This window comes from Balaenoptera musculus, chromosome 1, assembly GCF_009873245.2.
Source record: "Balaenoptera musculus isolate JJ_BM4_2016_0621 chromosome 1, mBalMus1.pri.v3, whole genome shotgun sequence".
Classification (NCBI taxonomy): Eukaryota; Metazoa; Chordata; class Mammalia; order Artiodactyla; family Balaenopteridae; genus Balaenoptera; species Balaenoptera musculus.
This window is the reverse complement of record NC_045785.1, coordinates 74,166,898-74,231,399: the sequence shown is the minus strand read 5'-3', so window position 1 is coordinate 74,231,399 and position 64,502 is coordinate 74,166,898. Positions and strand designations below refer to the sequence as shown.

The 64,502-nt window shown below is 39.0% G+C and overlaps 1 protein-coding gene and 1 pseudogene across 13 annotated transcripts; one reads left to right on the top strand and one right to left on the bottom strand.

The window, feature by feature from the left end:
* Positions 1 to 5,770: 5,770 nt before the first annotated feature.
* On the bottom strand, positions 5,771 to 6,342 carry LOC118883741 (annotated as a pseudogene).
* A 9,002-nt stretch (positions 6,343 to 15,344) lies between these two features.
* LOC118905225 (SSX family member 2 interacting protein) lies at positions 15,345 to 57,427 on the top strand. Of its 13 annotated transcripts, XM_036871794.1 has the most exons (15): positions 15,372 to 15,466; positions 22,339 to 22,384; positions 33,026 to 33,157; positions 33,750 to 33,919; positions 34,386 to 34,598; positions 35,510 to 35,620; positions 37,223 to 37,358; positions 39,698 to 39,773; positions 39,843 to 40,032; positions 43,114 to 43,264; positions 45,186 to 45,322; positions 45,674 to 45,847; positions 49,284 to 49,398; positions 49,876 to 50,041; positions 53,815 to 57,427. In XM_036871794.1, the coding sequence occupies exons 3-15, from the start codon at positions 33,115 to 33,117 to the stop codon at positions 53,987 to 53,989; spliced, it is 1,857 nt and encodes a 618-aa protein (XP_036727689.1). In that variant the 5' UTR covers positions 15,372 to 15,466; positions 22,339 to 22,384; positions 33,026 to 33,114; the 3' UTR covers positions 53,990 to 57,427. The 13 variants fall into 13 exon arrangements, with proteins under 13 accessions (XP_036727734.1, XP_036727742.1, XP_036727718.1 ...); XM_036871839.1 differs by lacking the exon at positions 22,339 to 22,384 and having other exon boundaries at positions 15,345 to 15,466; positions 33,026 to 33,145; XM_036871847.1 differs by lacking the exon at positions 22,339 to 22,384 and having other exon boundaries at positions 15,345 to 15,466; positions 39,855 to 40,032; positions 45,677 to 45,847.
* The last annotated feature ends 7,075 nt before the right edge of the window (positions 57,428 to 64,502 follow it).

Here is a 64,502-nt window from a genome sequence, read left to right as displayed (position 1 = left end):
ATGGTATGGAACCTGAAGAGGAGATGGGGTGACTGCCCTGGGTGCCAGTGGTGCAGGCACACAGGGTAAAGGATGCCTGCCACCACTACCCCACAGCTAAGTGCTGTAGCCTGAAAGCATCACTGTGGTTGAAACTTGGATGGGCAACAGATGACACAGGGACCCCTGCATGCAGCTCAAGTCCAGAAATCAGCAGTGGGTTGCTAGTCACCCAAAGACCTGAACTTATCACAATTAAGAAAGTGGAGAATCAGGAAGCTTCCATTGAAACTATTGAAGTCACTAGAGTGTAAGTTCTATCAAGGAAGTGATTTGGTTCGTTTGTTTACTGATGTGTTCTCAGCATCTAGAATAGTACCTGGCACATTAGTAGGAACTCAATAGTATTTGTTGAATGGATGAAAAATACACGGTCATAGCTGCAGGTTAAGGACCAAGAAATTGGGATCAGGAGTTGCTGCCATCACTGCACAATTGGGTAGACAGTGGGATGTGGATTCTGGTCTCTGCAGTCACCATAACTTCCTCTTAACTACTGGAAACTGGTGCTTAGATATTGGGAAGCTGAGGCCAGTCAGCGCTACCACTGCAACTACCTCACGATATCCACAAACTAGAGACTCAACACCGTCATCCTCAAACCATGTTTGCAAGTAGTCAAAGCAGTAACAAGAATTTCCTGTGCCTCATTTTTCCTTTCAAATCTCACACTAGTATATCTAATTAGTGGATTTTAATTTGCATCCAAGATTTACCTGCAAGAGAGGTTTGGGTAATGTGTTTTCTTTAGGTCTCTGCAGTCAGGACCCTCACTAGAATGAGGCAGGAAGAGAAGATGGAAACCATTTGTCAATATCAAGTTCAAAAGAAGAGTGCCCTGGGACGAAGTCCTGAAACACACTGTATTCATTTTATATTGCTACTATAACAAATTACCTCAAACTTAGAGACTTACAAAGACACATGTTTACTAACTCATACTTCCTATGGGTCAGGAGTCCAGGCGTGGCTAAATGGGGGCCACAGGCTGCAATCTGGGTGTCAGCTGGGCTGTGTTCTCATTAGAGGCTCACCTGGGGAAAGGTCTTTCATGTTTCCTAAACTTGTTTGCAGAATTTATTTCTGTGAGCTCATGGTGACTTGCTTCTTCAAGGTCAGAAGCAAAGAGAATCTCTGACCTTCTAAGGGCCTCCATCTGATTAAACCAGGCCCCAGTCAGGATAATCTCCCTTTTAGACAACTCAAAATCAACTGATTTGGGACCTTAATTATGTCTACAAAGTGCTATCACTGTTGCATAGTTTATTGGCTAAAAACTAGACACAGGTTCCACACACACCCAAGGGGAGTGTGTTATACAAGGCGTGACTCTCTGGGGGGGCATCTCAGAGTGTGTCTACTATATACTCCGTGATTTAAAGGTCAGAAAAAGAAGGATAAGCAAGGCAAACCAAGAAGACTGGCAAGTGAGAAGAGGAAAGAGGGGGAAAAAGGAGATTGTTGGAGTAGGGAAATCACGTGAAGAAGTTGTTTCAACTGTGTTATATGCTGTCCAGAGACTGAGAAAGATAAGAAGATGAGGATGAACAAATGACTACCTGATGTGGTAACGTGACCTTGGCAAAGGGTTCAGTGACTGAATGTAAGCCTGATTAGAAGCCGATTCACAAAGGCAAGGGAGGTAAAGATGTGGAGACACTGAGCACAGACAATTCTTTTAAGGAGTTTTTCTGTAAAGGGAAGCAGAAGAATGAGGTGGTAGTTGGTGGAGATATGAAGTCAAGGAGGGAATTTGTTTTGAAAGTGTTGTTTGTCCGTTAATGAGAATGACTCAATAGAGAGAAAAAAATGTGAACATCTAGGAAAGCAGGGAGGCAACCATGGGAGTAGGAGGGGTTGGAATCCAGTGCACCAGTGAAGGGGATGGTAGGCAGGAGGCTGAGCCGCTCATCCATTGCAACAGCAGGAAAAGAGGGTATAAAGGGACAGATGCGGGAAACAGGAGGATTTGATGGTGAGAGTTTCTGCTGCTGCTTATGTGTGTCTGAGAGGAATGGTCGATGAAATAGGAGGAAGGTGATGGAGTTCTGAGGAATGAAATAGCCCTGGGAGGGTCAAATAAATTGACCAGGAATATGCAGAAGAATCGTCAGTCAGCAGTAAGGGGCAACTTAAGGTCTGATGTCAGCATAATCATTTTTTTCTTGAGGTATATTTAGATTCTTAAGGGCAGGAACAGAGCAGGTAGGGACAGGATTATTCCCAGAGTTGGGATTTTTTTTTTTTAGGATAATATAATGGAAGCAATAAAGGGTCAAAAGAGGTAAGAGCAGATTTAAAGGAGTAATTATAATGCAGGACCATGGAATCTAAGTTAGGTAAGGAGGGAATGAGGGCCTGGGGGATGGAAATAAACAGTGAAAAGGCAGTAGGGTCAGATGAACAAAGTGCCTGGTGGAGTAGAAGAATTTTTTGAGCTTAGGGTATGAGCTGGATGTAGAAGTAAAATGCTTGACACTGAGATGATTGAGGGGATACAGTTATTATAAATAACAGGAACTAAGGACAACAGTGGGGGTTGGTGGCTGAAGTGGCAGAAGATCACTGGAAGTAAAGGGATTGAGGACTAGAGAGGCCATGAGATTGGATGGACCAGCCATGTAGATATTGAAATCACCAAGAATAATGACAGGAGACTGGAGGAGAGAAACACAGTAAACCTGGTGTTGAAATCTCCAAGGAATGTGTGGGAGTGACAGGGAAGACAGGAGGAGACGCAGCAAGAAGGTCTGGAGGTGCAGTCTGATAGCATGAGCTTCAAAGTAGCGGATGGGGGAGGGCAAGAAAGAGACAATGGCTTGGAAGTGGCAGTGAGGAGCAAGGCGAACACCTGGATCACCTTCTGACCCAGTGGTGCGTGATGGGTGAGAGAGAACTGGCCACCACTCCTGAGGGCTGCAGGGAATTCAGTGTCCTCAGGGAAAGCCACGTTTCTCTCAGAACTAGAAAGTGAAGGGACTGTTCAGAGAAGAGTGTGGATACAGGGGATTTTTCTGATGACAGACCAGTATGGGGATAAGGATTTGAGTGATGAAATTTGACCTGGGAAGCACGGATATCTTGAGGTCACTGAGATCAACATCTAAGACAAGATGGGGTACCCTGGTGGCTGCTTCAGTGGAGGGAATAATTAATTCTAATTATTCTTAGAACTTGACTCAGGCAATTCTTAGGTGAGAACAGGAATTAAATCCATTGGAATTCAACTGATCCAACAATGCTGTTCATCCTTTTTCCTTAGTAACTTGTGTTGGTCTCCTTTCCAATCCTTACTGATTCTGTCCTGCCTTAGTTTCTCATCAGTTCTTCCCTGGATTATTATGATTGCCTCCTAACTGGTCTCTCTCATCCTCTCACCTCTCTCCAATCCGTCCTCCACATTTCTGCTAGAGTGCTCTCTTTAAATCGTTCATTTAATCAGGCACCGTCTCTGCTCTAAAACCACTGATGGCTGTCCTAATGCTTCATGATCAAATCCAAACTCCTTAGCATGGGAAGGGCCCTCAAAGAGCCTGTCCTGCCCATCAGCCTCAAGGGCCCCGACTCCACCACAAGCTCTTGCTGTTCCCTTTGTCTCAGGGCTCCATCTCTTTTTCACTTGATTATCTTGCACTCATTCTTTTAAGCTATAATTCAAATCTTTGGAAGAATATACAAGAAATTGGTAGTCCTGATTGTTCTGAGAAGAAGACTGGGCCTGGTGAGGGGAGCATACAGGGAAACTTTTCAGAGCATGCCCTTTTATACATTTTGAATTTTATATTATATGGATGTATTGCCACATCTTTAAAAGTAATGAAAACTTAAAAAATTTTAAAGCATCAAATGGACCAAAAAGGAGATACATTTCAGTGTTTCATCCTCCATGAAGTCTTCACTAACTTGATGCTTCCATCCACTGAGGCATCATCATGCCTTCCACATTACTCTATTACAGCATTTATCAGTCTACGTTGTAATTATCTGTAAACAAGTTAACAGTCTTAATGTCCTCATAGCATGGAAGCACCTTGAGGGAAGGGACTTACTTTGTCTCATTCACCTTTGAATCTAGTACATGGCAGGTGCCCAGTAAAGGCTTGTTGAATTAATGAACGAAAAAAAATCTTCTGCACAGAAGGGAAACGAAAGGTAGGTAAGCAATTCCTCTTCTTTTACAGATGAAGAAAATGAGGCCCAGAGAGGTGATTTATTAAGGATTGGTAGCAGAATAAAATGAGAATCCAAGCTTTCTAGAGTCCAAGTTTGGCATTAGAATAAGTTATAAAACTTTCACGTTGAGACAGCAGATGTGATGTGGATTATACTTACTTATTTTGACCTGAGTTTCTGGATTTTCAAGAAATTTCTGATTTCCAGAAAGCTGCCCAGTTAACCTCCAAAGGATACTTTCACATATCAGATCATGGGTCCTAAATTTGGGTTTGGAAAACATGTATTCTAAGGACCTCATAGACTAGGCTTATATTGCAGAGAAATCACAGGAAAATCTTGTGGCACATTTGTTTATCTTAAAAGCTGTGTTTTGTTTTATTGTTTTCCTGAAACACACACAGTGCAGACATAGCTACACACAGTAGCTCTCTTTAGAGATGCTAGAATAGCACAGGGAAAAGTGCCTGTGTCAACTTAAAGTGATGTATTCAGTTCTCATTTGTTAGCATTTGCTGAATATCCAGGGCACATGGCAGTGACCAAGGGCATTTTATTTTACACAGCAGCCGTGTTTTTAATGTGTAAAGTGGTAGTGTTAACGATTACTTGAGCCAGATTTTAAGTACCCTGGGGAGGTCTTCTGTGGGCTTCAAGATCAGTGGTCTTCAAACTTTTTGCTCACATAACTCCCTGAAAGAATTCTGAAAAACTTGCATCCTTCCCGTATTTTTATGTTGCCACCTATAATTTTTCAACATAAGTTTGCAAAGAGTATCATTTTCAGAGTATTGCATGCAATTCATGATATTTTAAAATAAAGCTGTTAGCTCACTTTTTAAAAGTTACCCTAAGGAATCTAAATCCCACAGTACTTTTTTACCCAACATTATTAATTTTAAATATATGTGACCGAGCTCTTCTTTAACAGCCAGAAAAGTTACATTGTTCCTTCTTCTTCTTGAACTCATGTTTTCATTTCCATTTCATTTCCATATTTCCATTTCTCGCACAGAATGCTATCTTATTGCATATTTTCATGCTTGAAAAATTTGTATTGATCATTACATCATTCTTTTCAACTACATTCTTACCTAATTTTACTTTCCGGTAACTCTAAGGTCCTAGGAGTTATGTCTCTGTATGGAGTTATTACTAAAATTATTAGTAGTACACTATTGATCAAACAGTGGCTATATTACAAATTGACAACCATTTTTAAACATAAAAATAAGATTTTATTGAAAATGCATCTGTTAACAAAATGGAGGGGACTTTTTCTTTTCCAGTGGATTTGCGGATGAATATTATAGAGTGAGACTGAGTTCCACCCCAATTCTATTCATGCGTTTGACAAGCTTCTTATAAATGCTGAAGCATTTTGTTCACAAAATAAGTAGATGGGAATGTAAGGTTTTTGCTGTAGCCATGTTACTCAATTACTTTAACTCCTCTCAATTGTATGCCAAAAACCATGTGATGACCTCTCATTTAAACTATTTTTTCTTCCCATTGGTTGTCAAATGACCCTTTATTGAATTATGTTCCTTTGCAGTTCTTAACTAGCTGGGCATCCCACCGCACCACTGTTGTTGTCATTCATCTATGATGTCATGAGGATGACGGCAATCCACATCAGAGACCACAGACCTGGCAGTCCCCAGGATCTCTTTAATGGTCCCAGAGTATGCTCTGGCTAAAGACTGGTGTCTCATCTGCTGGGCAATGTTGACGATCTCATCAAAAGTGATGTTCCACTGTGCTTAATGTTTTTCTGCTTCTTTCTGTCTTTTGGTTGTTCCTTGAAGGCTTCGATGATCAGGACTGAGACACAAGGTACCACCTCAATCTGGGCCTGTGTGTTCTGAATGGTCAGTTTCACTGTAGTCCTCAGACCCTTCCAATCCCCAGTTGCCTTTGAAATGTTATCACCAACTGCTTTCGGAGACAGACCCAGGGGGCCAATCTTGGGGGCCAGGGCAGACGTGGCACAGACTTCCCCACTGGTGCACCTCAGGTATACAAATTTGATCTCCTTGGGCTCAAACTTAGGCAACATGGTGAGGTGGCTGGTGTCAGATAAACCCGGGTTTCAGAGGACCGAAGAAAATTGCACCTTGGCCTCCTTCAAGCCGAATCTGAATGAAAGCCATTTAAAAGATTTTTTAGTGCGCTAGCAGGTGACACTTTTGTTCCCCAGTCATCATAGTCATTCCCTTTCTCAACACTAACACAGACTTCTCATTTTCCATGTTTTGTGCACCTGGGGTGAATGCACCATGCTATGATGTGGAATTTGTGAGAAGAATGACTTTCTTTTTTTAAGTGGAAAAATGGCGATTGTAAAAAAGGGATGGAAAAGAGGCTGCAAGCATGTTCTCAGGCAGATAAGTTTTAGGAAAGTGTAGAAATGAAAGTTGAGAATGTGGAATTGATCCCCTTAAAACTATCCATGCTGTGTAGCACTACAGAGTCTTCATGTACATGGGCAGAATGTGGTTATCCCGGTTTGAAGATTTCTGTTCACTAATCGGCAGACATTTGAACAAAAATGATTGGAGAGCAAGAAAGATTAAGACAGTCCTAAATAGACTGGGAATGACCTGGTGGTTAAGAGACGAGCTCTGTAAACCCTAACTCTGCAATTTACTAGCTGGGTATTTTTGGGCAAAATAACCTCTGCCTTCTTAATTCCTAGTCTAGAAATAAAAGCAATAATGATACCTACCTCATAGGGTTGTTGTGAGGATTAAAATGAATTAATATGTAAAGCACTTAGAACACTGGTGGACAAATAATTATCACTCAATAAATCATTAACATTAATACTAGGAAATGATTACATATGACTAAAAATGTTATATATGGCTAACTCCTAAATAAGTTAACATTCCATATATACTTTGCTGTTAGCAAAGCTAACCCATTTAATTTGTAAATTAAATGAAAAATATAAGTACCCACAGCAAGTATGGGACAGAGCCAAGATCCTTGCCCAGAGCTTGCATGCTTAATGATCAAGCTATGCTGCCTCTTGAAAAAAAGAAGAAAAAAGAAAAAAGCAACAAAAATAAATGGAACAGAAGGTGTATGAGTTGTAGTTATTCTTTCTAGGTCAAAGGGTAGCCTCTGTTAGGCAAAATTTATAATATGCTTACTTTGGAGGGGCAAGAAAAATGTTTGATGTGTTCTTTCCTCATCTTCTATAATCACAGAAAGTGCCATTACTTCCATTTAAGACATTCCCTCCCCCTACACATACACTAATTACTAAATATATCAACCACTTTTGGTGCTTAGAGGTTCAGGGGTTTTGCCTTGCTACTGTCTGGGGCTTCAGGCAGATCATGTTCAACAGTCCTATCTTTGTTAAATGAAAATTAGAGGTTTTTTTCAATATTATTTTATTTCTCCAGTATTTCTAATTGTCCCCACCCCTACCCCATTCTAAATTTGAGTTTTATGTTTGATAGCATATACTATAAGTTGTGAAAAACACAACAAAGAGCTTGAAAACCCTCATTTGAATAACATCGACTTTAGGAACAGCTGCTAAGATAAAATAAATCCAAGAGAGCTCAGCAACCAGAACGCAATTTCTTTTCTTTTTAAAGGGACAGGCAGATTCACACACGATTGTTAAGTCTTAAGCAGTTACTTTAAATCAATACCGTATTTTAATTGATATCTAAGTTTTTCAACTCTGAATTTTTATGTGGGTGTTTTACCCAGTATATAGAGGATTGTATTCCACTATATTTCAAGTTGAACAATTATTTGATGACATCATTGATAGAGGTTTACAAAGCAGGACATAAAATCCACCAGAAATCAAGCCTTCAGATTTCTTCTTCCCTGAGAATGCAGAAAGAGAAACTTTGCCTAGTGAAATAGAAATAATGAAATCAAATGGAAATTTATTACTAAGATAAAATTGAATTGCCAGTTGCAGAATAAAAGGATAAGAACTGTTTTGTTGATTGCAACACCTCAGCCATCTCTATTGAGATTCATATTACAGAAAACTCTTCATTAAATAGTTACCCAAAAGTCTGGGTTTTAAATAAGGAAAGGTGAAACCCTTTTAAGAAAATCCAACATATTAAAATATAATCTTATAGAATGGACAAATAATGAGATTATTTGTTCTACGAAGGCATCATTCATCATGCAAATAGATTTATCGTAATTTTAAACATCTAGTTTCACTAGTACATTCAGATTATGACTTGATTTCTAAATGCATTATTTACACATGACTTTTGCTGGAATATACCTATAACATAAAGCAACTACTAGCCAGAAAACATAGTGCTGTGGTCTGAAATTTTCAAAAGAGCAAATCATTTTGTGCAAAGTCATATTTATCAATGTGTCTTAATTTTTCTGGCCTAGTTAAATTAGTAAAGAAAGAAAATATAATTTAGAAAAATGTTAATATCTAAGATACATATTTATAATTCAAAGCATAGACACAGTCCCGCATTTTCCCTGCTTCTCATTTAATTATTCCATTCAGTCCTCTGTAAATAACTCCTATACTTCATTTTCCCCCGACTTTTTTGCTCACTTGACTGTTTCCACATGTGGCACTTGAATATATTTGTGCCAATAAAATGAAATATCATACCATCAGGTCACTTCATGAAAATTCTTTTTTCAATGTATTATCAGGATGCTTTTGGCTGCAATTATCAAACAACCTAACTAGAAGTCACTTAGACCATGAAGCATTTATTGTTTACTAAACAGAATGCCCAGAGGAGGAAAGGTGGGTTTGGGAGTTCAGTGATGTCAACATGGACCCAGGTGGCCCAGCCAGTATTTCAGCCCAGGCAGTCAGACTCAAGTGTCAATGGATTATTCTGTGTTTCTGGGAAACTCTGAGTTCCTGTTGTGAGCAGGGGCTTAAAACCTCTCAATCTCTCACACAGTAATCATTCAATAAATATTCATTAAACTGTTAAGGAAATTTTCAAATAAGAGCAGGGAAACTAAGACTATGTGAAATAAAAGGGTGCTTTGGTGCAGAATTATATCACAACTCTTCAAGTTAATGCTGGATCTTTGTGCTCTGTGGTTTTTACATAGATTTCAGTATAACTAAAAAATATTTTGAGTCATTTATAGTCCCCCTACTTCCTTGGAGGGTCTTTTGCTGTCCGCTCAATGCTTGGGGTTTAAATTTGCAAGCTTAGAAGAGTAGACTGAGCCAAAATGTTCCGTGTGAGAAAGGTTTAGAGGCCACTGTAGTCCTCAAGGTAAGCTTTGTGCAGTGTTTCTGTGTGTGTGCGTGTGTGCATGTGTGTATGTTTTGCATGAACGTTCATTGCATTTCCTAAAGGAAGTATGCTTCTCCTTTGGAAATACAGGGTTTGAGAACTACTCTGGTTGGTACCTGATCACTTTTCTATGATAGCACCTTATTAACTGTTGGAGTGACTTATGCATAATCAAGTTTTATATGAAATATTTTTAAATTAATAAATCAATTTTGGGACAAATGGAGAGTTGGAAACCAAAGAGTTAGCTTGGTAAAAGTCATCAGGTTCAGAAAAAACAAAAACAAAAACCCCCAAAACAACCAACCAAACAAACAAAAAACACTTTCTAAAGAAATCGTAGAGCAAAACATTCAGCAGACCAGACAAAATCTAAAGCACTAAGAGCGAACCACCTAGAAGATGATCAAGCATTTTGGCCGCTGTTCTGTGTGTTTGTTTATGGTGGTGGGGCATGGGAGGTGGGGTAGGGCAGGGCAGCAGGGCGGGTAATGAGGAAGGATAGTTTTCTTTTCTGAAACTCTTCACCTGGGTGGAGGTGGGAGGAAGGGGGAACCACAGTGGTCTGCTTTTTCTGCAGACTCAGCCAACACGTTATAAATGGCACAGGACTGTTGTTTCAAGCTGAACCACTACTGGACCAAATCCAAAGGGACTGGCCAGAAATGAAATCATCTTTGGAAATGCAGCATGATGCAGAGATTCACTCAGATAGCTAGAGGAGCCAAGCCCAGCTAAGTGTAAGGCCACCTTTTAGACCCAGAAGCAGACCTAGTGGTCTGGTCTCTGCTTACTGCTAGGCTTGCAGAGTCAAGATTGCCCCAAGGCCCTACTCCAGTTCCCTCTCCTCCACTGAGTACTCCCTGACCACTCCAGCCCTCAGCGAGGACTCTAAAGTCTCACGGCCCTTGGAGTTTGTCCTATACCATTTTGTAGTTAATTACAAACAGGCTTAAATTGATCTTGTGAATAAAATGAGGCTACGGATATGAAAGTTCCTAGTACAGAATCCAGCAAGACTTTGTTTCTCCACCCTGCCACCCCTGGAAAGACAATCCTGGCCAGAACACAGAATTAATGAAAGTGAGGCCATTAAGAAGAGGTGACCCAGCCCCTCTTCTCATCTGTTAGAGCATAGAGGCCCTGAAAAGCAATGGTCTTCACTAGATCCAGAAATTGTTGCTGCTATTGAAATAATCCAGATGGTATAAATTACAGCAGAAAGCCTTTATAAGGTGGCCCATTATTATCCAGATTTGAATATACATGGTATTAGAAGCAGTGTGACCTGAATGTTTGCTGGGGTATTTGAAACACTGGTTTTTGAGGAACACATATGAGTAAATAGATTATTAACTTACTACATGTATTAAAATCAGAGCCTATTTATTTCAGCAAAATTAAAATATTTAAAAATTATAATAGTACATACTTATAAAAATTCATATGTCACTGAAGTTAATAAAATGTAAAGCAATCTTACTATTAACAGTATGGTTAGCAACCCTCGAGGGAAGGCATGAAGGGGCTGAGACTACAGAGGCAAACATGACCAACAAGGTCCCTGCCTTCATGGGGCTTACATTCTAGTGGGAGGAGACAGGCCATAAGCAAGCAAACAAGTAGACAAATAAACCAGACGTGGGAAGGTTGCTTTACACATGGAAGTGGGATCTGAATGACGAAAAAGAATCAGAGTCTTGAAACCTTCTTGGAAGAGCCTTGCAGCAGAGTGAATGGCAGGTTCAAAGGACCAGAGGAGAAAAAAGGGGGCCACTACGGCTGGCACTTTGCATAACCAAAGTAAGAGTTCTAAGAGGGGTATAGGGGCCAGATCATGCATGCATGACTGGGTAGGAAGTTCAATTTCATGCTAAATACAATGAGAGGCCATGAAAGATTCTTAATTGAAGATGGGGGGGGAGGGCAGCAGAGAGGATCTGATCTTCATTTTTGAAAAAAAGTAGGGGCAAGAATGGAAGCCTGCAGACAGGTTGGAAGAGATTCATTCACACATACACACAAACATGTAGAGTTTAAAATACATGTATACTTTTCCTTCAACTTGTTATTAGTGTGTATTTTTAGAATTCCTCTTTGAAATTATGTTCACAGTCATTTTACTGTCTTAGAAAATCAAACACATCTTGTTTTTTGACCTTTCCCTATCCACCCAAATGCAGTAACTTAGTTGGAAAACACAGGTTTTGGCATTTTAACATGACTCCAGAATGTGTTCATCAGATTTGGCTCTGAATAACTTTTGGATCATTCCAAAAATCAGATTTTTTATCAAAGAGAGAATTCTTTTCAAAAATTCAGTGTCTCCTAATGTGATACTTTTGAGCAGCATCATTGGAACATGTATATAGCCTGCCAAAGTGATTTATTTGAAATGAAAAACATCCATTTGAAGTTATATTCATTTATTCACAAATAATTATTGAGCACCAATCACTAAGTACCAGGCACTGTTTTAGGCACTGGGCATACATCAGTGAACAATCAGACAAAATCTCTGTCCCTGTTGGGCTTACATTCTAGTAAAGGGAAATGGACTAAACAAATAACAAATGAAAAAAAGTAAACTCTGTACTATGGTTGAAGATTACATAAGAGCAAGGTAAGAGATATTTAGGAAGCTGGAGGGGGTTCCAGTTTTAAATAATGTTGTTAGGTTGGGCCTCACAAGAGGGTGACTTTGGTTAGATTTGAAAGGGGAGAGATAAGTAATATAGATTTTAAGGGGAAGAACATTCAAACAGAGGGAATAGTGCAAAGGTCCTGAGGCAGGAAAGTGCCTGGCAAGAATGAAGAGCAGTGACTAATGGAGAGAGTTGTAGGACATGAGGTCAGATAGGTAAGGAGATGGAGGGCAGGTCATAAGAAACTTGTAGCCACGGAAAGAAATTTGGCTTTAACACTGGCTGAGGGGGACCAAAACAGAAAGTCGTTATGATATGAATTATATTTTTAAAGAATTACTCTGACCACTGTGATATAGACTACAGAGGAGCAAGGATGGAAGTTTTGATGTGTTTTGGAAAACAGCAACACTTAATAGTCACATCCCCTTAATTTTGGTAGAAGGGGGGGAAAGTAGGCACAGTTAAGTATTAAAAAACATTCTAGATTGTGTCTTTCCTCTTTATTTCCTTTACCATAGCAAAGTTCTATTAAGCCCAATTCCTTTACCTCTGGGCCAAAAAGCATCCTTAGACTATTTTCAGGCTGTAGCCAAATTCTTTATCTTGTCCTTTACATTAGTCAGGATCTTCTTGGCTGCAAGTAACCAAATACCTGACCCCAAATGGCTTAGGTGATAGGCCACTTGCTATCTCATATGTGAGCAGTCTGGAGGTATGCAGAGCCAGGGTAGGTTAACTTAGCCACTTAGTGACTTCTAGGTTCTGGGTTACCTTTCCTGTATTTTTCTTGCTCATTGTTGGGGGATGTGTCACCACAGCTCCAAACATGTCTTGCTTACTGGAGGATGGCCAAGGCAAGAAGTAAGGAAAAGACTTCTTAGGGGCTCTCAGGGATAAAACCCTTCCCCTGAAGTCCCCTTCCCCCCACTTCCCATTATGTACTCACCAGAATTAGGTCACATGCTTAGCTCCTAAACCAGTCATTGATAAAGGGGGACAAAGTATCAAGACCCATCTGGACCAGTGGCTCTCAAAGTATTAATTGGAGAAAGGGGCGGGGGGCACGGGGATTTTAGGAGGTGATCCCCAAGACCCTTTCAGGGAGTTTGCAAGGTCAAAACTATTGTTATAATACTAAAATGTTATTTGCCTTTTTTTCTCCCATTCTGAGTGTACAGTGGAGTTTTCCAAAGGCTACCTGAAATAGTGCAATAGATTAAATGCAGCAGATTTGAAGATCCAGTTGCCTTCCATTAAGCCAGACACTAAAGATATTTGCAAATTTTTAAAGTACTATGATTCTTTTTACTATGTTAGGGAGAAATATAGTTATTTTCCATAAAAATTTGCTATTTATGATAAGATGTAATTATTATTATTCTAAAATAAATATTTTTAAATTTCTCAGTTTTAATTTCTAGTATAGTAAATATCAATAGGTATAACCCACATAAACAAAAGGTCTTTGGGGCCCTCAAAAATTTTTAGGAGTAGAGCAAAAGATTCTAAAGCACTGGTTTAATCAGACAGCTCTGATTCATCCTTGCGGCTGGGGGCGGAGCCGAACTTCCCGGAGCTCACCTCTGCCTGACCCAAGCCTTCTTAAAATCCTGCACCGTGAGTGGTTAGGTCACAACAGGGAGTGCCAGGCGCTGCGTATCGAATCAACCGCTCTCAAAACTTCTAGCTAATCCGAGAGTGAGCTCTCGCTTTTTGACTGTGAGGAGGTTAAAACGGTCAAAATGAACCTGGAAGTGTTACTTCAAACTGTCACACTAAGTTGCTTCTTAAGATGGGAAGGGGTGTGGGATTTTGGGGGGTGGACAGTTGAAATTTCAAAACCCCTCTCGGGAGCAGGGGTAACCCCCTTTACTCCCATCAGTTGTCTGGGTTAGCGATTAACGTAATTATTGGTAATAACTGGCTTTCCTCCCTACCAGCCTGCGCTAATAGTGTCCTTACAATGAGGGCCCTAACTGGCGATTCGGCTGTCATTCACCTATGCTTAACAGCATCAATCCAGGCCTCCTGATCGCTTAGGCCAAAGGCAAACAGGAGGATTACCTTGGTTTCTGAAGTTGCCGCCATGGCATGTTCGTTTTCTCGCCTTGATCTTTCATTCAGGAATGGGGATATGTGTGTGTAAATTGGAAGGGGGCACTCCTCTCTCCCTTGCTCTTCAGCGTTAATATTTCTTGTCCTTCTCTCATACTATTTTGGTTTCAAAGTGCTCTCAGGAGCCTCCTTAAAATACCAAACCTGTTTTTCCTTTCTTGAGTGAATTTCTTGGCTTCACTTAAAAAAAAATCTATCCAAGTACATCTTGTGTTTATAACTCAACTCATATGCCTGCGATTTCTCCATCTGATCTCTTTCCTTTCTCTGGCCTCTCATCTTCCCTGGAGAATTTTAGGCTGCCGTGGAACAGGGGAGGAGCCTGCATGACCCCGGCTACGGGTGTAGCAGGCATACGTTTTCTTTGCGCATATTTTGATCAGTGAGTGTGGGACTTTTTTGCATAAACGTCTAGTTCACAAGTGCCTTTTCTTAGTCTTTCCGCTGTCTTCCGCCTAGGTCCATTTCTTGCCCTAATTTTACATGAACTTTCTCCTTGGCATTCTCGACTCCCGGCGCTTGAACCTCCCTTCCCCTAGGCCTGACCTAATTCTGGGTGCCGGCTGTTGTTTGGTTTATTTCCCCACTTTTGCAAGCGCACGTGGCTTTTCTGGGCGCTTCACCTTTGCTCCTAGGGTGGGTGTTGGGGTTCACCGGGGCTCGGAACACGTGCTTTAAAGCAGCCACGACCCCCTTCCCCCCGCCCCCAGCCCCACGAAGCTTTGGGCCCCGAGCTCCGCGGTCGTGAGGAGGGGGTGGGGAGCAGGGCCCGGCAGGGTGAATCACAGGGCGTAACAGGTGCCGCAGCCGCAGCTGCGCCAGCATCCCGCTCAGGCTCTAGGGATAAGGTTTTCTTTTTCTCCGGGTTTTTTTGGAGGTAGGGAGGAGATTCAGGGGCCCCCACCGGGCCAATGCAGGCCGCTGTTGTTCATCGCCTAGCAACTGGCGGAGCCAATGGGAGGAGGCTGGCCTGCGGCGCCAGTGGCGCGGGGGCGGGGTGGGAACCTTGCAAACCTGCAGAGCCCGGGAGGCTGCAGCGAGGCGAGAGGCGGAGCCCGGCCGGAGGCGGGGAAGGCGGGAGCTGGAGGTGGAGGCGGGGCCGCCGGCCCGGGCGCTGCGTGCCGCCGCGCCTGTGCGGGCCCTCGGGGCTGCGCGAGCAGGTTTAGGACGCTGAGCGGTGTGTCTCCGCCGCACCCGGGGGCCGTGACGGTGAGAGCCTCGGCCCGCGCCGGGGATTGTGACGCGCTTGCCCGGGGAGGGGCAACGGCGCCGGCGGGGCCTGGGGCCTGGGGCCTGGGGCAGGTGGGCGGGGGGCGGGCGGGGGGAGGGCGCGGAGGTGAGCACCGGCACCTGGCGCGGCGCCCCGCTTCTCTGCGGGAGGCTCGGCGCGGCCGTTGGGGTAGGCGAGCGGTGACCCCCGGCCGCGCCTGGAGAAGGAGGTGGAAGGTAGGTGCCAGCTCGGGGACCGCTCCCGCTGGCGGTCGCAGCGCTAAGCCCCAAATCCTATCGGGGATGGAGAGAGGGTGGCGCCTGGCGTGGGATGACGAGCGACGCGGGGACGTGGGGGAGGAGGGGATGGCCAGTTTGGGGCTGAGGTGTCCGTTTAGCAGAGGCTGCGGGACTCGCGGGGTTGGAGGATTGTTAGCTCGAGCCGCAGGGGACAGCCGTTAGAAGTAGTTGCTGGTGGCCCGTGGCCACTGCAGAGGAAGAGAACTCCGCCAGCGGTCTAGTTAAAAGACGAGATGAAGAATTTACATCATCTACAGGCAGGCATGTGTGAGAATATTTTGGTGTAGAATTTTGTGGTAAAGTACAGTAAACTGAATTGTGAGCTCCCTGCTCTTTCGAGCCTATGCTGATCGCCCAGTTATGCAAGTCACTTGGGCCCAGGAAATGGAATCTGCTAAATAATTTGTTCTCAGCACGTATACTGTGGGGATCTTTAAGTTATTACCCCATTTCAAGGTCCGTAGTTGTGATTGCCAAGTTACCATTACTTGCAACGGGGATAATAGTTTTTGTTGAATCTGAGACTATTGACATATCCCTTTTCTGGACCCCATAATGGGGCGGCGATTAGAAGAGGCACTCCTCCCAAGGGTGGTTCGGAGGTGTAAGAGGGACTGCCTGGAATTCGAAATTGCTGGGCTCCCCTAACAGTTCAGATTAGAGTCTAGATCTAGAGTTGGCTGTGATTGATGGGTGCCTTGGAATCAATCCTTCATGGCTCAGGAGGGATTGGTTTACTGTTTAAGTAGGAGAAAATTCTGGTAGCCTTGATCCTGAACTGAAAAGGTAGGTATGACTTGACACATTTAGGAGACTGACCAAAATTTGGAAAAATTAGAGATCTGGACAGAGAAAAAATAATGCCTTTAAAGTTTAGGTCAAGCTATGTCGAAATTTAGAAGTTTGAGGTAGATTTACGAATTTGGATTCAATCAGCAAAACTTAATCCATCAAATCTCCTGTCCTAGAGCTATCATAACCTACAGGTCTAGGGAGCTTAGATTATTCATTCAAATTAAACAAGTAAGAGCTAGTAACTAGTTTGACGCTCTCTTCTGCCTGCTGTCAGTGAAAGTTTCTCAAACAAAATGGTTCTGTGAAGAGAGGATGAGGGACTGATAGTTAAAATGAAGGCTCTTTTGGTGACTTGCTGGACCTCTTCAGCCAAGTCATTTTATATCCTTCCTTCCCCCATCTGTACAATGAAGATAATAAAGGCCCAGGATTAAGTAACATGGGTGAAGCAGCTTGAAGATAACTGTGAAGACTTAGTTATTCTGGGATGAAATGTGAAGATCTCCTCCCAACACATTGCGCCTTGTGACAGGACTTGTTAAAGCACATTGCGTTCCAAACATGCTGAGGCAGTGTATGAGAAAAAGAAAATGTTAACAGTTCAGATGATTTGCCTAAGGCCTCAAGGCTGACACATTATATTCTTGGGCTGTCTGGAAACCTGACATAGCTTCTCTTTGACCAAGCTAGCTGTGACTCAGGTTTTTTAAAAGTATATATTTGAGTGCCTTCAATTTGGTATGCACCTAGAGATAAAAAGATGCTGCCCCAGAATTGTGTCATTTTAATTCATTTCACACACTTAAATTGGAGCACTTCCAAAGCCTTTTAAGTGATGTTTTTTCATATCTTTTACCAATAGTTGTAAACATGCCTTATTGGTTCGACTGGGTCATAAAGAGGTTTTGGTAGTCCTTGGGTCTCTTTTGTGTGTTTGGTGATGGTGCTCATGATTAGCTGGTGATGAAGGTACAAGTTATCTTGAATTCACGAGTTTTGGGGATGAGACAGAATAGAAAAGTGCACCATTCATTATCAGTAGTGGAAAGCTACCTAAAATCTTTACTTTTGATAATGGATCAGTATTATATAGTTCCTGCAGATTTACTGAATTATGCTTCAATGATTTACTCTTTTAACAAACATTTATTAAACACTTACTGAGCCTCTACTTGCCAGATCTGAGAATGAAAAAGATCAGTGTTGCCTTGTGGAGTTTGTTTTTAGGAAATTTACAGTATAGTAAGGGAGAGAGCGAAAATGAAAATTGCAAATATGAGAAGGCTTTAAAAAAGAATTTCAGGACTTCCCTGGTGGCGCAGTGGTTAAGAATCCGCATGCCAATGCAGGGGACACGGGTTTGAGCCCTGGTCCGGGAGGATCCTACATGCCGCGGAGCAACTAAGCCCATGCGCCACAACTACTGAGCCCGTGTGCCACAGCTACTGAAGCCTGTGCGCCTAGAGCCCGTGCTCCGCAACAAGAGAGGCCATCGCAATAAGAAGCCCGCGCACCGCAACGAAGAGTAGCCGCTGCTCACTGCAACTAGAGAAAACCCACGCGCAGCAATGAAGACCTGACACAGCCAAAATAAATAAATAAATTTAGTTTTTAAAAAAGTAATGATTAAAAAAAAGAATTTCAGTTGTCTTGATGGAGGAGGAGACGTTCACCCGGTGAACACATATGTTGCAATGGACCATTGAAGAAGTATAGGTGGTTTGGTAGTTGGAACCAGGGAGAGTGGGTTAGGGTTAAGGTTGGAGAACAGGGCTATGACCTTTGACTAGTAGGTGATAGGAATCTTTAAAAGGTTTTATCTAGGGGAATTATATTTGATTTTTACTTCAGAAGGGTATTTCCACCAAAATCAGTAAATTGCGTGGTCCATAGACAATCCAAGTAATATCTGAGGCAGAACAGTCCTACACAGCGATTAAAGACTTTAAGAATATATGGAAGCCCCCAGAAACTTCAGAAAAGTAAAAATGATTATTCATACAACCAACCTTTACTGAGAATCTTTCTTTTTTTAATTGTGGTATAATTGACATGTAACGGTGTATTAGTTTCAGGTGTACAACATAATTTGATATTTGTGTATACTGAGAAATGGTTACTGCAGTAAGTCTAGTATCTTCTACTTTTAAGATTGAGGGTATAGAGATACAAAGACAAATAAGATACACTCCCATTTTCAAGTAACTTGCAGTTCAGTAGGAGAAATGACACAGTTGTAATGCAGTGCTGAATCTGAGTGTCATAAGAGGCATAAAAATGTCAGGTCTTAGCAATGTAGGATTCTGAGATGAGAGAAGACACAAATTCTTTCAAATTGAAAATAAGTTCTTGAATAGATATTAAACTTTGGCCGGTTAAACAGTCAGTACAGTCTTAACTATAACATTTACAGTTCTCATCTCTTAACCCTCACTTCACACATTGTTCACCCTCCCTCTTACTCTTTTGTGTGAAATTTTGGGCTTGACTACCATACTGCTAGCTATGAGACCTCAGCAAGTACCGTATCTTCTCTGTGCCTTAGTTGTCTCATTTGTAAATTAGGAATAGTAATACCTACTTCATAGGTTTGCAAGGATTAAATAAGAAAACATGTTAATATCCAGAACGGTGCGTGGAAAAACACTTTATATCTTTTGAGCACTTAATATTCCTATTTGACATAAAAATGCTGTAATTGAATAAGAACTAACTTAAAGACAGGATTTTCTTTTTTTTTTTTTTAAGAGTCACTCATGGATCTATCCCTGAGTGTCAGGTAAAGCCTCTACATTCAGAGAAGCTAAATATATTCTGTTAAACTCAGCTTCTCGAACAAGTGACCTTTGTTTATTATCTCCTTTTCTTATTTGCTGATCACGTTTCTGAAATCCGATTTCCATTTTTACCCCTCAGCTTTGTCATAAAGTCACTAATTACCAAATCCAATGTAATATTCTATTTAGCTCTTGCCCTTTTTATGGCATTTGTTGCTGTTCATCACTTCCTCCTCTTTAAAACTATTTTCCTTGGCTTTCCTCAAACTCCCCCCACCCCTGGATTTTTATCTCCTACATCTAGGTCACCTGCACTCACCTGTTACATGTTGATGTTCTTTAGGGTTCTTTCTGCTGCCCCTTTTTTTCTGTATAGATTCAGCTATCACATGTATGCTGATGACTCCTAAATCTGCCCTGATGTCTTGATCTCCAGACCCTAGAGTTTATCTCCATTTGAATGTCTCATAAGGGCATATATAAGCCCAGTGAGTTCTACATGGAAGTTTATATCTCCACTCACTTAACCAAACCCACTGGTAGCCTTAGTCCTCTGTTCTCTTTACCTGTGTGACACTGTTATCTGTCTAGTACCAAAGACAGATTTTTACATGAGAGAGTAAATGCCTCCCTTTTGTATATTTGTCACCATGTTTGTCAGGCCAACTTCTGAAGTATTTCATATCTGTCCTTCATTGTCCTCATTGTCACTGGCTAAGTTAGCCAGCCAACCCCTGACCATTAATTGCTCTGTGCCATAATATTTTTGTGCCAGACCTGCTGAAAATGGGACCTATTTTGGAAACATAATGTGGGAGGAGATTTCTAGAATAATATTGTTCTAAAAGAATTGAGTTTAATGAGTGGCTAGTAGATATTTGTAACCCGCCATTGCATATACACTCGGCCCTCCATATCCACGGATTCAACCAACCGTGGATTGAATTCAGTCAATTGAATTGAACCCAGATTGGTTGAATCCTTGGCTGTGAAACCTGTGGATAAGGAGGGCTGACTGTATTCATTGTACTGTACTGTCATTTTATATAAGGGACTTGAGCCTCCTCAGATTTTGGTATTCACCGGGGCTCCCGGAACCAATCCGTTTTGGAAACTGAGGGATGACTGTACTTTTTACCTGAGAGTTAGTATTGTTTAGGTTATAAAGTAGTTTAGGTTATAAAGGACACAGTCTTGAGTTTGTCAGTCTTTTGCCAGTTGATTTTAATCTGGTTGTTTGTGCTTCCTATCTAAAAGATGGCACCTTCAGCATGATTCTTTCTACAGGTGCCCTCGGAGAAATAGTGGGCTTGGTTCCAGACCACCACAGTTTTATGAATATTGCAATGAAGTGAGTCACATGAATTTTTTGGTTTCCCAGTGCATATAAAAGTTATGTTTACACTATATTATAGTCTGTTAAGTATGCAGTAGCATTATGGCTAAAAAACAATGTATATACCTTAATTAAAAAATAGTTTATTGGCTTCCCTGGTGGTGCAGCAGTTGAGAATCCGCCTGCCAGTGCAGGGGACACGGGTTCGAGCCCTGGTCTGGGAAGATCCCACATGCCGCGGAGCAACTGGGCCCGTGAGCCACAACGACTGAGCCTGCGCGTCTGGAGCCTGTGCTCCGCAACAAGAGGGGCTGCGATAGTGAGAGGCCTGCGCACCGCGATGAGGAGTGGCCCCCGCTCGCCACAACTAGAGAAAGCCCTCGCACAGAAACGAAGACCCAACACAGCCAAAAATAAATATAAATTAATTAAAAAAAAAAAGTTTATTGCTAAAAAATGCTAACTATTATCTGAGTCTTCGGTGAATTCTTAACTTTTTGCAGTAGTAACATCAAGGATCACTGACTGCAGTTCACCATAACAAATACAATAATAATGAAAAAGTTTGACATGTTGTAGGAATTACCAGAATGTGGACAGAGACATGAAGTGAGCAAATACTGTTGTGAAAAATGGTGCAGATAGACTTTTTTGTTGCAGAGTTGCCACAAACCTTCAATTTGTAAACACAATATCTGCAAAGCACAGTAAAGCAAAGTACAGTAAAATGTGGTATGCTTGTATTCTGTATCCAAGTTTTAGAAATCTCCTCCTATGTAGGATCTAGCATGTAAAAGCAAGAAGACATTTTAGAAATCATCAATAAATACAGTCTGTCATCAGCTATGTTATTTTATAATGAGGAGATGGGCTCAGAGAATTTATATCATTTGCTCCAGGCACTTTAAAAATTTTTATTTATTTATTTACTTATTTATTTATTTCTGGCTGCGTCGGGTCTTCATTGCTGCACGTGGGCTTTCTCTAGTTTCTCTAGTTGCGGCAAGCGGGGGCTACTCTTTATTGTGGTGAGCGGGCTTCTAATTGTGGTGGCTTCTCTTGTTGCGGAGCTCAAGCTCTAGGCACGCGGGCTTCAGTAGTTGTGGCATGTGGGCTCAGTAGTTGTGGCTCGCAGGGTCAGTAGTTGTGGCTTGGGGGCTCTAGAGCACAGGCTCAGCAGTTGTGGCACGCGGGCTTAGTTGCTCTGCGGCACGTGGGATCTTCCTGGACCAGGGATCAACCCGTGTCCCCTGCATTGGCAGGCGGATTCTTAACCACTGTGCCACCAGGGAAGTCCCTCCAGGCACGTTTTGAGTATCAAGAGGAAGCCAGGGCTTGTTAGGCCCAAATACAGACATACCTCTTTTTATTATGCTTTACTTTATTCTGTTTTTTATAAATAGAAGGTTTTGGGCAACCCTGTGTTGTCAGATGATGGTTAACATTTTTTAGCAGTGAAGTATTTTTTAAGTAAGGCATGTACATTGTTTTTTCAGACATAATGTTATTGTACATGTAATAAACTACAGTGTAATGTAAACATAACTTTTATATGCAGTGGGAAACCAAAAAATTTGTGTGACTTGCTCTATTGCGGTGATCTGGAACCAAACCACAGTATCTCCAAGATATGGCTGTAACTAATCTTTATTCTTACCTTGCAGGTAAAACAGCTGGGTTTTCCTTTCTATCTTCCAGGTTTGCAACTGGGTAAGGTATCTAACCTCCCTGAGCTTCATATTTTTCCATCAATAAAGTAGTGTTATATCTACTCCTTCCTAGGGCTGTTGTAAGGGTGAGTGACGTGGCTGGTGAATACATCTGGCAGGTAGTAAAGGCTCAGAGCAGCAGTTCTTCTCTCCTACCAGCTTCACATAATTAGCTAGAACAGAAGTTCTTAATTCCCTATCCTTGATCCTTGGCAAGTCTGTGGATGGCTTCACAGATCCTCTGAAACTGTGGCCAAAACTGCCTGTTTTTGTACTTTTAAGTGGGTGGCTCAGAGGCTTTGAATTCTGTGACCCAAAACAACTTAACCTCTGGGTCGGCTGTAGTCAGGCCTAGAATCCCAGGGCTCTTGATGCCTCACAGCCAGACTGGGTAGAATTTAGAATTGCTTGAAATATTTAAGGAACTGTGTGTGTGTGTGTGTGTGTGATTTCTTGGTCCCACCCCAAGTTTCTGAATCTGTAGGTCTGAAATGGGACTTGAAAATTTGCATTTTCAACAAGTTCTCAGGTGCTATTGTTGAGGCCTATAACCAGTGATTGAATTTGGGCTAAATCATTGAAAAAACTGTTAACAGATACATGATTACATTGTCACAGAACAGATTCATGAATTATGTTTAGTTTCTTTGTTATTTCCATTGCCTTTAGTAAATGTCATTACCTTTTACCTAATTTTGAGAATGAAATACCAATAAATGACAGTTGTTTTTTAAATTTTATTTGGACGTCTTAGCTGACTGTCAACTTTACAAAGTTAGATTAATGTCCTTTTTTGTTTTTTTTTCTTAATCTTCTTTTAAGAATGATTGCTGCTGTTCCTACCTCTGCCCTGGAAGAATTTGAAGTTGGTATACTGTCTCTAAATTATCATGCTCTTGATTCATACATCTAATTGCCTTCCTGCTTCTCTAAGCTGGCATCACTCAAGACTCATTTGAAAGCCTTTCTAAGTCACAGCATGGCTAAAGTGTTGATTCTTGTCTGTCATAATATTACAGTAGAATACCTCACACCAATACATCATTGAACTTAGTTGACATTCATTCAGCAAACTTTATTGGGTTCCATACTGACAGTGGGTCAGTTATGATACCTCACACCAAAGCAGGGTACAAACAATATGCTGACAGGCTTGCTGACCAGGAATGCAGCTTAGGTGGTGGGAGAGAAGTTTCATTACAGTTAGATCTGTACTACAGAGTTAATGCAAAGTGTTCTGGAAGCACAAAGAGAAGGGATGGCAGTTTGGGGAAAGCCTGGCAATTTGGGCTGTATATATTGACTAGATTTTTCAAAAAATTGTTTGAATTTCTGTAACATTTAATATTTTGTCTGCTTTAATACAGTTCACATTCCAGTTACTCAATTGGAATAATACTATTGGATTATACTTTAGTCTCAAGGTGAGGTGGTAGAGAAGCAAGAACCTGTGTGTGTGTTGGGTTTGAAAAAGCAGCTTACGTATTGTGTATTCCTTCCTCTCCTACAGTAAAGATAGTAGGGTGTGTAGTTAAATGTGCTGGACTCTTATGGTTTGATTCTTGACTTTGTCATATTCTAGCTATGTGACCTTGGGCAAGAAAGCTCTCTGGACCTCAGTTTCGTCTTCTGTAGTGCGGGGAAATGATTATTTGAGTTATTGTGATATTGAATCAGTTAATACATGTAAAATGCTTTAAATTTACTTGTTTCAAGTAAATCTTTTATGCTTAATAATTCTTAAAATTAGGTAGACTCTCACTTGATAAACGTGGTTGTGAAGACAGTGTGTGTACATTCTGCTATAAAAATGTGAAGAAAATTTTAATATAAATAGCTGTATTCAATTCTCATATTAGGTCCCATGAGAAATGTAAAAATCGTAGTTAATAGAACTGAAGATTCTGTAAAGATCATGTAGCTCGACCTCCTGATTTTACAGATGTGGAAACTGAAAACCAAAGAAATCAGGGCCTGCTCAAGGTTGCTCAGCGTATGATGGAAGTGGCTGTGGGAACCGTGGTCCCTGGCTCTTGTCTGGGGCTCTTTCAGAGCCTTGTGCAGCTTCCCTGAGGTGGCAGTGCCCTGAAAAAATGAGTTTAATTGGAGAGCCAAGACCAGAACAGATGAAAACATGAGCAGTAAGAAGTCACTGTGTAATGAAATGCCGGACGGGGTGGCGTAGGCTCTAAGAACATACTGTCTCACTTCACCAGCTGCTCTCTTGAAGCAGAGAAACACACTTTAGTAGTTGCCTGAGTCACAGAAGGTTGCTAGATTGAGAGCATTCTTTTTTGAAAAGAGTCTTAATAGTTACAAGTCAAAGTCAGCCTCCCTCTTCTTTCTTCCCACTGCGTTTAGATTGTAACTGAGCTGGAGGAAGAGTCCACCTTTGCCAGGCCAGCCAGTACTCTGTGTCTTCACTCTTCGCATCAGTGGGGGGGAAGCCTCCCTGATGGGCTGGCTCCCCACAGACATGCTCTGGCATGGCCGGGGTCAGTGTGAAGGCTGCAGCACCCTTGCCCACTTGTATGTGTGAACACGGGGGGGGCGGGCTAGGTGCTAGAAGTGTAATTGATCGATGGGGGGTGCATTTATTATTTGTCTACGCTGATATTTCCACTAAAGGGCAGGGTGCTACTGTCTGGGATGGGGGTGGGAGTGCATTCATACCCGTTGTCTTAGTAACTGTGCCTGAATCCACTGCCTCTCAAAGTTTTACAAAATAATAAATGCCCTAGAACATTCCAGCGGTATAAAGGCGTGCTGTAGAAGAAGTGAAAACCCTGGCCCACCTCTCACTACACTGAACCGTCCCATTCCCCAGGAATGTCCTTGGGAACAGTTTGTAACCTTTCCACACCTTTCTCCTAAACTTATTTAGATAGTTTGATTTAGCAAAAAGTGGTGATCAAACTATTCTTGTTTTTCATAACTTTTTTTTTTCATGCTATACATGCAGGTCTACTTCACTGAGATTGTATCCCTCAGCCCAAAGGGAAACACATGAAATATTTTGCCGCAATTTGTGTCTTCACACTATTTTGTGCAGTCTTTGCCCAGTTGGGAGATACGATCTCATGACTGGTGGTAGGAGATACTGTTCCTGGGCCTCTCGTCCATGAAGCAGCAACACATGATAGTTAAGAGAATGGACTCTGGAGTGTGGGGTGGGGAACATCCCCTGGCTCTGCCACTTGCCAGCTGCGTGACCTTGGGCAAATTACCTAACCTTTCTGTGCCTCAGTTCCCTTATCTCTGAAAAGGAAATAATGTGATAACACGTAGGGTTGTTGTGAAGGTTGCCTTCATGAAGTATGTAAAGCATTTAGAGCAGCACCTGGCACGTGTTTGTTAGATCAGCCCCCTAGGTATTCTGTACTTAGTTTTTCACCCCTTACCCCATTAAATACCCATAACCACCCTACAGAGTAGATAGCATCACCCTGTTTTCCAGGTGAGGAAACCAGCTCGGAGAGGATACGACCAGCTCAATCAGGATATGACCTGTCTGACCCAGGCCTGGGAGGCTTACGTGGTTTGCACTGTGCTCCCCGACTGTAAATCCTCCTCAGAGCCACAAACTCAGCAAGGGGGCAGATGATTAAAGGGATACCAGATTTTCAGTTTCAGCCATTCAGATATATATTAAAATTTAATTTATGAAAAAGAATTTATTTCTGTGGAAAAAAATCTATACTATTTTGCCACGCAGATGAAATCATTTAGATTTTAAATTTGTAAAAAGTAGGTTCTAAGAGGTTGAATTTAGTATTTATCTGTACTGATATGCATAGACGAATGGTTTTGTATTAGATGGCAGAGGTGTTTGTAGTGGAATTGAAAACTATAGTCTCCTTTGGAACAAAATTATAGTAGAAGGTGGTAATTTTTTAAGTAATCATAATGTATTTGGTTTTTGAGAATAATAACATCTATTAAAGTATGCAGATAACTAAATTCTTAAGTTTTATGACTGAATTTGTAAGGACTAATGTTTAAAGACTTAGTTTTAACAATTTTATTTTCTTAACCCAACAGTTGGGTAACTCTAACTTTGTGAGATTTTAGCAAAGACTTTAGTCGGTTATTTGTGAAAAATCCTGTGTAATATTTAGAAGTCCAGATGGTATCATGTTACTACCTTCCTGTATAATGAAAAAACTATTATTTTCTGATACTTGATTGAAGTTTGTTTTAGAATTCTGGTTAGGTAGGCAATTGTGCCTTCTCAAGTTTGAACTTCAAGCGAACTTGAAAAGAACGCTTAAAATAGTGTACTGTATGAAGGAAATCTTGTAATCAATACATCACTTAGTTTCTGCCAAGCTCTCTTTCCGTGGGTAGAAGTATTAGGAGAGATTTGGGGGATGATGAAGAGTAGTACTTTTCTCTAAAGGACTCACATCTTGTGCATCTCTTCCATTGCTGTTTCAGTTATCCACTTTTGCTTGCTGGAATGAATATGCTAATTTATCATCAGTTATTTACTTGGGTATTTGTTGATTATTCTGTCTATTAAGATGGGTGACGGGTATAGAAATGGAGAATGTGACTAAAGAGTCTAACTAGGAAAGATGAAATAAACTAGGAGGACCTAGAGAATAGAGTTTAATGGCCTGTGTGGAGGGGATGATGGTGGGTGAGCTGTGCTTTGAAGAAGAGTTAGTTTAGGGGCAGGTGAAAGAAGAAAGCACATGTGGAGCACAGGCTGGAGTGAGTGTGCCGTATGTGGGACTCAGTTCATTTTATAAACATCTGCTGAGCACCTGCTGTGTTTCAGGAACTGTTGAACACAAAGATGAATACGTTCCCCACCCTGTCGAAGTTCATAAACTAGTTTGGGAGACATCCAGCTATAATAATATGGAGTGATTTGTTGTAATACTACATGACATCATTGTCATATACCTGATGAGTTGCATGGTATCACTTTAGTTATGTTTCAGCAAGAAACATGTAATTATGGAAGGGACTCAGATTGTAATATATATATGTATATATATATAAAAACTTATGTTATCTATTGCTGCATAACAAATTACTCCAGAGTTTAGCAGCTTAAAACAACTGGCCTTTATCTCCCAATTTCTGTCCATTGGGAATCTGGGTGCCACTTAGCTGGGTGCCTGTGGCTCAGGGTCTCTCACTAGGCTGCCTGTAGGTGTTGACCAAGACTGCAGGCATCTCAAGGCTTGACTGGGGAGGATCTACTTCCAGACTCACTCACCTGGCTCCTGGCCGGCCTCAGGTCCTCACTGGCTGTTGGCTGGAGACATTGGTTCCTTGCCACATCAGCCTTTCATGGGGCTGCTCACAACATGACAGCTCTGACAGCTTGCTTTCCCTGGAAAGAGGGATCTAAGATACAGCGAGTGAGAAATGACCCCAAATGCAAGGCATGCCCTTTTTATAACCTAATTTGGAAGTGAAATCCAGTCCCTTCTGCTTTATTCTGTTTGTTAGAAGCTAGTCACGAAATGCAGCCCACACTCAAGGAGCAGAATAACCTAAAGGTGTGTACAGGAATAACTGGGGGCCATCCTAAAGGCTGCCTGCCCCAAAATTCTATAAGCGGTTAATATATATTGAGCAACACTGAGTCTTTGGGGTAGAAGGAAGAAGAAGAACCAGGCAAGGAACTTTTCTGTTGGAAAAAAAATATGTAATTAACCTGAGTCACAAATGTTCTTGCTAAAGATCCGTAAACTTAGTTTTGATGTTGTCTTAATATTTATTCTAGGAATAAATGGTAAAGTGAGTGAATTCCACCCTCATTAAACTTTCTGTGGAAGTGATCTCATTTCTGGGAGTTGTTTTTATGCCTTTTTAAAGCAAAGTATTCATAAATGAGAAAAAAGCTATTGTTTGTGGCATAGCAGAGAAGTTTACAAGTGTACCTCAATTTAAGTAGTAGGTAAGGTCCTTTAAGAATTGTGTGTTCTGAGTGGAATCATTTAGAATGAATTATAGGAACTCAGTCTTTTAAAGAACCCTGATGGAAATCTTTTATTATATTCTACTTTTAATATAGATAGATTAATTGATTGTGTGTACGGTGTTGAAAGGTTGAATGGTAGAGAGAAAAGAAGCACGGTTTTGAAGACTGAGATTTGTGTCCAGGCTTCACAACCAATTAGAAGTGTGACCTCAGGCAATCCTGTTGACTTCCCTGAGCTCAAGTTTCCTGTCTGTAATATAGATAAATACATATGAAAGAAAATACTTTGACATGAAGAGTGATAGATTTTTTTTTTTGAAACCTACTAAAATCTTCATTTTCTTTCAGAAACAGTATAATTATGTTCAAATGTCACACTGCTTCCCAATTTTCTGTCAGGATCCTAACCTAGAAAATGCTACTCGGTAATTCTTAAGTTCAGCATAATCATTTTACTCAGAAAAGACGAGAGTACCCTTGCTTATTTTACACTCAAGTATGTGACGTTGTACTTGGGGCCTATAGCAACATAGAGGCATGCCAAAGTAGTTCTTCAGAAATAGTAAGATAACATTTTTACTGAAGTAATTGCAATTTTACTGAAATTAGTACGATTTTCTGTTATGAAGATTTACTGGAATGTACTTGAGAGAAATACTTGGAACAGGGAAGTGTATTATATGCTTATATACATGTTATCCACTAGGAGGGAACAAAACTATGTCTTTCTGATGTGTCGAATAGGAGATAAAATTCTTACTTATGGATTACTTTGTAGATTTTTTTCCTTTAATTTATTTCAAGATTGTTCGCCTTCAATCTTGGAGGAATGAAATGACTTTTACAAGTTGTTTAAATTCTTTAATCTTCAGGTTTTGCTCATAAAGTTCACTCATGATTTTGGGAATTTGGGCAGCTACTCTGATTAATGGTATATAGAGAGAACTGGGGGTTACAGATTACTTGAACCAAAGCACAATTAACTGTTAACTGTTTTCCTTTCTTCTGTGATGAACCTATAGTAACAGTGCTAGCATAACCAACCTTGTTTTTTACATGACTTGTGGATAATCATGTCCACTATATAATGGTTTGCTATGACATGATTAATATGTAATAATAATAATTTTTATATAAAATATGGAACTTAATTCTGTGTTCCAGCACCAAGCTTTAATGGAGTCCTCCATGGCTGCTTTTAAAGCTTTCAAGTTGAAAGGGACTTGTGATGGTATTAGATTTATGCAAAGCAGAGATACCTCTGTTATCTTTCTTATTTTGCTTTTGAAATTAATATTGACTTATTTTAATATAACTTAATAATAGTTTGTAACCTTCATCAATGAAATTTTAGCTATGATTGAGCTAGAATAGAATACTTTGCTTAAATTAGTCTCTTGGTTTTGGGATGCATATTGATGAGCCTTAAGTCTCTGTTCTTGGAAAGACTGGTTGGGTAACTTTTCTTTTATCACAAGCCTCATTGTGTGTAATTTGGTGCCTCACTGAACAGAAGAGGATACATAGAAACTTTTTAAATGGTGTGAAATCATATACTCTTCCTAAGTTTTGTTTCATAGCACTTCAGAATGGAGTTTTGGTTTTCACTTTGAACATTTAACTAGACCTGAATATTTTGCAAGGTTTTTTTGTTTTTGTTTTTTACAGGACAGGGAACAACTTACTGGTGAAACCTGTAGACACTGGAGAACTAAATTCACAAAGAGTAACTGACTTAAATTACAGTTTTAAAGTATGAATATGTAGTAGACACATATTGGTGTTTAATAATCTTTCTGTATGAGGAGAAAAGGCACTTAGGCACACTGTTGTATTTTCTAGTGATGTCTGTCTCAGGTCTTCTAAGGATTTATGTTCAACCCTTATTAAGAGCAACGGTGCATTTTGTTACAGGTTTTAGAATCCTGTCATTTATACCAAACAGTCAGATCTGTGTCTAGGTGATGACAATAACAACTGATATTAATTACATGTGTCCCATATGCCAGGCAGCATGCTAAATACTTCACGTGCATTATCTCCCTTAATCCTTAGGGGATAATGGCAATTTACCAGTGAGGAAACTAGGGCTTAGAGAGGTTAGGTAACTTACCCAAAGCAGAGCCGGGTTAGAATAGTTGGATTTATTGTCCCTTGGGTCCTGTTTTGCTTATAGCTAATATCTCTGAAAACCAAAAGTAAGATCATTTGTCTTTCTGGATGCAGATTCAACCTTCATCCTGCTCTTCCTGTTGCTGAAGGTACCCATTTAAGGTCACTGGAAAGTGCCAAAGGGTTCAAGGTGCTCTTCTCAAGGCACATGAGTAGCAAAGTAGCAAAAGATCAGTGCCAAACTAGATAACCTTCTGTGTGTATGTGTGTGTGACATCATAATGTATTATATGACACATACAATCATTTGCACGAGTATGTATTTTATGTTGCTATGTAATCTAGGAACTATTTGTCATCTCTCTTTTGCTCTTTTGTCCTTGTTTCAATCCATCTGCAAGTCCTGAAGATTCTATCTCCAGGACACATCCCTAATTTATCCACGTGTCTCTGCTTCCACTGTCGGAGACGTAGTGCAACACTGGTCTTCTTGCCCGAACTGTTGCAGTAGCCTGATTTCTTCAGTGCCCACTATTGCCCACCTGTAATCTCACAGGGTAGATAGAGTGGCCATAATCTTTTTTAAAGCCTAAAAAGAGATCCCGTTGCTTTCCTGCCTAAACTGCTTTAAGAGCTTTTCATTGCAATTTAGAGAAAATCCAGCTTTATACATCTATTCTTGCTTACTGTGCTTCAGGCGTACTGGCCACTTGTATATTTTTAATATGTACCAAGTTCTTTCCATTTTGGGTTTTTGTACATGCTGTTTCCTCCACCTGGACTCCTCTGGTCATTGACCATCTTGTAGTTGATTCCGTATCATTTAGGTCTCAGTTCAGATATCAGCATCTCAACGCAGCCTTCCTTGACGGATCTAGATACCACCCCCCCACCCTAATACTCTCATTACGGTGTTTTATTTTCTTTATTCTCATCACTCTGAGTGTGATGTTACTGTAATTTATTGCTTACTTCTTACCTGTTTCTTCCCTACCTGAATGTGGACTTCTTGAGAGCAGGGCTTTTCCTATGCCTAGAAAAGCATGCCTGGCACATAGTAGCACAATTAAAATTTTATTGAATGAATGAAAAATTTCATGTCACTTTAACATTATATTGTGAATATTTCCCCACAGTCTTAAATATTGAGAAGAGAGGTGGTAAACTCTTGATCTACAGTCCAGATCTGGCCTAAAGACACATTTTATTTGGCTTATTAAACAGTAGTGGTGTTTGAGGTGTAACTGCCGTTCAGTCAGGTGCGCAGGTCCTAAGTGTACAGCTTCATGAATCGTCCTGTTGTGTGTGCCGAAGTAGCCACCTCTCAGATCAAAGCATAGGTGGATCTCTGATCTCCCCCTTCCAGCTGCTCCCCCTTCCACTGGGTAACTTGCGTAGTTACTCTTTTTAATTAGCTTCTAATATTTAAAAATTGGGAGATTTCACATAGAAATCCAGAATTTCAACATTTCTTAAAAAATGGAGAGATGTATCAGCACAGGAATTGCTTTCTCTTTTGGCCACAATTTATTGTGGCTGGGAAGCAGCTGTCCGAAGTGTTGACATGTGTTCTCCAGTTTGCCTGCAGTCTTCACCTCTCCTCTTCCTCTCCCTGACCTTGAAATCAATTTCCAGTTGCTGTTTATAATTTCATTTGAATTTTTTTTATGGTGGAGAAATAGTTACTACTTCCATTATCTCCGTAAAAAAGTAGAGGCATCAGTGATAGACTAAAACGGTTACGTGTTTCTTAGTCTGCTTTATTCATGTGCATTTCTTGCCTTTTGTGTATCTGTTAGCCACCCTAATTCTACATGGCCGTGTTTAAAGGTTACACGGTATTCCAGCATATAAATGTATTATTTATGTAACCAGTCTCCTACTGTAGAACATATAGGGTGAACATATATGTAGAACATATATGGGGTGTTTTTTTTTTTGGTATTGTAAAGAACAATATGTAGGTGAATCTTTGTGAAAATTGTTATTTTATTAGGATAAAATTTTAAAAGTGGAATTTCTGGATCAAAATATATTTTCATTATTAAGACTTTTGATACATATTGCCAGATTGCTTGGTAGTAGTATAAATTGATCTAAATTTTCTGGAGAGCAGTGTATGGGATTATTCATTTCACTACGTCTATGCCAACACTAGGAATTGTAATTAAAAGTTTAGTTAGTATAGTTAGTAAAAACAACAAAAAATGGGAATGCTGGCCAAGAAATTTTTCATCTTTTCATCTGTGTAAGTAGGAATTGTACTTTAAAGGGTATAGTTTGGAAATATTTGTTACTTAGTACAATTCTGTACCTTATATTGTGAGTCAGATCATGTACCGTGTACTTTGTGTATGAAGTAATGTGAATACCTTAGTATAACTCGAGAAGCCATTTACCTTGATTCTTGCACACACACACACAATTATTATTATTAAGCTGTACCATGTTCTGTATGAGAGTACAGGAGAGTAAATAATGCAGAATCCATCTGTTTTGAAGCACATACAACTAATTCTTACACATTGGCTTTATATTTGCTTTCATAGTTTTAATTGTATGCTGTTATTCTGTGATTTGTTTTCTAAGGAGATGCCTACATAGAAGAGTGACAGCAGCTGGGCTGAAAGTTTCACTGCTGAACTGGTTCCTCAGGTATCCTGGCTCTGGCGATTGCTATGGGAGATTGGATGACTGTTACAGATCCAGGTCTGTCTTCAGGTAACTGAGTTTAGAATAGTTGTAAGCAAAAGCAGTAATTATAAAGGTTAATTTTCAATGACACTGTAATTACCAAAAATATTGAAGATGTAACTACAGAGAGACATAAATAGTTGTAAAATATATAATTTTCATCTTCAGTAAAATTATCAGGGAGAGCTAAGTATTGTGCGTAATCAGTGGGGTTAAGTGCTTTGGCTGAATAGTTGATTACTTGACGAGGAGACTTTTCTGCATTTGAAATAAATTCATTGGCTACTTCAGTACCTTTCTCTGATTTATTCCTTTAATCACATAAACTTTGGGTGCATAGACAAGTGGGTTTTATCTATTAGTTGTATAAATCTAAAGTATTGTAAATTAAGATAGTATATTGTAGCTTAACATGCCTTTTCTAAGAGCACCACTTTATTAGTTGTATCTTTTTGGAAAAAATTATATAGTTTTCATACAAAAACCAGCTTTGTCCTAATTTGAAAAAACTTAAAAATATTTCTATAATTCAGAATCTTTGGTAATGGAGATTATGTTGTTAGCTTTGCATGCATTTTTACAAATTATTTACATAAATGCCTTTTACTGATTCTTTCAGAAAGCAAATACATCTCTCAATATACCTCAGAAACAAAGATGTCTCCATCAAGTTTATACTCACAGCAAGTGCTATGCTCTTCAATACCTTTATCAAAAAATGTGCACAGTTTTTTTAGTGCCTTCTGCACAGAAGAGAATATTGAACAGAGTATTTCATATCTTGATCAGGTAACATGTTTTGTTTTTGTAAGAAGCAATAAATAACATAAATCATGTTATATAATAGAACATATCAAAGGTATGAGAAAAACTTGTCAAGCACAAGTATGTTACATATTGGCCCGGGACTTATATTAGACTTGCAGAGAACCTTGGTGACCGTCTAGTCTAGACTCTCGAGGTAAACGTTTTTGTCTGGAGCAGGTTGGATCCCCCATCACCCCAGGGGCTCCTCCACGGGGAGTCTTACCCTTATTTTACTGATGCAGAAACCTAAGTGCCTTCTCCAGATCACAGGTGATTGTAGAGCAGAGGCTAAAAGAGCCCAGTTCTCTTAATTCTTTGTCCTTTGGCATAGGTGCTACTTTCTTAACTATCTCAGGATAGTTTTCTTTCTCAGAAAAGATTTCTGTCTTTTGTTTATTTATTAAGTTGTCCGGTAACCAACTTTTAGGAAAACATTTTCTCCTACTAGGAATTGACTACTTTCGGTTTTCCTTCATTATATGAAGAATCCAAAGGTAAAGAGACAAAGAGAGAATTAAATATAGTTGCTGTTTTAAATTGTATGAATGAGCTACTTGTACTTCAGCGGAAGAACCTTCTAGCTCAGGAAAATGTGGAAACACAGAATCTGAAACTGGGAAGCGATATGGACCATCTGCAGAACTGCTATGCAAAACTTAAGGTAGAAATTACATCTCAATCTGTATTTCAATGCCATTGTTATGTAGTTTGAAACTATAAATTTTCATTGGATTTATTTAGCAAACAAATTTTAGGGTTTTTTTTTTTTAAGTTTTAGGATTTTTTTAAACTGGAAAGTAAAACTGAATGTAAGTTGTACAAATCAGTTGTGCTGCTTCCTAATACTATCTATATCGAAGGTGATGATTTGATGAACTGTTTAGTGTCTTGCTGAAACTGTAGAAAGTTAGATTAGGAAATACTTATATCTGAGGAAAATAAAATAAGGTTTCTCCCACCCTATCCAGTCTTGCTTAATAAAGTAGATGCTTAACTTAAAATAGTCTTACTGTGAGAGATTGCATCAGTAAATTTCAAGAATATTCTTGAGGGCATCTATGCCCTCTAGGAAAAATCTTGAGAGAGTTTACTGCTTACAAGGCAGAACTGGTGTCATGCTGTAGTCCCACCCTTTTTGACCTGAAGTGTTCTACTTTGCTTGGTCACCTGTCTTCTTCATACTTAGCTCCAAATCATTTTTGGCTCTTTCTCAGAGTGTGCTGTAGAAGTGTTAAAAAGTATTGAAAAGAAATTATGAAAATGTTCAGTGGCAACATCACTGGAATAGGTGAAGAGTCTTTCAAGGGATCCACTTTGAAGGTCTTTTGTATATACATTAAAAATTGGTATTTAAATTAAATAAAATTTGATATTCAAATTTAGGTAAATTTTGTAACACTATAGTATCAAGCTTTATAGTAATTGTTTTAAATAAACATTTTGTGTGCTGCTAAACTTCAATTTTAGGTAACAAACCCTAGTTTATGTAACTTGTTTTTACTAATCTTTTAAGGATTCAGTTGCTCTGAATCCTATGTTAATTTTAGTCAAAATTGCATATGAATGTTTTAGGAACAACTGGAAACCTCCAGGAGAGAAATGATTGGTCTTCAGGAAAGAGACAGACAGTTACAATGCAAGAACAGGAATTTGCATCAGCTACTGAAAAATGAGAAAGATGAGGTGAGTTGTCAGTTATTGCAGATAAAGTTTAAGTGAATGTTTTTGGGTTTTTTTTTTTGGAATTTGAGGTGACCATAATGGTCACTTGACTTTAAAACAAGAAAGAGCCATTTGTTCACCCTGTGTCACATTGGTCTGGAGGAACTGTGTGTATAGTGTTGTATCGCATTTAACTGAGTGGCCAGGAGCCCTCCCCACCACCCTGTCCCCCAAGTGCATCCATTTGCCCTAGTAGGTTAGTCCAGAGCTCGTGACATCCCAGTGTCCTATACCATCTGTCGTGGACTCACATGCACTGTTAACTTTTTGTCAGACACAAGGGCGCTTTAAATGCAGATCTTTTATTCTCTGCTATACCTTTACTTACTTATATCTGGAATGCCTCTTCTTGCACTGTCTTAAATGTCAACATTGTTCATCCAGTCAGGCAATTACTTGACTAAATGGACACTCAAGCTACTGTTTAAAAAAAGCAATTCAGATTAAAAATCTCATTTTTAGGCTGAAGACATCATAATTCTAATCTCATTTTTGCTTTAGTGATGACTTAGTATTTGGACCCATAGAGTTAATGCATTTGAAATTATCTTTCAATTTATGTAAGAAGAAATCATTATGTTTTTATTGCTCTGCAGTTTGATTTCTGATCATGTGATAACTATAAAACCATAACATTTTCAGTGTTGTATATGTTGCTTTCACTATAATTAAAGACTTTTAAGGGAGCTATTTCTTTAAGGACCTTGTAGTGATTTAGACAGATTTGTTTTACCATATTTGATTATTTAGTAGTATATTTAGTAAGTGGGTAAGAAGTATCTTAACTAAACCACAAGGTTACTTATACTTTTTTCCTTGAGTTATTTCACAGAAAATTTTGACTTAATCCGTTGATTATACTTGAAATGGTTTGACTATAATTCTTCCTCAGTGAGGATTAAGTTGAACATGATCATCTCTAGCAGAGATAAAGAATGTCAGTATAGAACTTACTTCCTTTCCAGGGCTGCCTGAGAAGTCTTAGCAGATATAAACATTGACCAGTAGTGCTTGGCATATAATATGTACTCAGCAAATGTCTGAACTCTCTGCTGTTTGTCTCACTCTAATTTGAGAACTGTTTTTGATCAGAGAAAAATGAACCTGTTTATCTACTGCCACGTGTGATGACTTATTGGCCTTGTCACAGATTGATAAAGGATAAAGTGATTCAAGTCATTAGTAAAAGGAAGTCATTACAAATGATCAGATGAAATCTACTTGCTTCAAATGAAGCTTTAATCACATTAATACTTCCATAAGAGTTTGTGGTTTCTAAATGATCAGAATCTGTATGTAGGGTGAAAGGTGTAGACAATAATTTAGAGAGTTAGCAGCTCTGGAAATTTCATAATTAAAACATAAAAACTTTATGTGCTTCATTTAATGATATTTTAAAGAATGATTTCCAGTGGTTACAGAGAAGGAGGAATAATCCTAGAATTCTTGAACTATTATATGAGGAGCTGAATTCTAGGACTTCTTCTGTCTATTGAATTTGTAAATTTTAACTGGGTTTACCAGTCCTAAAGAGACTCACTTAATAGAAAATGCTTTTTTTAGGTGCAGAAATTACAAAATATTATTGCAAGTCGAGCTACTCAATATAATCATGATATGAAGAGAAAAGAGCGTGAATATAATAAACTAAAGGAACGTCTACATCAACTTGTTATGAACAAGAAGGATAAAAAAATAGGTAAGGAGCAGCTGGCTAAGATAAAGCAAAGGGAATAAATAAGCTAGTATTACACTAAGAAATAAATGTAGAGGGATTGAGCTCAATAATTCATGAAGTGTCCTTTTCATGCTTTATACAATTGATTTTAGATGGTATATATCCATGTAAACTAGAAATTGAGACAACTGGTTAGTTGAAAAATAGTAATTTTGCTTTGCTCCATTAGTTACATATAAGAATTGCATACATATTTTTTTAACATGACAGATGTAGGATTAATCCACAGAGAAAAGCTAAGCCAGAGGACACTCTAACCTTTCATAGCAAAGAACTGATTATATTAAAAATCAGGATCAGTTTCTGAGTACCAAAAGTGTGATTTTTGAGTTAACTTCATAAAATGGTTCATCAGGCCCAGTCATTCATGTCAGTTTGAGTTCTTTTAAATTAGTTTAGCTGTGCATTTTTGAAGTACAGCTGACTGTGAAAGTTTTGTTTGTTAAAGTATACTTTTTTCTATTATTCTTTTGAAACTTAATTTACAACTTATTTCATTCAAGTTTGTGCATAATTTCAAGTAAATGGTGTAGATTAAAAAGTAGAACTACACTACTCAGCCATAGAAAAGAACGAAATAATGCCATTTGCAGCAACATGAATCCAACTAGAGATTATCATACTAAGTGAAGTAAGTCAGAAGGAGAAAGACAAACACCATATGATATCACTTATATGTGGAATCTGAAATATGGTGCAAATGAACCTATCTACAAAACAGAAACAGACTCACAGACATAGAGAACAGACTTATGGTTGCCACGGGGGAGGGGAGGAAGGAAGAGGGGTGGACTGGGAGTTTGGGGTTAGTAGATGCAAACTATTACGTACAAAATGGATTAACAACAAGGTCCTACTGTATAGCACAGGGAACTATATTCAATATCCTGGGATAAACCATAGTGGGAAAGAATATAAAAAAAGAATGTATATATGTGTAATAACTGAGTCATTTAGCTGTACAGTGGAATCTAGCACAACACTGTAAATTAACTGCAATTCAATAAAAAAAAAAATAGAACTACACACACACAAAAGTAGAGCTACACAGATAAAGTTTTGCTGGCCTGCCAAGATTCAGGGAACAGGAAATATGTGCGTTGATTTATTGAAGAGTGGTTTCCCAGTGGGCTATAGGCTGTCATCTAACCTACATTATACATTATTCTGAACTTGGACTTGCATACAACAGCTGATGAGCAGATGTTTCAAGCTGTCACATGGTGGGCTAAGCCTGTTTCCAGCAAGCAGTTCAGTGTTCACTGTGTCACTGTCATTCTGTACGGCAGCGCTGTTGCAGTTATTTGAACATTTTATTTTAAAATTATTGAAAAATTTGTGATAATTAGCAGTTAAGACAAGGTTAGACATCTAAGTATTCTGAGATTATAAATCTTAAACTTGGACACTTATTGGTTTTTAAGATTGGTTAACCTTGTGTTCATTCATAAAGGGAATAGCAAAATTAAAGAGCAGGATGAAAGGCTAGAAGTATAAAATGCAACACTTTGTTAGAGAAGTTTATTAAATATTTAACCCTATAGCAGAGCCCTCATATTATGGTCGTCTGGCTCTTTTCCTGGTCCAGACCCAACTGGAAGTGACAGTTCTGTAATGATTTTTATCAGCTCTAAAATTATAATAACTTATTCTCATCTTTTTTCCTTCTTATGCCAACTGCTTTCATCTCTACGTGGGGCAGAAGAGACATTAATACTGTCAGGAGCCTTGTCTCTTTTGATGATGACGATGGTCATGGTCATGATACAGGGCATGGCAGACTTTTTCTGTAGTGACCCAAATAGTAAATATTTTGAGGTTTGTGGGTTCTGTGGTCTTTTGTCACTCTGCCACTGTAGTGCAAAAGTAGCTATAGAAAAGAGATGAACAAATGGTGTGGCTATGTTCTAAAAAAACTTTATTTACAAAATCAGGCAGCTGCCCACAGGCCATAGTTTGCCAACCCCGATGATAAAATTAATAATGATAATTAAATGAACGCTTATTAAGTGCTTACTGTGTTAAGTACTTTAACATTTCTTTCACTCTTCACAACTCTTTGATAGATACTTTCATTATTCCCGATTGATGAAGAAACAGGCTTAGCAGTTAAGTAACTTGCCAAGATCTCAGGCTTATGAGTGATGGAACTGGAGCTTAAAATCTGGGCTGTTTGAGCCTAAATCCTAATTTGTATACCAGGTTGACTTACGTCCCTAATGCATATAGACCGTTAGGGTTTTAAACACTTAAAAATGTATGGTAAGAATTGGTTTTGTTCTGTGTGTTCATGTTTGTAGCTATGGAAGTTTTAAATTACGTGGGGAGAGCTGATGGAAAAAGAGGCTCCTGGAGGACGGGTAAAACTGAAGCCAGGTAAGGCACGAATCAAACTGACACGTTTAATCAGACTTCCCTTTCTATACTGCATTTTCATACTGACAGTTTCTTTCTCAGGAACGAAGATGAAATGTATAAAATTCTCTTGAATGATTATGAATATCGTCAGAAACAAATCCTAATGGAAAATGCTGAACTTAAGAAGGTTCTTCAGCAAATGAAAAAGGAAATGATTTCTCTTCTTTCTCCCCAAAAGCAGAAACCTAGAGAAAGAGCAGATGATAGTACAGGAACTGTAAGTGGCTCTTTCCTCTCTAATACAGTCTTCAGATCGCTGATTAGAACAATTAAAACAGTAGATAGGTATTCTCAATGGGGACACTGTTGATATCTTGTGCAGGACACTCACTGCTGCGCTACCCCCAGTCACTCTGACAACCAAAAAAATGTCCCTGTAAGTTTCCAGACATGCCCTAGGAAATGATGGAGGTGATTTTCTGGGGACTTAATCTGTGCCAAGCACCATGAAAAGCACTTTATAAGCATTGTCTCATTTTAGTCTTATAATAATTGATGCTTTGGGTACTATGATTATCCCTATTTTATAGGTGAGGAAATTGAGGCACAAAAGCTATCTCAGTATCACGCATGACAGAACTAGGATTTGAATCCAAGTCTGTCTCACTCCAGAGCTCATGCTTTTAACCACTGTGCCAAACATCCTTTAAGTAGCTTAAATGTTGAGTAACTTTAGCAGGCTCTACTTTTCAGAGAGTGAAACTTTTATTAACTTTGGGAACCAAAGAATCACTTAGTCCATAAATTTATTGAATGTTCATTATGTGTTCTAGTCCCTGGAGAGAAAAAGCTGAGAAGATTTTGACTGTTTCCTTTGCCTTAGTTCAGGCTGCTAAAGCAAAGTACCATAGACTGGTTGGCTTATAAACAAACAAAAATTTATTTCTCGCAATTCTGGAGGCTGGAAATCTAAAATCAGGATGCCAGCAGGGTTGGTGTCTGTGAGGGTCCTTTTCCTGGTTGGATTGCTGACTTCTTTCATCCTCACATGGTGGGAAAAAGTGAGAGAGCTCACTGGGGCCCCATTTATGAGGGCTCCACCCTCATGACCTAATCACTTCCCTAAGATCACCCACCTCCGAATGCCATCACATTGGAGGTTAGGATTTCAACATAAGAATTTAGAGAGAACACAAACATTCAGACCATTGCATCCCACAAGAGCCTTTTTTGAGAGAGACAGGCATATAGAGAAGTAATTATTATACACATTAACAGCTATAATAGGGTGGTACAGTGTGTAAAATAAAACAATTATGGCAATCAAGAAAGGCATCACAGAGGAAGTCACATTTGAATTGGCCCTTAGTAGGTGTTTTTTGAGGTAGAAAGCCTGGGGAAATCATTTGATGAGGGCATAACATGTAGAGGTCAGAAAAAAAAGTCACATAATGGTGAAAAGGTTTTTAAACTTAGTTCTTTACATATAAATTTAAATTCTGTATTCAAGCAAGTTCACATTAGTAACTAAAATCTGAAAATAACAATGTTGATGAAAAGTAGTAATTACCAGTAAGTCACCAAACATGTTTTATTAACCTATATTTGAGGATTATTTTGTGGTTTCACAAATCAGTCCAACTGATAAGCTCATCTCTTGCCTTTTTTTTTCTTCTTTAAAAAAAGAACCTGAGTGTTCTTTTTAGACTCTCCAATTTGGAGTCTGCTTGACATCTTATATTCAGTTAACTAACCTTTTCTCTCAAAGTCTATCACTTTGGGTCAGTTCTTAACACTCACTAATACCTTGCCAGAGTTAGCATAGTTTCTGTAACTCCTGTGGTTTCTTCAGTTTTGGACCCAGCCTTTACTAATGTCTCATTACCAGCTTTTAGTCAGCAAAAGTAGGTAGTAAATCAAGGAGATCTTTTTCAGATGATAGTATCCTGTATAATTTCTCATAATTCAGATGTTGAAGTTTGGAGAAACAATAATATCTTAAGTGTATTTCCTCTTTTTTAAAAGATCCTTTTTTTCTCGATACGTTTTCTCTTAAAATTTAAGTAATTCACCCATTCCTTACTTGTAAGGAAAGATTTTGGCCCATTATAGCAAGAAGAGTAAGACATAACCTTGGAATGCCTAGGTAGCATCCAAATTTTCATTTATTATTTTGCTTAATTGTAGCCAAAATACATACCCAAAATTCAAGTTAAATGAATTTTTAATTTTTTTGTGGTTTTAGAGTTTCACTCAATCTGGCAATTATTAATGTGCAGCAGTTAATTTTAATAATGAATTTGTAGTATTCTGGTATGCCTTGAAATGTATAGCAGAGAAGGTGTATAGCAGAGAATTCTCCTTGGAAGAATTACTGTCAGGTAGCTCCAGAGTGTTGATTGGCAAGAACCAGAGTCACAGTGAGCCACACCCTGGGTTTTCCCTACCTACGCCCCCTGGGAGACCTAGACCTCTACCAACCCATTGCTGACCTCAGACTATTGATACAGTTCTTCAGACTCAGTCACTCCCTCACTCCTGCTGCATCTATCAGTACGTGTGGGGACAGTCTAATCAGCCCTTCTTTCTTTTCATCATCTCTTTTCTTCTTTTTTTTTTCCCCAGCAAGATATATTGTTCAAATTAGTTAAGTATATGTATCTACTATCCTGGATGTTAATAACAAATTAGGACCATTTTATGTAGATGCAGGTTATTATGACTTGTATACATTTAGTATTGCTTCCCTATGTTCTTTATCCTGCTTTGACTTTATTTGATCATATCAGTAAAGTTTGCTACATTTTCCTGTGATTTAATGTCTTGGTAGAATACAGAGAAAAATATCTCCAGTTTTATTAAACAAAAATATATGAGAAAAATAGGATTAACAGTTGCTTTTACTTTGGAGATTATTTCACAGGTTTATTTGTCAAAGCAACCAAAAATTGGAGGCCAGTTAGACTGGAGCTGTGTGACATCAGGAAAGTTAGTCTGCTTCTCTAAGCCTCAGTTTCCCCACGTGGTAACATGATTTGAGGACTAATTAACGTGTGAAAGCACCTAACACAGCATGAGACAGGTTGCTCCTCCTCACACAGTTCCATGACTTTTCTCACTGACTACATTGGGCTTCAAATTCAGCTTTGAAGAGACCTGAGTTGAGGAATTTCTATCTTCAGTATTAATTGCTTTTTCTCAAGACATTTATGTTAAGGACTGGGTCATTTATGCTTCAGATACAGCACAGAAATGATTTTGATATGTGTCTCTGACCATCAGTCTGGCGACTACTGCCTGAGTGTCTAAAGCCATTTTAAGATTCTGGTCTTTCCCTCTCATCTCTGGCCACTGGTAGGTTATCTCTGATATTGAAGAAGATGCTGGGGAACTGAGTAGAGAGAGTATGTGGGACCTTTCCTGTGAAACTGTGAGAGAGCAGCTTACCAACAGCATCAGAAAACAGTGGAGAATTTTGAAAAGTCATGTAGAAAAACTTGATAACCAAGGTAAGTACTGCCTGAACACAGGTGGATTGAGCTGTGACACTCAGTAAGCTGACTTCAGTCAGTCACCTGGAAAGCCAAGTTACGGGCTCAGACTGAAGTCCTTAGCTCAGTCTGGTGGTTTGAAAAGCAAGACTGCCTACTTCCAGACATGCAGTTTGAACCTCGCTGAGAAAAAATGCTTTGCTCTCAGAGTGAATCTCTCCGAAAAGAGGACATCATATGTCTGTCGGCTCTGAGTGCAGAAGACAATTGAATAAAGTGAACTGAGTCTCTTACTGTATCATGGAAATCAGGAAAATATTAATCATAATATAGTATAAATATGAACCTTTTGCTTATTATTCCTAGATACTTGCCTATTCCTAGGTTGCTAATAATTCATTTCTAAATTATTTTCAAAATAATAGACACTTGTTGCAAAGTATCAATTAGGAAGTGTTGGGTTGGCCAAAAAGTTCGTTCGGTTAATGAATACATTGTTCAGTAAGGTTCTTGGGTCACTTGTAGACATGTGGATGGACCTAGAGACTGTCATACAGAGTGAAGTAAGTCAGAAAGAGAAAAACAAATATTGTCTATTAACGCATATATGTGGAATCTAGAAAAATGGTATAGATGAACTGGTTTGCAAGGCAGAAATAGAGACACAGATGTAGAGAACGAACATATGGACACCAAGGGGGGAAAGCAGGGGACGGACGATGGTGGTGGGATGAATTGGGAGATTGGAATTGACTGTATACACTGATATGTATAGAATAGATAACTAATTAAAAAAAAAAAGAAAATTCTTTAAAAAAAAACAAAATAATAGACATTCGATGCAAAGTATCAATTAGGAGGTATTGGGATGGCCAGAAAGTTCGTTCGGTTAACGAATATATTGTTCTTGGTGGAAATGAAAAATGTCTTTTATTTTTACTTTTTAAACCGAACGAACTTTTTGGCCAACCCAATATATAAAGTAGAATATTCAGGTCTCTGTTCCCTATGTGTAACACCTAATAGTTTGGTGCATACCTTTCTAGACCTTTCTCTGTGTGCTCACAAAATATTTATTTTAAGTGTATACAAACCACAAATTGAATATTACATGTTTTTTGCCTACACTGTGCTTTTTTCACTTAACAGTCTATTATTTTAGATACCACTTCTTGTCATTATAGATAGTATAAATAGATATATGTGGATGAATATATCCTTATTTTATATTTGTTAAGATTCGCATGCTTTTAAATCAAGAAAATTAAGATTCCTGCTAAGTAAATGAAGTCTATTTAAAGAAAATTTATTCTAAATGGTCAAAAATGACATACTCAGTGCTAACTGTCTCCAAAAGTAAAGAGCAGTCAGCAAAATTATAGTATCAAAATTACTTTACATGAGATTTTATTGATTTCAGTCATCATTGTCTATTAGTAAATAGCAAGTATTTTTGGACTTCATATTTGTTGAATTTAATAACAGCAAGATTTGTAGCACTGCACTGATCTTTGGGGAAGTGTCAAAAGAACATAGGTTATGAATGTTAATTTTTCTGTGAATATAGGTTGTACATTTTTAATTAGGACATAATCGTGAATAAATATGAATTACAGATTAAATGTTGGCAGTAGAGCTCTGTAAGTAAGGAGATCATTTAGTCCAGAAATAGCATGAATTTATAGTTGCCATGAACTCCTTAGAGCTGCTTTGTGCTTTTTAAAATTTTTTAGTGTTAAAATAATATACATTTTATTTTATTTTATTATAGCTTATGGAATTTTTAAAGGGCAAAGGAAATACCTACCTTTTAGAAAACCTGCAAGATTCCAGAAAGGGAAAAGTTCTGAGAGCCTTGATTTTTAAATATATGTCCCCAAACACCATAAACTAAAATGATGATTGTAAGGTTTATGTCAAATTACTGGTTTTGTGTTAGTTTCAAAGGTACACGTAGAAGGTTTTAATGATGAAGATGTAATCTCACGACAAGACCATGAACAAGAAACTGAAAAACTTGAGTTAGAAATTCAACAGTGTAAAGAAATGATTAAAACTCAGCAGCAACTTTTACAGGTAAATGCAAGGCACCTTTTAAAACTGTTCTCCCCTGTGAAGGGTCAGAATTTTACTTAATCTTACTATATTTTTACTCCTTTACTTTATAAGATCTGTAGCATTTGACATTTTTCAGTCTAAACTAAGTTCTGTGCTTGCCCGGAGATAGACCACGTAGCACTCCTTAGTAGGGGCTTTGCCAGTTAGAAGCATTTGGGAAATGAGACTCCTCATTTCAGTTGACTTTCTGATTCTTTATCATTTCTCTCCTTCCCCTAAAGTTTGACCTGCTTTTCCCTTGCGTTCATTTCAACTTGCTGGAGTGTTGCAGGGACACTCTGGAACTTACTATGTTTTAAAATTTAATAGCAGCAGCTTGCTACTGCGTGTGATGATGACACCACTTCACTGCTACGAGACTGTTACCTGTTGGAAGAAAAGGAACGCCTCAAAGAAGAATGGTCCCTATTTAAAGAGCAAAAGAAGAATTTCGAGAAAGAAAGACGAAGCTTTACAGAAGCAGCTATTCGCCTAGGATTGGAGGTATTTTAAGCAATTGGCTTTCTTTGTAGAGCGTTTGAAGGTCCTGGAGAGGTCAGCAGAATGCATCTAAGTTCTGCTTTTTCTTGTTTCTTTGCTATCCATTTTTTTTCTCAAGTATTTTACCAGTGATTTCACAAATAGCTTGAAATGGAAGCTATAATAGAAGGATATCATTCTGCCTTTACCAGATTTGGAATTGAAACATTTTTGTATTGAAAAAAAATTTTTTTATTGAAAAAACTATAAGCATTTATCATCCCTTTTGGGTGGCTTTCTTTGTTTTATTTTATTTTGTTTTGTTTTGTTTTGTTTTATGTTATTTTTTTGGCTGCATTGGGTCCTCGTTGCTGCATGCCGGCTTTCTCTAGTTGTGGCGAGCAGGGGCTACTCTTCATTGCGGTACATGGGCTTCTCATTGCAGTGGCTTCTCTTGTTGCAGAGCATGGACTCTAGGGGCACAGGCTTCAGTAGTTGAGGTGTGTGGGCTCAGTAGTTGTGGCTCATGGGCTCTAGAGCGCAGGCTCAGTAGTTGTGGTACATGGGCTTAGTTGCTCTGCGGCGTGTGGCATCTTTCTGGACTGGGGATCGAACCCGCGTCCTCTGCATTGGCAGGCGGATTCTTAACTGCTGCGCTGCCAGGAAAGTCCGTTGGGTGGCTTTCTACTGTTAAGGGTTTAGCTTCACACAAGAGATTTCTTTTGGGCATCTGTCATGTCTCCACTGTCAGTAGGTGTAGAGTCAGAAGAGAGTGCAACCAAAAACATGTCTTTTGTTTTAAAAAAAGGGGGTTGGGGTAGAATACAGTAAAAATAAAGTTCTCCCCCTCTCTCTCTCCATCCCCTTACCCAGGGATGAATGCATTAACAGTTTGAACTGTGTGTGTATACACTTCGACAGGTCGCTTTTTTATTTAGCAGTGTATTACCTACATATTTCCTTTTCAAAAATTAGAGAAGTAATGTCTGAAAATGGTTTAAAAAAAGAAACTCAATCCATACAAAAAGCTACAAGGTAAGACAGTATCCTCCATTCTTATTGCCAGTTTCATTCCTCAGAAGTAACCACTGTTAAAAGTTTGTGATTCTTCTGGGAAGTACTATTCTAACTTGAAATAAAGTTCAACCTTTTTTCTTGATATAAGCCTATCGATCCCCCACTATGAAAGATAAGGAGTTTCGTGTCTTTAGCATACCTCCCATCTACACTGTTTCTCATTTACATATGATTTCTTCATAATATTTTTACTTTTTTAAGCTACCTTTTTAAAGAATTATTTCTCCTGGTTGACTTTTTTGCTTTAAGTAAATTTGTTTAATGCTTCCATTTCAGGTTTGCTCAACTTCAGACAGTATAGGTTTATCCCTGAGACAAAAGATGAGGACATCCTTGTAGTTACCCTTGTTGCACTGCTCTTACCCTTCGACTCCCCACTTTTTGTCTGTGATATTAGTTTTCATTGTCAAGTATTATCACGTTTATATTCTGTCTTTTAATACAATTCAGGTGTAAGTACTTTGTCTAAGATTGAGACTTAAGAATTAAAAACCAGAAAGAACGTTGGTAACATAGGGATTATGTAAATGTTATTCATTCTGTAGCCAAGTAATTTTTTTGGACACATAAAAAATATTCTGTTATTAAGATTTTGCCACATGGAAGAAAATCTTCCATGTATCACTGTGTAGTAAATACTTTGACTTTCTTTGTAGCTTCCTTTATGATTTCCTGAATCAGATTCAACTTATATCTCATGTTATTCTCTTTCTTCAGTTCCTTTTCCAATTTGCTGTATTACTTTCTTGAGTAAGTTTTTCATAAGTAGTGTGTGAGTGAAAAATATTCTGAATTCTGGAATATGTAAAAAATACATTCTTAGTTGATTGGTTTGGCTGGATATAGAATTTAGTTTTCTAACGTTTCCCCTCAAAACTTTTGAGTTATTCCATTTCTTCCAGTGTTTTGTTTTGCTCATGAGAAGCCTGGCTGTAATATAACCTGTATTACTTTGTAGATACCTGTGTTTTGTTTTTCCCCCTCTCTGGAAGCTTTTGGAATTTTATGTTCTTAAGAGTTCTGCAATTTTACCAGGATACGTCTGGGTAGCTCCTTTCAGCCTGAAGACACTATATTTCTTCAGTTTAGGGATACTTTCTTCAATTCTGTATTTTTTCCTTCTTCTCTTGCATTCTGGAAATTCTGTTAGACAAATGTTTTGCCTTCTGACTACATCTATAGATTGACTTTATGTTCTGGATTCAGGAATATTTTCTCACTCTTATCTTGGGCATCACCAACCTGGTATTCAGCAAAGGTCAGTTTTATTATTCACTTCATCCACTGAGTTTTTATTTCAGAATTTATCTTTTAAGTTTTCTAATGTCCTTATTGTTTGCCTTTTTTGGTATACCATTATATTTTACAAATATTCATAAATCTGTCTGATAATTTGTGTTATTTGAAAAAAAAGTTTATCTTGAATTGTTTCCCTTGGCCAGTTCTCTTTATTTATCCTGGCCGTTTTTCTTTTATGCTGTTAGTTTTCTTCAAATGTCTGGTGATCCATGGTTTTGTATTAATATTTATGAATGAAAGACTATATGCTATCTTAAGTAGCTGACATGACCTTCCTCTGTAATTATGAAAGTCTATGTCATCAATAGCTATCTTCCTCAGGAGCAAAAACAGTTTGCACCAGCATTTCCTCCTGTCTTATGGGATCACCTGTGTTTCTGAGCCCGTATCCCCCCACCACCCCTGACGCTACTCCAAGAGATACTCTTGCTGCTTTGCATACCACTCCCCATTCTCTGCCTGAGACTCTATCTGCCTCTGGTCACTGAGGACAGTGGGGCCAGTGAAGGATGGGAAGGAAGTACGAGAGACCCGAGGGGAGAGGGAGAATTTCGGATTGCTAATTAGCTATTCAGAAGGAGGAGGTTTGACATAGGCCCTCTGTGGTCTAGTGGTGACGGCTGCTAGTACTGGGAGATGGTTGGAGGATGAGAGCAGTGCTTGATGAAGTCATATCTCCTTTTTTTTTTTCAAGTGATTAGTTTACAGTGGGGTAAATGTCAATTTTTCTGTTGTTTGTAATCTTATATTTACCATGTTTTGTGTGTTCAGAAGTTGTGCTCATATTCCATATGTTTAAAGTTATGCTAACATGCTTATTATTTTGTGTTATACACTTGAATTTATTCAGAATTGATGTGAAATTGATGTTTCTCCTTGTCAGGAGAAACAGGTGAATTTTTATTTTTTAAACATAATTTTCTTAAATGAAATTTTTCTTAGTTTTCTAGGGTTAATTCCTTTGACTAAATATATAGAGATAATCAGAGAGCAGACACAAATAGCTAGAGAAATCGTGTGAAATGGCAATTGTGTGAATGTTGAAGTATTGATCGGTATTTCTTTGGTTTGCTTGTTATGGTAGAGAAAGGCATTTGAAGAAGAAAGAGCCAGTTGGTTAAAGCAACAGTTTCTAAATATGACTACCTTTGACCACCAGAACTCAGAAAATGTGAAACTTCTCAGTGCCTTCTCAGGAAGTGAGTACTTCATAAACTCTTTAATCTGAAAACGCATGTAAATAAAGTAGATAATTATTAATATATAACTTTAGCAGTCACCAGTAAGAACTCTCTAATTGGAACTAAAAATTAACTTTGATATTTTATTTACTGTAGTCAAAATAGAAATGACAGGAGGACTTTGCATACCCAGAGCAACTTTTGTTGTGAGTGTAATAATGTCAAGTTTTGAAAATTCACAATCTAGAAATATTTTTTAAACTAGATCCTTCTAAATGTTTGTGGACAGTGCATAACAAAGATCACCAGATTAGCTAGACTAGACTCATAGGGCCACAGTGGATATTTAGATTAATTTGTTCTCTCACACCTCACTTAGAACTGCAAATGAATCTAGTCTAGGACCCTAGTTAATTACCTTCACTATATTTAATGCTTTTCCAGATGTAGTGCCTTTTTTCCTTCTTTTTTTTTCTTTTTTTCTTTTTTAAACAGGTTCTGATCGGGACAACCCTACAGTGCACTCGAGGCCACGGCAGAAGAAGCCTCACGGTGCGCCTAGTGGGTCTCCAGTTTGCATGTCTAAACTTACTAAGTCTCTTCCTGCTTCTCCTTCTACTTCAGACTTTTGCCAGACGCGTTCCTGTGTATCTGAACATAGGTACTGGTCTATAGGTGATCTTCTCACATGTTTGTTAAAGTGCTAGAGTTGCGTTGCAAAGGAAAAGTTGGCGTGTCTAGGACGAGCACCGGTAGAGACTCTGGAGAGGAATTGAGTAGATTGACTCATTCATTGTACAAATATTTATTGGGTATCCTATAGACACCTGTTAGGTGCTGGGAATACAGCAGTGAACAAGGTAGCTCTGGTCCCTGTCTTCTGGGAGCCAAGTCATATAATGTGATTCTTTTTACTTCACATGTAAAATACAATTTAAAATACAGTCTTATTTCAGGAGTTACTTAATAATTTAATTGTATTGAATAGAAGGATATTGTTTTGATAGTTTCTGTAGAGTACCTATTTTAGAGTTTCTTGTGGTATGCCCATTTTATTGGTGTGGAAGAACAAAGACCCGAGAAAATCCCCCTCCCCTTGACCGGTGAAGAGGATCTGTGCCCAAGGATGACAGGGTAGACAAAGTTGCTCCCCACCCCCAGGAGAGCCAGATACTGCTTTTGACTGATGCATTGTGGTATTTTCCTCTGTCTTAAGTTGTTACATCGTTTTCTAAGGTATAATATCAGTACTCTACCTCAGAGCCTATTCCAAGATTAATTTTGAACTAAGCAGATAGAACATTCCTAGGGAGATAGAGAGGAGTAACAAAGAGCAAAGGGACATGTCGCCAAGTGTGGTGGTGACCGCTCTCCTCTTCATTAACGTAGGAGACAGTGGCACGAGGGCCTTCCCAGGTGCCTTAGAAAGCGGGAGCCAGGGCTGCAGCACAGTTGGCCTGTTGTAGTGAGAGAGAGACTGGCGTGCAGCTAAGTGCTGAAGACGCCAGCTAGCCCTTGGACCAAGAATTGTTAAATAGATAAATTTTTAAACAAAAATATGAAGTTTTAAAAAAGGACAAGGCACTCTCATTTGTAGTTGGCCTTTAAAAGGATTAGGACTCTAAGTAAACACTGGGGGGCAAAAAAGGAGCTGGGGGAGGAGTCCTCCAGGCAAGTGTAGGAACCCTGAGGCGGGACACGGGCGTGTTTGTGGATGGCGAGTGTGGTTAGTGAGCACGACCCAGAGGTGTGAGGGTGGGAGGTAGCATTATGTAAAAGTTCACATGTATACACAGGTAGAGGGAATGAGGTCAGGGACGCTGCGTACCCGTCACCCAGGTTCAGCAGTTATCAACTCATGACTGATATTGTTTATACCCAGCCCGCTCTGCTTGTGCTCCCACACGCACTTGCGATTTCATTTGTCAACTATGTTAGTCTGTACTTGCAAGTCGGATATTGTTCTAAGGGCAATGGAAAAGCATTGGAGACCTTTTAAGTGAGATAATGATTTTTTTAAAATCCAAGTTTTAAAAAGATTACTTCATTTTACTATATGAGAAACAGATTTTAGGAGCACAAGCCAGGAGAGCCAGTTAAGAAACATCAGTGGAGTTGAGGTGAGAGATGTGGTAATTTGCACCCTAGGGTCATTACATGAAGACAGAACTGTGCTTGGATTTAGGCTGTGTTTTGCAGTTAGAGCCAATAGGTTGATGTGTGAAATATGGGAAGTTAAAGTTTGTTTAATTTACAATCAAAAGATAATATAAGCTCAGAGTATTTTCTTACATAGAATGTTATTGAAGCCCCCAAATTTGACCAATCAGAACTCTGTGTATAGATTTAGACAGACATTCTGCTCACCATTTACAAATACAGGCAGCCCTCGGAGATGTTGCAGATTCAGTTCCAGACCACTGCAATAAAGCGAGTATCGCAACAAAGCGAGATACTCAAACTTGTTGGTTTCCCAGTGCATATAAAAGTTATGTGTGCACTGTACTGTAGTCTGTGAAGTGTGCAATAGCATTATGTCTAAAAAAACAATGTGCGTACCTTAATTAAAAAATACTTTATCACTAAAAAATGCTAATTCGTCTGACAACCCAGGGTTGCCATAACCCTCTGTTTGTAAAAAAAATACAGTATCTGCAAAGTGCAATAAGTTGAAATGCCATAAAACGAAGTATGCTTGTAATGCATTCTGTACCTAAAAGAGAACATAGCTCAGTTGCCTCAATTATTTTTATGTATTTAAAATTTTTACTTTGTTACATAATTATTTTTAGTTGTAAAGTATTTAACATAAATATTCCTTGAAGACTTTGTTTTGTGTTTAATAAAAAGTCCAACATTTAGTACCTACACCATAGGGTACTGTGAGATTCGGTACCAATATATGTAAAGCACTTAAAACAGTACTTGGTCCATTGTAAACCTTCAATAACAGGCTATAAAAATAAAAATATATGTAAACATAAGTGGATTATAAAAATGCTTTTCTGTTTTTTGTGTTCAAGAGCTATACTGAACAATGTCAGTGGCATAGAAACAGAATTTTGGATCTTAAAGAAATTTCATTAAGCTGTTCACAGATACTGGCCACTGAGGGTAAAACAAAAGAGTCATGTAACTAGTTATCAGGAGAGAAGCTGTGCAGCTTGACATCGTTCTTGAAATTTTAAATTATTTGGTATATTTGGATTCCTGCTCCTAAAGCACCTTGGATCTGGGTTCGTAATAAGATTATGACAAAATAATGAGGAATATTTGTAGCTAATTTCTACAGCAACATCCTCATTGCTCCTTCACCGTAGAGTGGAATGTTACGGGCTGTGCCTGGATTACCTGCAGAGTACCTCTTGTACTAAGTTACGTAGAGAACTTAGTTCATCATTGATCTCATCTCATCTGAGATGGCAGGGATTCTGAATCTGAATTATAAGCAAGTTCCTTTTTTTTTTTAAGCAAATAAGTGTAAGTAAAATTGTCAATTATGTTTTTGGTTTAGCGTTTTAGAATTAAAGCAACTCAGTTTTTTTTAGGATTGCCACATTATAAGGTTGAGTTAGTTAACCAAAGTCACACCAAAAAATGAACATTTAGGCAAAAGAAGTTTTGTGAAAAAAATTACGTAAGATATTCAGTTGATAAAAATGTATTGTTCATTGGTTCAATCCCATGATTTGCAAGTAATCATTTAACTAAATTTCCTCGTTTTGAGGGTGGTTGCAAAGCATACCTCAGACTGTATCTCTGAAGCTAGGGACTGTGTCTGTGTTCAGACACTTCGATTGTTATTGTCCGACACTTGAAGTTAATTGAGCATCATCGTTAAGTGCTTAGTGTGTGTTAACTCATTTAGTTCCCACCCCAACCCTGTGAGGTGTAGGTTCTATTATTATTTCCATTTTACAACTGAGGAAGCTGAAGAACAGGGAGGGTTAACTTGCCCGAAGTGACGTTGTAAGTGGTCCAGCTGGGATATGAGCATAAACCATCTGTTCAGGGTCTGGACTCCTAACCACTTTGTAGGCACTCATTAAATATCTGCATGAGTGAACGGATGGAGGATGAAAGCATGCATGAACAGATGGATGAGTGAAGAAAGAAACTATGAAGAGATTAGAAACTAGTGACGGAAAGACAGGGGTGTGGGGAACATTAGCTTTCAAAACTCACGTGTTCTCTATCTACCTTAGGCTCTAGTTGGGTAGCATCCTTCACAGTAGACTGAACAGATAAATAAAATAAATAGATGGATAGATAAAAGTGACCATGTTGAAACACTTTTGTGTTCTTGACCAGTGTGTCCTCAAAATTTACTTAGCATGAGACAAGGGAGTAATCAGATTTTAACATTCAGGCATATCTAAGGTATGAAAGGAGGAGGAGATGGTGATGAAGATCTCCCTTTTCTTTCCCCAACAGTTCCATCAGTGTACTAAATACAACCCCTGAAGAATCTAAGCCAAATCAGGTTGGAAGAGAATGTACAAATCAGAAGTGGAGCGTGGCGTCAAGGCCTGATTCACAGGAAGGTGGCTATAGTGGACGCTCCTCAACCTACGCAAATTCTCATGTAGAGAAGGATGACTTACCTTAGACATGTGAACTGGGATTTTTTTTTTTCATTAACATGTTCATCAAATTTCACATCTGAGTTGAAACAGGGTGTGTTATAAAGTCAATCATCTCTAATAATTTAAAATGGTCTGTGTTGTTTGTTTGGACTTCCCTGTTCCTCCCCCAAAGAGCTAAAATGTTAAATCTATTTAAAAGGATATAAAAGCTTTGGATATGTATTTTTAGTAACAGAAGCACCTGGTTCTGTGAATAAAGGAATGTATAAACGTTTGGATGGAAACAAAGCACTAGAATGAGTTTCCTCTTATAGGTATTAAAAATAGCACTTTTAGGAAACTGATTATTGTAAATGTTTAATTTTGTCTCATATAGAGTTGGCATTGGAAGTTTAGCCTTTCCTTGAATGTAGCTTTTTAACAAAGCAAGTTATATATTTATTATGTTTAGTGTGATTTGAAATACCCTCTTTCATATGTTTTAAATAAAGTAAAATTTATGTATGTTTTGTACATAGATATACATGATTATGTTAAGAGGCTTTAAGATTTAAAGATTTTACACATCCATAATTATAGTATTTCATGCCAATAAAATTTTTATTAGTGATATTCTGTTTACAGATATATTAGAGCCATTGCCACATTATGCTTAAGAATTTTTTGAACCCATCTGAGCAATAAATACTGAAAAGCTATTCCATGAAGCCAAGTTCTTTAGATCATTAACATTACTAATGTTACATTTTGGAGATTTCTACAGCATTAGGTTTTTTTTAATATGTAGGATATTACAATTTTTCAAAGGATTATTGATTTTAGCGTAATAGAGGTAAGACAAGAGTACCTTTGGATGAAACAATTTAAGAATATTGGCTTAGGATATTTGGATGATAGAAGATATTAAGGTATTTAAGATGTTTGGATGGTGATATTTTCTCTACCAGATGGGTACCCATACCGTAACACCTATACCAGCAAAGGCTTTGTATAGTTGCCAATAATTCATTAATAATTTTTCAATGAGATATTTACTGATAAGGAAATCTGATAGCATAAAAGCATCAGATTTTATAGTCCAGATACGATACTCTGGACAAACTTGCCATTTCATTTTCAGGACTGACTGCATGTTTCTTCATGGTTGTTATTGTTATTATTATTGATAGTAAGAATAATGTAAGTGTGGGCCCAAGCACTTTCTTAGAATTTTCATCAGAAAGCTTTAAGTACCAAACTCAATTTGTCTCTGCATGTAGAAGCCTACACATATCCAGTCCTTGCTATAGGTATTGTAGTTTAGGCCCATCTGCCTTCCCATTTTCTAGCAGTTTAACCATTTGTATTCACTCGCCTGGTTGTGGCTGTTCAATTTAAATTTGTCATGTTAAAAAGTACTTTTGTCATCCACTCACTATATATATAACTCTTTGGAGTTGCGTAGCAGCAGGCATTTTTTTCAGGGTTAATAGCCTATTATTGAGTATCTTGTAAGACATTAGTGAAAGTACTCATGAGAAAGTACCACATTTATAGTCTCAGAAAGCTGGCTCTTGAGCAAAAGCAAATTAGTCACCACATTCAGCTTGGTGCATGCCCCTTCTTTACCATTTAAAAATATTAGAAATGATGCAGAATTTCAGAAGTAGTACCATACTCCAAAGGAAGAAACAGCTGTGATATCGTTCTTTTGCTATTGAGCAATAATGTGATCAAAGAAAAGCAATCACATTTTCTAAATAGGCAGTGATATATTTGTCAAGAATTGGGGGGTTTTTTTCAGGGGTTTCCATGATATGCTTGGCTAGAAACAGTGTTCTAATTTTTAGAGTAATCTCTTATTTTAGGAATATTACATTCCACAATGATGAATTTCTACAAAGCAGCATCAGTTTTTTGTTTTTTTCGTTTTAAAGTTGGTTGAATTCTCATATTGGAAAGAAAAATTCCCTTGAGACTTACTGTGAAATCTAAGGTGTGAAAGAAACAGGAAAATGAAAGCCAGGATCATTGTGCTTTTGATAAAAGATCTGCCAGTAGTTGTATCTTTTACTTAACAGCGTAGAGTTTGCTTTACATTCCAGCTCCAATGATGATTCCTATTCATGCTAAACTTCCCAGAATGTTGAAACGGTTTCCATGCTGGATAACTCCTGACTCCACACATAAGACTCCTAGATTTTATTTCCCTTCCCTGTCTAGGTGTTTGCAATGTACTAGTAATACAGCCGTGCTGCAGTCTTGTGCATTTAGCCACGACGAGGTGAGAGCACCATGTTCACTTTTGCTTGGAAGTCCTCCTGACCATCTTCAGTGTCTTCTTGTTCATCAGGATGCAGATCTGAAACATTCTGTGCCTTATTTGTTTTTATCCATTTTGAATTTTCAAAGCATAAAAGTGGCAAAGAAAATTTAAGAGATTTTATTTCCTACTGTTAAATTTTTATATCTTCAATTTATGATGAGAAACTTAATAGAAGAACAATCCTACCAGAAAATTAAGATTAAAATTAAACTTAATAAATAGGTACTTTCTTGTAGAAGCAATGTATTAAATGTTTAGATTCACGGAACAATCCACGGCAAATTGTTTTCCTCATGGTATAATTAAAATACTGTCGTACTTAGAGTTGCATTTTTCGTACCTTTGCTGACCAGACTTGTTCATAGGCCTGTGGTAGCACTTTTTGTGGGGAAACATATTCCATGGTGCATGGTGAGAAGGAGAGCGCCCTAGAATCCAGTTTTGACCTGTCCTGGTGGAGCATTTGAAAACGCCCAGAATGCCAGGAGAGGTTTTGCAGTGTGTACGCACAGAACGCTGTGAGCTAGCAAACCCCTTCTGTGATTGCCCTGTTGTAAAAGTCTTGAACACCTGTTGCCTGATGTAAATCATGTTCTTATTTCTAGATTGGATTTAAATTAAGTATGGGTCTTGGAAGTCTAGTAAATATACTTCTTCCTATGTTTGTCCTTAATTTTTTTCATTCTTTTCATAAGCATATAAAGTAGCTGCTGTGTGTCAGGACTTATTACTACCTTCTAGTTACTGGGGAGAGAAAGACAACTAAGCATGCTCCCTGCCACTGAGAATCTCTGGGTTGAGTGGAAGACCAGCTATATAAACCTAAATAGTCATAAACAATGGGAGATGCTGTTCAGACATTCGGTCTGGTGATAAAACTTGGACTCATTGTTCTGCTCCAGGACCACGTATCCATCTCCTAACAGTGACGTGGCAAGCTTCTAGTTAAAGAGTCTTTGCATTATTTCCTATGGGAAGAACTACGTAATTAATATATTACTGTTTTGTTTTTGTTGGGTGTTTGGTTTTGTTTTTGTTTTCTACAATCAAAATACCTGCAAAGCAGCATTAAGAATTTCTGCCCACAGGGCTTCCCTGGTGGCGCAGTGGTTGAGAATCTGCCTGCCAATGCAGGGGACACGGGTTCGAGCCCTGATCTGGGAAGATCCCACATGCCGCGGAGCAACTAGGCCCGTGAGCCACAATTACTGAGCCTGCGCGTCTGGAGCCTGTGCTCCGCAACAAGAGAGGCCGCGATAGTGAGAGGCCCGCGCACCGCGATGAAGAGTGGCCCCCGCTTGCCGCAACTAGAGAAAGCCCTCGCACAGAAACGAAGACACAACGCAGCCATAAATAAATAAATAAATAATTTTTAAAAAAGAATTTCTGCCCACAAGAACATGTATTATTATCTAATAGGAAAAGAATTTACAAAGATTTGGGCCATGTAGATAAGGATAATGAGATAGGTTATTCTAGTCATTTCTCTAAATATGTTTTTTTCAGGTTGGATGTAGATTAAAGTGGAATGGACTGATTAAATTATTTGATTTATATAAAAATACTTCACGACTCATTGGTTTTTTTGTTTTTGTTTTTAACATTTACAAATACCTGATTTCAGAGGTCTTAGGAGGTACTGTAATGCCAGTGATACATAAAGATCCTGGTAGAGATCCTCTTATATTTTAGATTCAGAAATACTTATACCTCATATGATGCTTAACCCATAGTGAGCACATAACATTTATTAATGAGAGAGATGACATACTAATGAAACAAGTAGCACATCACTTCATTGGCATGAATGGACTAAATTTCATTCAGGTCAAAATCCTGAAACTCTTCTTTCTCAGGAGGGTTAGGAGCCTTTTTTTTTTGGTTGATTTCCAGCCCTATCTAGCTTGGTTCCTCGCACAGAGAATTGGAATAGAGTAGGCCATTCTACAATGAAAAACACCAAACTTGGGCTTCCCTGGTGGCGCAGTGGTTGGGAGTCTGCCTGCCAATGCAGGGGACACGGGTTCGAGCCCTGGTCTGGGAGGGTCCCGCATGCCGTGGAGCGGCGGGGCCCGTGGGCCACAATTGCTGGGCCTGCGCGTCTGGAGCCTGTGCTCTGCAGCGGGAGGGGCCGCGGTGGTGGGAGGCCCGCGCACCGCGATGAAGGGTGGCCCCCGTTTGCCGCGGCTGGAGAAAGCCCTTGCACAGAAACGAAGACCCAACACAGCCATAAAAATAAATAAATAAATAACTAAATAAATTTTAAAAAAAAAAACACCAAACTTGTGTGGTTCAATACAAAAATTGAATTCTTGCTCATGACATGACCAATGTGGATTGGGCGGTCTGCTCCATGGTCCGCAATGTTGTCAGATCGGGGCAAGAGCAGACTGGCAGGTGATGGTGGATATTAAGAACCAGATCTGAAAGAGACACGCACATTGCTTTGTCCACAACCTAGACCTACAGCCTCAACCTAACAACAAACAAGACTGGGAGATGCAGAAAATGAGGCTATTTGGTGAGCACTGATAGCTCTGCTACATAACGTGCTTGATGTGTTACTTACTTTAAAAAAAAATAACCAGCAAAACATATTACTCTGTGCAAGGGATTTATTACTGATTATTAAAGCTTCAAATCATCTTAATTTTTGGAAGGAATGTATTTTAAGACTTCTCTTGCCTTCTCTAACCTTTTCATAATATGAAGTTTTTTAATGTTTAAATGGTAATTTTACATGTTTACTAAAATATAGTATACTGAACACACATTTTCTTTTGATTCAACAACCCTGCCAAAAAGAATATTAACCTTCCTATTTTTAGAGAGTTGGTAACAGACTCAGATGTCAAGGGACAAATGCGAGCTCACATAACTATAAGTGACAAAATCAGAACTGAAAAACCCAGATCTTCTCATCCCTAAATTTCAACTTATTCCAGCCTGCTATAGTGCCTTTTGGTATGGCTTTCTAAGTGAAATTGTTCAATTCTTAACCCATAATCTGTCACCCTGTCACCTTCTACACCAAAGGTATTGATCGTTTGATCCACATACGAGGCTCACCCTTGTTTTTGTTAATGGTGGCCGTGGCAGTCCTATTCAGAACTGAATCTCTCTACCTTTTCAAGTTTAGGGCATTAAGGATCTAATTGAGATAGCTAATTTAATAGCAAATAATACTCTTAACGAAAGGCCACTGAGTAATGCCAAGATATACCTAGACAGCCTGCTTTTTCTGCCGTGTCTTTTGTTCTCTCGCACTGTGTGCACCATGTCCCTCTGTGACTACAGTCACGGTGACCAAAAACATTGTTTTGTCCAATGGCCCAGTAATCTTTGGCAGATATCACCATGAAAAATGAATGTTAAAGTAGTAGAATTAAGTAACGTGTATGAATATTTTTACTCAATTTAGAAAGAACAGCTGCTTGCATGGCAGCTGGAGATTTTCTAGTTTCCCTGCTGTGTCTGCATTTAGATATTTAGTTTTCTTGTTTCTGGTCTGTCAAGACAGTTTCCTGGTTACAGTGCTCCGTTAAAGCAAACCACGCCCCAGCCCAGTGTACTGATTAGAAAAAAGCAGACTTCTGCACGTTCCCTAAAGCCCTCAGACTGAGACCCTAGAACCTGCCCTCCATTCCGGTTCTCTGGACCCAGTTCTCTAATATACCTGGTGTCCAGCTAGGGGTGGGGTCAGACACTGCTGGTTCTCAACCCTAACAAGTGTCTGCACCTATTCCTCTCCAGCCCCTAAGTGTGGTCGTTACTTGATTACAACATCATAATTAATTTACCCCTAATACCTGTAACTCTAACTCTTTCAGAATAACCTTTTTTCCTGATTTTATATCAGTGAAAAGGTTCAATGAAACAGTTCTGAAAGAGTTGCCCAGGAGTGCAATGCTTTTATGGAGGGTCAATTAAACTCTTTTAGCCTTTTTCTTTATCAGTTGCTTTTACCTTGAAAAGTAACTAATTGATAGATTATTTTTGGTGGTTTCATTCCTTTTTAAGCAAAAGGAATTAAATAGTGAAAATTTCTATAGAGTATTTGAATTTAGTGAAATCAAACTTTCCCAAACAGTTATTTCTTCTAGGCTTAACGCCCTAAAGAAAAATAGAAATCCGTCAACAACTAGCCATGCAAAACCACGTCCTATGTTAGTTCTAAGAAACTATTTTGATCTTAAAGAAACCATGGAAAATTTTAACTGGAATTAGAAAATTCAGCTTTGATCCTTTATTTCTGACACAGGATTGCTCATTTTTATCAAAGGCAAAGATCTGAGGAGATGACAAATTCAATTCATGCTCTTAATTTAAAATCTAGAAATTATTGTCCAAACTGAGAAGTTTTCAGTAGTGAAAGGGGAGCTGTTCGTAATGAGGCCCATACCAGAGGTGTAAAGTGGGATGAACGGTCACCTTACTTGTGGCTGAAGGCTCCTCCAAGCAACCAGAACTCTGACTTGAGTTTTGACAGTTGAACCCTAATCCCTTCAGAACTACTCCCTTTAATTCATGCCTCAGGTATGGTTTCTATCAATAAAAGACGGAGTCAAGTTGTAGTCTAACTTAATGTACAGTCAGTTCTCCTAAAACACTTGGTTTAGAAGTGCAACGCAAAAAATCAAATTTGTCCCAGTGTGATTGATACATTAGGGGGCGGTTTAAGCATAGTGCAAAATTCACGTTTGCTAATGCGTAATTCTGTCTGTGAGAAACACCAGGTAGATATGGAAAACTACCCCCAGCTGAACTGAGCTGGGTAAGGACGCAAAAAACGCATAGACACCTCAAATATCCACCAGCAACTTCAGTTTACCACGTGTGTTAAAAAGCAACACCCACTTCTATCTGGCTTTATAACTTCCCCTTCCATTTCAGACAACTTCCTGCCGCCACTTTACAATAACTCACAAGCTACAACCTTCCAACACCCCTTCCATAAGCAAACTTCCAGTCTTTTCCAAGGTCAAGTGCCATATTTGTTGTGGTGTTTATGTGTTTCTTAACCATTTAACATGTATAAAACTCTGCTGCTGGTTGTATTAGGATTTTTTTTTTTCTGAGTCACTGATGAAGGTTTTGAGTGTTGTGCCCATAATCCTATTTTCTCCCAACACCCTGTGTTATTTACTGTGCGATTTTGCACATGGTGGTCTTAGGAGTGCATTTGTTGTTTGAGAGCACAGCTGATAGAAAAGAGCAGCCTTCTGTCGACTCATTTATAACTCAGGCTGCTGGAGAGCCTCTCAAAATTCCATGCCAACTTCCCTCAACCTACACATCCGTGACACAATCAAACTGCTTTTTGTGGGTAGACACTTACCACATTTCAAACAGCCCTTGCTGTGTTCCAGACACCACACTAAAGCCATACTAAGTAATTTCTTTTATTTCTCCCAACAACTTTATAGGTAGGAGCTATAGTTATACCCACTTGACAGATGAGGAAACTGAAGCAAGGAGAGAGCAATTTGCCCAATGCCACACAGCTAATATATGGTGGAGCTACAGTTGAGCATAGGAATCATATTAAAATTATTTTATGGCATTTTCTCTCAATCTGATAACATCTATTTTCCTTTAATAGTAACTTAAATGTTATGTCTATAAAGCTTTTTCCCTGATTCTATAAGCAGGCAGTCACCTCTCTGCTTTCAGAGTTGAACTTTCTTTTATTCTCTCAGCAAATGTTTATTGAGTTCCTAGTAGGATTGCAGTGCTAGGTGCTGGGGCTGTAACATTGAAGGTGACTTGGTCATTGTTGTCAGAAACTAACAATCTACCAGGGGAAACAAGTGAGTGAACTATTGAAGGCAGTGGGACAAGCACTACAATAGAGGTGTCAGAGCGCTCAGAAAATCAGAGAAGGGGGGCAGCGTCTTTGACTGGGAGGTAGGAGATCAGAGAGGCTGTTTGAGCTAAATATTGAAGAGTAGACATTCCAGGTAAAGGAAACAGAACAGTTAAGGTCAAGGGTGTGAAACCACAGAACCTTTATTGAAACTACAAGTGGTTCTGTTTGCACAGAGTAAAGGGTATAGGAGACCAGTGGGAGAGTAAGCAGGGGCCAGGTTAAGAGGGTCTTGGATACAAGGGATTCTGAATTTATCCTAAAGGCTTGGTGATGCTATTGAATAAATCAAGCAGGAACGTGCCACAAGCAGACTGTTCCTCCTCTCTCCTTGTCACAGCGCCATGATCTTTCCTCTATTATAGCATTTATTACAAATGCCTTGATTGTGCATACCTCCATCATAGAATTTATCACGATCTTAATTTCCAGATGGAAGCAATATGGAGAATTGCTGGAAGGAAAGCAAAGTGGAGATGAAGCCAGTTTGCAGTAACCCAAGCGAGAAGTGATTGAGAAAGGGGATGGATTTACAGGTAGATCTGATTGGATGTTGGAGTTAAACAAAGCACTCTGGGCTGATTTCCCACTCAGGTAATGGCAGATGATAGAGTGTAAGGGAGAACAGCCTTGGGAGGTCATGTGGGAAAGAGTTAACTCAGTAGCCCTGGGCTACCTGTACATTACTCCCAAGAAAGTTCTGTCTTTAGGGTTGGCCCTTGGCTGGCTCCTGGGAAATAACCTCTGAGGCCTTGGAATAATCTGCCCGATAAGAATGTTTTTATATGCCTGAAGCCTTGGGCCGTGCTGTACGGTGTGACCACATAAGTTCATTCTCACAATGTGACTCATGGTGAATGCCTGCTTTTGCCCCATGGGGCTGGCATCTGAGTAGCTGAGGTCATTCACATGGGTGCTCCACGCCTATGTGACTGACTCCCAATAAAACCCCTGGATGCCAAAGCCTGGGTGAGCTTCCCTGGTCGACAACACTTCACAGGTGTTGTCACACATCAATGTGACTCCACTGGGAGAGGATACCTGGAAGCTTGTGCTTGATTTCTCCTGTGCCTTTGGATTTTGCCCATGTGCCTTTTCCCTCTGCTGATTTTAATCTGTATCCTTTTGCTGTAATAAATCATAGCCATGAGTGTAACAGCTTTTCTCAACTTGTGAGTCCTAGTGAATCATCAAGCCTAAGAGTGGTCTTGGGGATCCCTGATGCAGGGATAATGAATTGTTCTGGGCATGCTGAATTTAAGGTGTCTGAAGCATCCAAGTTCATGTGTCCAGTAGGCAACTGGAAATATGGGTTTGGAAATCAACAGAGATCTGGGCTAGATACTGAGTTCTGAGAAAACATATAGTCACAGACGAGGTCAAAAAGGAGAAAGAATGAAAGGCAGAAGGTAGAGACTTGGATATCACTGGCATCTAAAAGGCACGTGTGTAAGCAGAAGAACCAGGAGTTTGGTTATCGACCATCCCTAGGAAGGAGAGAATTTTAACGAAGTTCAGGCAAAGAGGTTGAATTCATTGAGAAACATCAAGTCTTCAGCAAAAGTGAATTTACAAAGCCATTCAGTATTCAATAACAGTGGATGAAGGTGGTTCCTCCTGCTTTGAAAAGTTTCAGTCTTGGTCCTGTGCTCAAATAATCACAATGAAACTTATCCCTGCTAAGCCACCAAACTGCTGTGTGGCCAAGAAAGTTGGGATAGTCAGTTCCTATTGCCGACAAAAATTCACAGAATTGACAATGGTTAAGTCCATATGAATGAAGGATATTCACCACTGGGACCACTGGTTCTATAACAAACAGCTCTTGTGTCATTGCGTAATAAATTCAAATAGATTTACATCTTTCTGCAAAGTACCTGCTGCTTCACACATTACCATCACTTGTCTTAGCAGATTCCACTTCGAATTGTACTGAATTCATGTTTTCTCAATGTCTTTGAAAATGTCCTCACCTGTAATTGTTCCAGGCCAACTATTCAGAGGCTAATTCTTCCATCACTTCAAACTTGCTGTTGACCCCTCAAATAACAACTGTGCAGTATTGGTAACATCTGTTGACTCATCAAGAGCCATGGAAGATCACTTGCCTTGGTTTTTAAAATTTACTGTCGATGTTTCTCATAATGTCCTCAGTTCTTTAAGTAACTTCTTGCCAAAACCGAATAATCTTAAACAAATTCATTTTGTCTGGACACATGTCTTCAGCTGCAGTAATCAAATACTATCTGGTTAACTCATCATTGGTAAACAGTTCTTGCTTGGATAACAAATGAACTCCTTGGAAACTTAGTTTGCTTGCAGACTCGTTTTCATTTTTTATTTTTGTGAAGAAATTCTGCTATAA

Bases quoted from the DNA above. Each gene is read 5' to 3' on its own strand.
- LOC118905225 (XM_036871785.1), top strand. From the start codon at position 33,115: ATGGGAGATTGGATGACTGTTACAGATCCAGGTCTGTCTTCAG. The intron at 43,265-45,185 runs GTAAGTACTGCC...GTTTTGTGTTAG, and splicing joins AGAAAAACTTGATAACCAAG to TTTCAAAGGTACACGTAGAA. The intron at 45,323-45,673 runs GTAAATGCAAGG...AAAATTTAATAG, and splicing joins CTCAGCAGCAACTTTTACAG to CAGCAGCTTGCTACTGCGTG.